This window comes from Genypterus blacodes, unplaced genomic scaffold (genome assembly GCF_046128005.1).
Source record: "Genypterus blacodes isolate CSIRO-AG114 ecotype Tasmania unplaced genomic scaffold, CSIRO-AGI_Gbla_v1 ptg000027l_1, whole genome shotgun sequence".
Classification (NCBI taxonomy): Eukaryota; Metazoa; Chordata; class Actinopteri; order Ophidiiformes; family Ophidiidae; genus Genypterus; species Genypterus blacodes.
The window spans coordinates 61,661-122,500 of NW_027466840.1; the positions used below are offsets into that span (position 1 = coordinate 61,661).

General features: G+C 43.1%; 3 protein-coding genes across 8 annotated transcripts; 2 read left to right on the forward strand and 1 right to left on the reverse strand.

Moving 5' to 3' along the window:
• Positions 1–845: 845 nt before the first annotated feature.
• LOC142993153 (zeta-sarcoglycan-like) lies at positions 846–20,524 on the reverse strand. 3 transcript variants are annotated; one of them, XM_076143825.1, is made up of 8 exons: positions 20,486–20,524; positions 15,151–15,345; positions 13,193–13,294; positions 8,490–8,577; positions 7,221–7,343; positions 7,066–7,138; positions 2,424–2,547; positions 846–2,085 (listed from the first exon to the last, which is right to left on the reverse strand). In XM_076143825.1, exons 1-8 carry the CDS (start codon positions 20,522–20,524, stop codon positions 1,894–1,896), a joined length of 936 nt encoding a protein of 311 aa, XP_075999940.1. In that variant the 3' UTR covers positions 846–1,893. The 3 variants fall into 3 exon arrangements, with proteins under 3 accessions (XP_075999940.1, XP_075999941.1, XP_075999942.1); XM_076143826.1 differs by lacking the exon at positions 13,193–13,294; XM_076143827.1 differs by lacking the exon at positions 7,221–7,343.
• Positions 20,525–21,089: 565 nt separating this feature from the next.
• On the forward strand, positions 21,090–24,008 carry LOC142993161 (dynactin subunit 6-like). Of its 2 annotated transcripts, none has more exons than XM_076143847.1 (7): positions 21,090–21,139; positions 22,511–22,575; positions 22,660–22,765; positions 22,837–22,925; positions 23,099–23,146; positions 23,253–23,395; positions 23,481–24,008. In XM_076143847.1, exons 4-7 carry the CDS (start codon positions 22,853–22,855, stop codon positions 23,577–23,579), a joined length of 363 nt encoding a protein of 120 aa, XP_075999962.1. In that variant the 5' UTR covers positions 21,090–21,139; positions 22,511–22,575; positions 22,660–22,765; positions 22,837–22,852; the 3' UTR covers positions 23,580–24,008. The 2 variants fall into 2 exon arrangements, with proteins under 2 accessions (XP_075999962.1, XP_075999961.1); XM_076143846.1 differs by lacking the exon at positions 21,090–21,139 and adding an exon at positions 22,148–22,263 and having other exon boundaries at positions 23,481–24,005.
• A 6,096-nt stretch (positions 24,009–30,104) lies between these two features.
• Positions 30,105–58,660, forward strand: LOC142993132 (RNA-binding protein with multiple splicing-like). Of its 3 annotated transcripts, none has more exons than XM_076143791.1 (9): positions 30,105–30,621; positions 42,086–42,163; positions 43,034–43,072; positions 45,414–45,476; positions 48,263–48,413; positions 49,320–49,447; positions 50,813–50,876; positions 55,795–55,911; positions 56,540–58,660. In XM_076143791.1, the coding sequence occupies exons 1-7, from the start codon at positions 30,550–30,552 to the stop codon at positions 50,873–50,875; spliced, it is 594 nt and encodes a 197-aa protein (XP_075999906.1). In that variant the 5' UTR covers positions 30,105–30,549; the 3' UTR covers position 50,876; positions 55,795–55,911; positions 56,540–58,660. The 3 variants fall into 3 exon arrangements, with proteins under 3 accessions (XP_075999906.1, XP_075999905.1, XP_075999904.1); XM_076143790.1 differs by having other exon boundaries at positions 30,106–30,621; positions 50,813–50,882; positions 55,795–55,915; positions 56,547–58,660; XM_076143789.1 differs by having other exon boundaries at positions 30,106–30,621; positions 50,813–50,882.
• Positions 58,661–60,840: the final 2,180 nt, after the last annotated feature.

The window sequence follows — 60,840 nt, forward strand, 5'->3', positions numbered from 1 at the left end:
AATTTGCATTTTGAGGTCTACCTCTTTAAAACGTAGACGAGGTGAGTCTTTCATTCTATTCATTTAACTTTAATAGAGAACTGGTGCCTATCCAGCAGCATCCATCACAAATGTCTTACAGTCCCTAACACGAATGAATGTGAGTTCCCACAGGTCGGTAGCACCTATTTTAGCCATCAAATGCGCCGTGTCATTACTGCAAAATGGGACATTTGAGGTAAGCTGGCACTACTTCCCTAACAAGCTAATAAATCATGCAGAACAGCCCCTTCCCTCAGTGATAACAAAGTGATTCTTAAAGCAAATAGGATGATGTGAGACTGGTAGCAGGGAGCCATTATAATGTACTCATTCTCACCAAGGGAAATGCCGAAACATTTTTGCTGTGGTGTTTCAATGATAGAAACCTAATTTCAGCTTGTTTTATGTTCTTTTTACTGTTTTCCTGAGGCTAGAATTATGCTCCAGGAATCAGTCTGAGGATTCTCTGCTCTGTTAGGTTTCTTAAGCCTTTGTCTCTTTGCTTGTCTTAACGCTGAATCTTTGGCAAACATCCCAACAGTCCAGTGCTCAGTCACATAAATTTTCCCAGCACACAATGGCAATCAAATTTAATTAAAAAAGGATGAAAACCCAGCTGAATGGACTTCGACTTTGGACTTTGATGTAAAAGAGTATTGATTCCCATGGGTTCACCTGTTCTGACACTTGAGACTTATAGAATCACTTTCAATTACTGTTTCCTTTTCAATAATGCAATACTTGACTTTAGCATTGCTGTACTTCAACAAAGGCTCAGTTTACACCTTTCTTCAACTTGTCGACATGCAGCTTTGTCAAATCTCTTCTGCTGGATTCACTTTGCTGTGATCATGATGCTTTCCACCCTAGCTTGGTGGTGATGAAGGATGTTAAGTGAAGTGAGCCTTTGTGACGGTGGTATGTGCTTGCCCATCTGGCTCTTCCACCGTGGCAGGTCAACCAGCCTCGTATGCAAAATTCCACAGTGGGTAGAGCCCCGGGGAGACGTGTAGCACATACTGTACATTTGTGTTTAAATAGATTTTGCTTATAATGTACACAAATTATTCGCAGGTAATGTGAGAAACTTCACTATGACAAATCTGTATATGTGACTTAAACATTTTTAATCAAAATTTTGTAGTATTAAATCTTCGGGTCAAAGTTACAATATGTTCCCCAAGAAAAGTTAGATGAACATGTGTCTAAACAATCAAATGATTCTGTCACTTGCCTTTATCAAAGTTAAGCTTCAATCAAAGTTAATGTCGGATAGAAAAATGTTTCATTTCACCTTAAACAGCTAGTAATATAACAGATTATCTATAAATATCTGACGTGAATCCAACTCAGACACCAAGCTCCTGTCATTTTCAACGAAAACCATGGTTTGTTGTAGAATTGTGCTTAGATCATGTCAACTTCAAAACTCTTTTGTAATTGCACAGAGAAGGCGAGATGTGTCAAATATTACTCATAAAACATTCCTCTTTTAAAGCTGAAGGCACCAGTGTTCTTCTGTATCTTGTCCCACTCTTGCCTATTCTTAATCCCAGTCTTCTACAATAATGAACAAAGAGTAGAAAAATAAAAGTTGTGTTTCAAATAAACAGGAATTGCTTCAGTTTGTAAATGATATTCCTGGATTCTATGGCCTGCTCCAGCTCCACAGACAATCACCTGTCAGTCATACATGGGTCCTGTCCTCCATTAATCCAATGATGGTCTTGGATTGGAGAGTTTACTTATCCAAATGTACAAAGTCAGAGCCCTCTATCAGGTCAGGAGAGCGCCACAGGACTTCCAACTGTCATTGGGAGAAAACAACTCCCAGTGGCGGATTTCGAGCGAATGCAGACATTGTCTCCCTGGTCAGCTCCACAGGCAGATGTTGCTCATGGCCTGGCAGGTGGAGCTGCTCTCGGCAGGGGAGAGGTATAGCTTTCCGCTGGGGCAGACGCATACCTCGTATATGTTCTGGTCCTGTGCAGCCTGGGTGGTGGAGGCGGTGTAGACTCCAACGGGGAGGCTTCCCAGCTGTATGGTGCTGGCATCTAGAAGTATCTGAGAGGAAATAACACACCGGCTCGCTGAAGCCACAAAGTACTGCACTGTGCACGAGGGGCGTACCTTGGTCCAAATTTGAAATACTACAAAAAGTACCATATTTCCATTGTTGAAACCAATGGCGACTTCAGAGACCCTACTTCATGTTAGACTTTAATGTATCACAAAGGGTTTATATTCGGGTTTAATCTCAAACAGATAAATGAATGCAGATACAATCAATTTAGTTTTGTAGGAAAAGTTGCACCAACCTTGTGAGGTGGAATTTAGAGTCAGTGGGTTATTGCATATGCACGAGGCACATTTTGTTTATAACTAGTGTGAACCCTCCTCACCTCTCCCTCTGTGGACTGCAGCTGGAGGTCCTTTCGCCCGCTGACTTTCAGCGTTCCCTTGGCAGCGCTCACTTCTACCCCTCTGGGAGCCTCCATGGTCAAGGTCCGTGTTGGAGACTCCAGCCTAGCAAAAAAAACGACCCAAACAAGTAGAATTTAGTCATTAATTTTTTCTGTTTTATAGATTCAGAAGGGTCACATTTAAAAAAACGAAGAAAACAAGACAAGTTCAAGGATATAATAGTTACCAAGCAATGAACGTTGAGATGCAGTTTATTATTATTATTAGTTTTTTTCTGACTTGTTGGACCAGTGACATCTGCACCTGTGGAGGATCATGTTCAACTTGGGCTCGTTATTCTAATCCAGTGTGACACCTTAACAGCCCATAATTGTTTTGGATGATTTGGACATTGGATTGATTTTCTACTGTGCTGAATGCTAATGCAATATGTATTTCCCCCCTGTGGACCATTTGTTTACATGGGGCTGATAGGGGCAGAGCCAATCAATGTGGAATTTCTTTTCATAACTCATAATCGTTACAAATTGATTCCCACCCCCATATTCCCTAAATCTGTTCTCAGTGAATTTCAAAAGGCAGACGCTGAGGAGCTGCTTTGAAATGATTTAAATCTCCATACCCAGTGAAAGTTGCGCACATGTTGGATTATACTTCATTTGAATGAGACAATTAACTACTGAAAAGCCTCTTTGACTTTAAATTGGCTTCACAAGAAACACACTCAAGAGGATCTGTGTGAAACATTTCTGTGTATCCCGGATACTGCAAGAGCAGGAGAGAGCAGGAAAGGTCACGTTTATTACCCCAAGAAAGTCTTAAATATCACACATGTATACATTATTATGTCCTCTATCTCGTAAGAACTGTGTTTGCTTATAGCGGATTATTTTAAATATCTTCAGAAAATGCTTATATTCTTCCTTAGTAATCATATATTAGACTGTATACTGCAGTCATCTCCCCTAGCAACGTACCACATGCTGTTTCTCCTCCAACATCCTTTCTCCACCAACAATTTATTAGTGAGCCAAAAGAGCCTGGGTGCTTCCTCCCCTTAGTGTGTTTCTGTGATTATTTCTCAAGCATTTGCTGATTATCCATGAACGGCATAGATGAGTCATTAAAAGATCCATTAAAACATTTAGCATTATGATTAATCTGTGCAGTAAGAGGTTAATTAGTGTTATTTTTACTCCCTTTAAAGTGGTCCTGTGGTCACCCTGTGCCTACACCGGGAGAGGAATTATGCCTAAAGAAAACAAAACACTACATTTTGGAGGAGTGCTTTTTCAGATAAACTCTAAACAAAACACCAACACAATTTAATTACTGTAATAAATACTAATTTAATACATTTAATTAATTTGATATTCATAACCAACTCAGATTAGTAGTGTATCTGTGGACGCACAGAATATTTGTGGCTTCAAGTGCCAAATAATGTCCCATTGCAGCAAATCTAGATCCATTCCAATACTGTGTTCCAGTTTCTGGATTGCTAAAATGATCCTGCATGAAAAGAAATATTCTGTGCAAATAGCACTTGGATAGATGACAGATCCCTGTGGCACTCCTGTGCTGATGGCTGTGTGTTTAAGCAAAACTATGTGTGCATTATCCTAAATGAATAATGCAACGTAGATTTGACTAATTTCCCATTATTATTTATTATCAGCTAATGTAAATATCACCTGTGTCCTATTCTGCCACCATTGGCACCAGCACTTGACAATCTCACTGATTGCTCACATTGCTATAAGTTACTTTTCACAAAGAGTTTTGGACTCCATAAGTCAAAGTTTCAGACGAGACCATTTTTAGATGGTTTACACACACCAACCCTGACTGACAACCCTGACAGACACGCCGGCAAGATGTCCGTTACTGCCACCGCTCTCGGTTCAGGTGCCCTTTCTGTTACCTCAGGCAACACAGAGCAGAAGAGGATTGAATACTTCACCGCCAAATCCAGTTTGACCTTTCACACTGAAAAGTCAGTCCTCAGACAACATTCACTGTCTCTTTCCGTAAATTATTTGCATTCAGGGTCCCTAATGTGTTCAGGTTTGGTTTTGATGGAAAATGTACCTCACATTCACCTATTCACACACTAATTGCAGGGCCATGCCATCAGGAGCAGTTAGGAATTCAGTGTCTTGCTCCACAACACATCAACATGTTCCCTTGGAGGAGCCCGGAAATGAACCAGGTTTTATGATGCAAAATCTCCAATGTATTACTATCAAGACAAAAAGCAAACTGAGGTGAAAAATAAGTTTAACTTGTACCTCCTGAAATTACATAACTCAATGTTTTCCAGAAATCTGTATTCACCGAATGTGCTATACTTTACCCCAGTACAAGAATATGATATCATCAGACATGTAAAGAGTTTTGACTGGGTTCTGACCTTGTGAAGCAATCTTTACTTTTTACTTTACTTATAGTTACAGATAGAGGAGTGATTGAGTAAACCAGCTGCTTCCCTCCAGATTTACTTGTAAGTAAAGCCAATTACCTCAACCTTTTCCCAATGAAATATTCTCAGCTGTAACAAAAACTTACACAACGATTACACTCCTACACCCACTCTCAATTCCGCCAGACTGGTGGCCGAAACGTGGGTCTAGAGCTAAGTGGGATCAGAAGGAGTTGTTCTTTTCTGTTCTGTTCCGTCCTGCCTTTATCTTGGTAATGAACCTGTCACTCCATGGACACGGCTGCTGCAGACACTGTCCTGAAATCTGCTCGGATCTCAGCAACTAGACAGGTGCATGCAACTCCCAGAATTGCAAATAGCCTTTATACCTGAAGACCGGTGAAAAGGACTCTTTCAGCAGAAGTTTTTGAGAGAAAGGAGTTATTTTTCCTGCTTTTTGTTCTTGTGCTGCTCCCAGAAATTCACTGTGTGACGTCTTTGCCATAACAAGGAAAAAAACTGTGAAATCCTGTCTGCTGTGGCCGAATTTTCAATGTCACCACAAAGACAAATCCCTACGTGCCTTTATGAAGCTAAATTTCAATTAAAGCATCGAAAAAGGGCAAGAAAAGGTCTGCTCCCCCCATGTCAACAGAGACATGGAGCCTTCCTCTTGCAATGATCTAAAAATCCTCTCGCCATCTGCGCGCCACAGATGTCAACCAAGCGCTGTTAGGTCTGCGTGAACATGAACCACATTGCAGAGACAACAGATGACAGTGAAATCTCCAGTGATTAAGAGACGGCGAATCAGCTTTTGCTCGTTATCATCTATCTGTCCTGCCTAAATTGTGGGCAGATGAGGCACAGCAGAAAAAGCCAGTAATGCGAACAAAGCCATGAAAGCCATGTTTCCTATACTGACCAATGTTGATTTTTGCCTGAAAAACATAGCGTTAGATGTCAATGGCATATCTATGCTGCACTGTACCTTACCTGGAGGCTCTTGAAATAAGAGCAGGATCTCAGTTGAGTCTCATCTCTGTTCTATTCCCAGATTACCGCTGGCCTCAGGAGAGAAAACCCATACCAAAAGAGACCTGTCTTTCTTCTTCCTTTCCTAATGATGAGTAGTGTAACTTAACAGGCGAGAGACGGAAAGATAAACGATGCTTATGCAGGTATAACACGCACTCATCTGGGCACTACTCCCGCACACAGACGGGTGTCATTTGGAAGTGTCTTGAGTGTGATTGTGCAAAATTTACATTTAAATGACATTATAATGAAAAAGTGCAATTCTGCTAGGGATTCAATGTATGCATTTATATTTACAGTATATAGAAAAATACCCATACAAAACCATAATGTCAAACAAAAATTATAAGAGCTGAATTAAGAGTCATTACTGGGCCCAAAAAACGAATCGATTGGAAAAATTTGAGCCAGTCAAAATGATGGCATTCAAGTCAACAGCCAGAAAAAACATTCAATATATTAAATTAGACTCCCGGGTGTAGGGGAGCTCAAACAAACATGAGTCGTGTTATTTGCGTTGGTAAAATGTTTCTGGTTGGGCTTTCTATTGGGATGCTTCACCACACTGCAGATGGTCGCCCTGAGCTGAGCCTGTGTGTGTGTGTGACTCCTGTGAGTGCCTTTGCTTTAAAGCAAAGCTCATCGGTATTCCGTTCACTCCAAAGGAATTAGCTGCCAGAACACTGCTTTTTTCTGCCTACTTTGATCCAGGCTCTCCCCTCAGGAGCAGCAAGGTGGACAACAAACCTCGCTCGTTACGGCTCGGGGCCCCGAAAGCGTGAGCACGGGACTCTATGAATCTTATCTTGACCTCGCCCAATTTCACAGTGCTTTCTTAATGCTTTAATCTATTCAATTCCCCACCGCCACAGAGAATAACTTACAAATTAGCTCACTCACAGCCTGTGAAATTAATATAATTATAAGATATCGTTGTAGATGGGTTGAATTTCTGTGATAACGACTCAAGATGCTCAAGTTTACAAGAGAGAATGTTAGAGATAGCAGTGAGTAATGGTTTGCCGCCATGTTTTTCTCAGTGCAGGCATCATCTTTGAGACTGCCGTGGGAGATTTATCACCGTGTTAATTGAACAGAGTGTGAACGTGTGACATTAAGCTTTAATGAATTCTAGCAGAGTCGATGAATTTTGAGCTTACTTGAGGTCGTCGGAAGCGCTCGCCTGGATCAGTGGAGTCTCGATCGAATGACCAAACATGGCACCCTCTGAGCCTGGAGACAGAATTCACTTTTACACAAAACTATCCATCAAACTATCCATCAAACCAGGTCTTTGACATCTGCATGTTTTTACCTGTGACGATGAACTTTTCTGTTGTCATGATGATCTCTTCCTCGTCCGCCGTGAACAGCAGTCGGTCTCCGTCTCTGCTGCGCACCTCCAGCCTCTGACTCTGGGCCTCCACTGCCTCAGGTCCTGCACACAAAGGTACAAATCCAAAGCATGTGCACTTAAAATGTGATTTCAACCCTCTGCTTTATTTTAGATGTTGGAGCACTAACCATCCAAAATTGTCATTGTTTTCAAGATAAAAGTTTTGTTAACACTAGGGTGAAAACTTGTGTATCAGGTATATCATCTTTTAGTGTAGGATAGTGTTGTGTTGCTACTTATGCCCTAAAGAATTATTGTTCCTCTTCCACCACCGAATGTTCCACATATCACCATCCATAGGATAAAGAGAGCAATGAGTTTTTTAGTTAAATAAAAAATAATTAAAAAGCACCAGTAGTGAACACAGATGTCACAGACGTTTTTGTGGACACTGTTTAAGTCATTTCAGACTATTATTAATCTGTACTTTCTTGAGTGCTTGCTCTGCAAATGAAAAGCACTCAGCAAAGCTGGATCAGCCGTGCTTCCACAATAGATGGAGACAAATCAGTAATCTGTTCCACTGGTGAGGAATATTAATTGCTGTTCTGTAGACTTTGGTGTTTTTCCAGATGTGCATTCTCCCTCTTCACGCTTACTAAATTTCACATAAGAATACACTTTGTGCAAATTCAGGAAGTAATTTCAGAGGAAGGTCAGGCGTGACCACACGTGTCATAGCACCAGTCTTGTCAAATCAGCATCAACTCCCAACTTGTGTTGCCGAAGATCAATAGCTATTAATGTTAATAAGCAGGTCATTTGCTTTTCAGTGGTCATTAATCATGTAAATGACTTTGGTAATTTGGAATGACTGATGGTTGAACTTGGTGATAAAAAAGAATCCATTGCCCTTTCAATAAGTGCAATAAGGCTTATATATGGAAGAAACAACACAGTGTATCTGCAGGAACAGATGATCTGAGATGACTCAAAGATAAATCGTTGCTCTTATCTTTATTAAGTCATCAATAAAATGAGATTGATTGTGCAATTACAGTCCTAGGCAGGAAAATCGTAACTTTAAGCTCGACATAAAAACAGAAGTACAGGCTCAACATGAGAGTTAACCAAAAAAGTGAGCGGACAGCAGTCGACTGTCGCAGACAAAGAAGTAACTGACCCTTTAATGTGAGACGGCCCACTGATCGGACACAAACGATAATCACAGAGTAAATGGAAACTCACCCACTGTGAGCTGGCCGGTTAGCTGGCCTTGGCTGTTCCGGGCATTCATTGTGACATTCTTTTCTGAGCGCAGGACCAACACGCTGTCCTATGTGGAGAAAGAAGAGAGAAAGGATGGAAGGACGGGGAGGACCGTTACATTTGGATCTTAGGATGTGTTCTTATGAGGGCAACTCTAAAATCTGTCACAATATCTGTGTCTTATAGCTCAATTTGCTAAGCATAAATGTTAAATAGTGAGAGCATGTAGATGAATTGGAGAAGGCACACTGTTGGTTTCCACGATCAATACCTTTTGACCCTGAAAGGAGGTGAGCCAACAGTTCAATATGACAAGTAAAGACATTCTTAACACGTAGTACACATCATTTTAATACACAACGACACCACCATAATCAGACCCAATGTCAGAGTGTGTGCAGTATACTGTCTGCTTTACTGATGCCTGAAAGCAGGTGGTGTGTTAAATAATATTAATATACCAAATGTTCTTTAAACCCTATCTTAATAATGTAGGTAAGTAAATAAAGCTGACATTGACTTTCTCTGTTCCCGCTTCTTTTAAAATTGAAAACTCAATTGAAAGTGGTAAGTTCTCATAAAATGCTGGCAATTTTCAGCATTGGATTTGAGTTTTATTGACAAAGCTGTCTTAAATACTTTAAATTCAGTGTATGCTTTCCCAAAAGATGCTTCACACTGTAGTTGATTAAGCAGAGTTGGCGTGCTGTGAAACTTTGCAGAGGTCACATGGTTTATTCTTATTCCATTCTTGCTCCTTCCCGATATAAATGCGCATCATGAACACAAGTTCTCCAGGAAGCAATGCAGTGTGAGGAAATTCAACTCCTCGATTTGAAGTATCCCTTTAAAGAGTTTACAGGTCTTAAATTTTTCCTGAGGGGCCCCGCAGCTGAGACGCAGCTTGCGCTCCCGAACACTTCTTTGGGATCTCATGAAAGGGCGTTTCAGTCGTTGCGCCCGTCGCGGAAGGTCAAGTGTAGATCAGAGGCGGTGCGCATAATTGGAGGGTGTTGTTGTAGGTGCGGTGGGCCCCGTCAGACTGAAAAATTACCATGGCTGCTGTAAGGCAAAGGATGCTCCCCTGCATACTGTGAATAACATCACAGCCTAAAGCGCAAAAAAGAGCACAGACGCCTCGGAAACAAAGCTGCTTTATGTGATTGTCTCATCTTCCCGAGACTGGAACGCATTGAGTTTAAATTAAATTCTTCTTTACGTATCTGCATATATCTTAGCTGATGAACTGTAATGAACACAACGTGTCATAAAGCGAAAATGAGTCTTCCTGTATCACAATTCCCCCTCTAGAAATATAATTAGACCTCTCAAAATAGCACATTAGCAGACATGCTTTACATTAGTGCAAATGAAAGACTTCTGTATCTTGGTGCATTCCAGTTGGCCCGATTCCCATTTCTTCTGCTCAGCTGTGAAATATTTTGCTGAAGCTCCAATCTGCAAGCCTAGGTTACAAAAAGGATGCAAATGGATGAAGTTCACTCACATAAAACACACCTGCACTGGTGGCTTTTTATGAATCAATCAAGATCCCCCAGAGACAATAATGAGCGCCAACAGGAGTCTGACTAAAGAGGTTTGATTAGCTCTGTCTGAACTGTTTTGCCTATTGAAATTCAGTTAAAAGCCAAGACAAAATTTCAGATTTTAGACTAGATTTTAAAAAATTGCACAGTGTAATACTTGGGTTTGTATATGATTTATGCGTTTATATCTGGTTCTGCACTAATAAAGCCGTGGATCATTGCTGCCCACAGACAGTGAGCTGTCAGTTTTGACCTCTGCAGTGCTGTCACTAATGGAGCGAAAGATAAATGATTCTTAAAGGAACGTGGCCCCGGAGCCATTTTTCTTTTCAGGGCGCCCAGAATTCCACACTGCACCTCTGGCCTTCTGCCTCCCTCCGCATTGGCCGACTGCTTGCATCGGTAAGTTTGCCACATGCGCCATGGAGGCCCGAAGGCTCAGGTCCTCCACTCCAGCTCTGCACCACAGCAGCCCATTGTAGCTCCAAGCACGTTCAGCCAGACAGGAGGGACTAATCAGTGAAATCAGATGCTGTATTTCTTAACATAAATAAAATCCTGCACACTCCAAAAGCACATGATTGAAAACCACTGGACTACATCAATTGAAAAAAAAAATCCGAACAAATCTGGAGTGGACAGCGTGCCTGATCAAATTTGACCTCTGTTGTCCTTAAGCAGCATCAGACATTATGATAATGTATGTGACACAAATCACTAAACCCAAGGCTTGTTTTTTCCCATTTGCAAAGGATTTACCAGAAAACTAAAAGATGCATCAGATCAATGACATGAAATATTCTTATTGTGCACTGAATCATTCACCGAAAACAGCAGCCTGCACGGTTACGTAACAGTCTTTCCCATCTTGTCCAGTCAAATGAGTGATATTATAGTATGGAATTATGATGTGAAATTATAACAACAATGTTGCTCTGGCAGGTGAAATGTTGAATTCAAAAAGTCCCAAAGTTCCTGCTGCTTTATTATCTTTCAAACAGGAGGAATTTGATGGCTGAAATCAATGTAGCATTGTAGCTGTCAGTGGTGTAATTGGGTTTGAGATTTTTTGTAATGACAATAATGTAATATTTCACAAATTCCAACAGTGTTTTTCCTAATTTTATTTCTATTTTGATACCCTTTCCAAAGCCACGTTGATCAACTTTTCCATCTCCCTTTCAGTAGCACTGCTATGCACAGTAAGTGGGAAAATATGCTATCTCCAGAATGCCTGCCCTGTTCTTGACTGGCCAGTTGTGTTAAGCCTGAGTAACCTCATGCGTCATGTTTAATTAGAGGTGCTGCACGTTAATGTAAATGTAGCGATTCCTGGATTTGAAACATTTGATTAAAGGACGGAAACTCTTCTTGGTGGCCTCCATGTTGGCCCCAACAATTCAACTGTGTGTGTGCTCTGTGCCACTCTGTAAGTGCTGATGGATAGATGGATGGATACACAGACAGAGGCAGAATGGGGGCCCCGGGGTAGGAAAAATAATATACAGAATATTCCATCCATCCATCTGCCTGTCAGCTTCGACAGGTGGCTCAGCACAGAGACGCTATCACCGAATATTGCTGCGAAGAGACCAACATTGGAACCACAAATAAAATTCCACACAACAATCATAATATCAAGCATCCCGAATCCAGTTTACGCTTGAACTTTCCCGCATGAGCGCCACACTATACCCTTAATTTCACAATACAATATCTAAACGCAACTTAAACCTCGAAACTTGACCGACCAGAGGCTCTGTGTGTGTGTGTGTGTGTGTGTTATATATTTTCAAACCCTGGGGTTCATTATTGTAGTACGCGGGAAGCACGAGATGTCCTGCTATTTGCTTCGCTTCACTCAGGATCTAAAAAAAAAAGGTCTTAATTAGTGTCTCCTTTTCTTTAAAATTTTCTGTCCCTCTGGCTGTAAAAAACTATGGACGTTGACGTTAAAGAAACAAAATCATCGTAGATTAAACTTTCTTAAGAGATCTGTGGCGCACTAACGTTCACTGCTGTTTGCCGTAATGGCTTATTGATCACTGGTGGTTATCTGACTGCAGAAAGGCGCTGCAGTGTAAACACTCCACCGCTCATTGGATAACCATAATCCTTGCCCTCTCGCTGCTTGACATATTTCTTAAGGTGCAAAATATTGAGTGACCGGCAGAGATTTTTCGCTCCGCAAAATATCTCTGGCGGTGGCAGATAAGGGGGCCATTGCGCTGCCTGTCTGTAAAACAAGACAGTAAAAATGTCTGCAGGTGGTATTGCTCGGGGGGGATGAAATATTGGTGTTGTCTAACAATAAGCGTGGTTACGCAGCGACCTAGAGGTGTTTGCTACGGCTACCGAGTGCACGACTGGGAGATTTAAATTAATATCGAGCTTAAGTAAAACATCAAAGAGCGAGAGCAGGCAATTCCAAGTTGTTTCTGAATCTGCTGTGGCAAATTCTACCCACTATCAAGTCGCTTCATGCGTCGACGCGGTCCCTGAAATTGCTTCTGCGCCATGCCTAATCACCGCAAAGGGGATGATCCTGCTGCGTGTCTAAGATTCGTGTGGGAGAGGTAAATTTGGATCAACTTTGCACCGGGGCTGTGTTGGTTAATCTACTAAACATCAAAGAGGAGAGAGGAAGCAGATTGAGGGGTGGGAGGGGGATTTATCGCGTGGGCTTGATTGGAAATCCAGCGGGGGACTGTGGTCCCTCTGTAATCGTCTGTAATCTCCTGTAGGGGTGTATGTGGCCTGTGAGGCAGCCTATTACCCATCTCCTGCCGATGGGAGCCTCTGATTGTGCACCGTTGGAGGACGACAGGAAATGAGGAGGAGGATGAGAGAAAAAAAAGAATGCAGGCACCGTATATAAATACAAAGTTACATCAAAGCGCCGTCAAGTCAAAGCGCAGAGGGAAGTTGGCCCATGTTGTGCACCGCATCGATCAAACTTCCCTGACACAAAGTGATCGATTGCAGCTTATCTATGACTTCGGCGAGATCTTTGACTGCGTGAGCGGCCCAGATACGTTTCTGTTGATTGTAGTTATTCTGCGTTTGTCAGTGCCACAGAGTTATCGATCCATGAACAAGTTGAAGTTGGTGGAGGAGAGCGAGAGAGCGACTTACCCTCCTGGACTGGATCTCGCTCACGTAGAGGGGAGACAGGAACTCTGAGATTCCCTCCAGGCGAATTCCATCTTCTTTCAACTGCAGATTCCCCATTCCATCCTGCAACAGAATTATAAGTGTATCAGTGCTGCTGCGAGGGGTAAATAAGTAGGTGCCACGAATGAAAAAGTCCCATCTGTGGCCGACATTAGTCTGAGCCGTGGCGCCTGTGTGTGAGATGGGCAGGGCTGAGTGACACGGCAGAATGTGGGAATGACATTTGGGTGTGAAAGGGAGAGAGAGAGACATTCAGCGGTGGGAAAAAAACGCTGGCTTGTGTGGCAGCCACCGCCGCGAATGCCAATCCATGGGAATTTTGTGGAAAGAAGGAGAAATTTCGGAAATGTATAGCTGATTTGTGATTATGTAGATTTTACAAGTTTTATTCATGATTCTTTTAATATGCATTGCATGTCTGCCTCACAGAAGGCAGCCTCAGTTGTGTGAGCTCAAAAAACATCCACTGAGAATCCATGAAGTAAGATCTGTGTAAAACTGGTGAAAAGAAGAATTCATTCATTCGTGATTCAGCATACATGTAGAACTGAAATTATTAATGTGCAAAATGATTGTAACTGAAGTAAAGGACGCATGTGGCCCTTGTGGCTCATAGTTCAGCTCCTGTGGGTTGGTCCTGCTTCTGTAGGTTTTAACCCCAAGTTTCATTTTAAGTCCGACAATGTTAACCTCCTGTGACCCTGCGTCCTCATATGTGGACATTTCATTTTTCCTTCCCGACAGCTTATACATCATTGGGCTTAATTTAAACCTGTTGTCCTCTTGTCTGGATATTTTTCACTGCCACCTCGGGGTACACATATGTGTAGTTTTAGATCGTGTAGTTTTATACTTATTAGGTCCCATAATCCCAAATAGCAAAGAGAAATTAAAAATGCTTACAAAATAGAAGGTGTCAGGAGGTTCAAGTTGGAGGACAGATGGACAATGAACCAATACATTGATTTAGCAGGTAATCTGGAGCAGATATTACCATCACTAAGAAATTATCAATTCTTAGCATGGAAGTGGTGGAGATGCAGGAGAAGGAGGAGGATGTTTAACTTTCAAATGTTCAGTACAGGAATGACACCATTGATGAAGAGACTAGAGAGATTCACAGCCTTCAAGCGTCTTCCGGGTTCAATAACTTGTCGCTGGGGCTGCACTTCAAAACCGGAGTAAACAGAATCCCTCATTCGGGGGCAAAGCTTCTCAAAAACGCATTATAATTCCAATAAAAGGCGGCGTGGTTCTTATTGAGCTGCCTAAGTCCCGGAGAGATGGGAAGCAAGTACATTTTCTGGAGCGACACCAACAGCACTGATAAGGTCTTTTAGTCATGACACAGATTGATGGGAGGCGAAGGAGTGGAGGGAGAAGTGATGGCAACAGCCAGGGGGCACATCCCTCACAGAGGGGGGGATGCTGCCATCAGGAGTTTGTTGACAAAATGGTAGATTGTGTGCATTGTCCCTGAAAATGTCACGGACTCTCGCAGCTTCTGCCTGTTTGGTTTTCCGTCAAGATGAACACGTTGTGTGTCTGCCAGTCCTGCTGCCAACGCCTCTCTAATTCTTTATCAAGTCCACAAGAGACAGAAAAAGACGAGTTGAGAGACAGAGCCTCTGGGAATTTAAAACAAATTCTCAGAGGCTGAGACAGTTCTTCCCATTCCTACTGTACATAAGGAAGGACAGAAGAAAGAAACTAATAAATAAATCGGTTAAGAAATGAATGAAACAATAAAGGCTGAAAGGACCAAAAGACCAGACAAAGGTAGGAAGGAACAGATGAATACACAAAAGAGGAAAGTAAGAAAAGATGAAAGGACAGAAGGAAGGATGAAAGGAACAAACAAAGGAGGGAAGAAAAGAAGGATGGAAGAGTTGTGAGTAGAGTGCATTTAGTACACTCACCATAGAGAAGTTCATGACCTTGATGATCCAGACGGTGAGGGCCAGATTCACAATCATGGTGACCATGAGCAGCAGGAGGAAGAAGTACAGGCATCTCTTCCTCCAGCCGTACAGGCCCACGGGGTAGACGGCCTCGCAGGCAGGCCGCTGGAGGTGCAGCGACTGGGACGCGAGTATAAACTGCTCCTGGGTAATCTGGAAGGAAAGCAGTGTAGAAAGCACAAATTCACCTTGCAAGTACAATTCTAAATGCCTCTAAGTGTTATTTTGCAATCGTAAAGGTGGTGCTAAATAATCAGGAGTATGGATTTTTTTAGGTAGTGTGCCTTTTGTTGTGTCCACCGGGCTTATGCACTTTTTGAAATTGAACCAACAGCAGAGTGATCCATCACGCTCTGTCCCGAACGGACAAGGTCATTTGGCCGACTTTGTTTTATTAAGAAAGATACTGCATCAGAGTTCCTTTTTTATAGGAAAGGTGCGTTTCGTTTTGATTTTTGAAGGATCATCAAGATTCATTGATGACATGTTTGCGATGTGTCACGGGAATAAAAAAGGCTTGACAGTTCTGCTGTGAGCCGATGTGGCAAAGCTCTTCTGTCTCTTTGTCAAGTCGGTGAATGAACACTTACATACTAATGATCTGAATTGTGTTTTCTAGAACTACGAAGGAAAACCTGTGACACATGAGCTTGTATGTATGTGCAAACACTCATTTGTAAGGATTAAATAACTTGTCACAGCTTTGTTTTCAATGCTAATTACTTCTTGACATTTTGTCAAAACTGAATTGCTGTGTTCCAAATAACGTCACCCTGAGTGACGGCTTCCTGTTTTCTGGCTGCCTCAGGCTCGGCTCTGTGGATCATTAACGCCCATCAACCTCTAAAGGGTCTCAAACACTTGTTTTTCCCGATCTAAAGTGAAGTCCACGGAAAATTTGGAGTTGTGATGAAAATATGAAGTCGGTTGTTCGACAGAGGGTCAGCGAGATGCAAGCTGCTGCATGTGAGCTTTCATATTAGATTAGAGACCATGATGATGGTGTGAGCATCCCATGCTCAACTCTTAGATTTGATACTTACGTAGATACGGTCTCTCTCTCTCCCTGCACCCCCTCTCTCTCCCTCCAATGCGGATAATAAAGCGAAGCGTCTCCTCATGTTTAGACATAAAATCATTTTAATGTCCAGCTGCAGAGAATTATTTTAGTGTTTGTCGTTCATCTACGGGGCGCCACAGGTAATTCATCCTACTAGTATGAAACGCTTTAATTGCACGAGACGAACATTCATAATTGACACACCTGTGCACAGCGTTTCCCAGAGGAATGCCCGGGAAGTGTTCTGCATGCATAACTCAGGCTAGAATCCATGGCCGACCTGCATGCTTTATTCATACTCAGCGTGTCATTAGCATAGAACACTGATGGAGGTTATCAGCAGATTGTATGTTTTCCTGACAGGCTCTCATTTACGGTGGCACAGCAGGAAAATGCCTCGACTTTCTCAGTGAGGGGAAGTTGGAGGAGGTAGCTTATTGAGGGAGGAATGCGACTCCTGACTGCAACAACACTTAACGGTCGCTCTCGTGAATCATTTATGCCGTCGGTTTCGTCATCTCTGTTAAAGAAAGGTGCCGTCTTCATCCCACATAGACCCTTCGCCCGTCTGAGTGATAGGCTGTTAGTGGGAAGTGACGCAAACTGGCAAACCGATTTCAGCCAAATTTTAGGTGTGTCAAAAACTTCGGCATAGATGAGCCTGTGTGTGTGCCTCTCACCCAATGCATGCTGGGATAAGCTCCACTCCAGTCACCCTGCACAAATGGGTTCTGAGAGTCTTCGCTGTGTGTTGAAGCATAGGGTGCAACATTTTCCACCCTTTAAGCGAGTGTTTCCTTGGAGTAACCACCTTTCACATCTGCCAGCAGCGGCAGAGACGTCTCACGAATTGATGTTGCGACTTTGCAGTGAAAAGCAGACGGCCGACGACGCCGGCCTGCAAATGTCAGCGATTCCAATTTAGCTGGCGATACAGCTGAGCGAGGGCGAGCATTAACGGCTACACAAAGGCCAGCGAGTGAGTCGGTAAACAGTCGGTGTTGGGTCACGGAAGTAAATACTTTCCACCACATAAACATAGTAATACACTCTGCTCAAGTATCTTTGACTGTTTAAGTACTGAGATGTTCTGATCCACTCCAGAAAGTCCAAATAACAGTTTCAGACTTAAGTTTGGGCTACATTTTCAGTCTGCTGTTGCCAGGGTAACATTCAGCACTTGTAATTTCTATAGCAACCCACTGTTCCCAATGCATGAATGCTTGTGGATCCTTAGCAGAGTTTTAATGCATATATTAGCCCTGGCCTAAAGCTCGCTTATTCACAGAGTGCACAAAATGTTTAGTCAGTGTGTCATTTCAGCATGCAGGTCACATAGCCCGGGCTCGTTGTGCTGATAAAGATGTCAAACTTACACTGCGTGAGCAAGTGACAAAATAAGTGACAGAGTAATAACACAAAGAGTGTGAGTGGAGGTGGCGTATACACAAGTTCAAAATCATTATTTATACTCCTATCAAACTCTGTGCACTCTTTAGATGTGCCCTGTATTTTGTTGTCATGGTATTTGTGCTGTGCGCAGTGACAAAGTGGAATCAAAATCGACAATAATCTGATGTAAATAGTGAGAAAGACCAGATAATTAATGTTCAGATTTCAGATTCAACAGGCAGAAAATGACACAAAGATATGGATGGTTATTGCTAAATGTGGACAAAAACATGATATTTTCGATGCCTGCTGCCAACTGTTTAACCTTGCAACTCCTCCAAATGTCCGCATAACAACAACAGGGCACCAGACAGCATTCGATCAGTGCTTTTCCTCCTGGACTCCCGGAACAGTAAAGTAGTGTTTTCTCTCCACACAAAACGTGAAGCCAACAATTATTCGGGCTTCCTTAAGCCTAATGAAATCATCAGATTACATTCTGTAAGGCTCTGGATTAATCTCACTAGATTCACATGAGCAGATGGACCTGGAATTACTTACTTAATTACTTAAAAATGAAAGGTTTACCACCTACAACCCACAGCCTGATTACGCGCTATTTCTATTAATAGCTGAACACCTACACAGTAACTTGCATCTCTGAGGCACAAGAAACTACACAAACTGTTATCTTTAGATGCTGGGAAGGTCCTTGTGGATTTGTTGCAAGGCTGTATTTATCTTTTAATGTGCTACTTCATCAATCCCTTTAAAGCGTGTGCTGAGATCTGACTGTCGCTTTCTCTTTTTGCCGAGGGGGGATCCTCAGAGCTTTGACTACAGACGTTACAGCTGAAACCAGCCAAGGCGAGCAATTACCCAGCAGTCCCCTCTCTGTGCCAGCATGCTTCATTTTCACCAATTAGCATTGAGGGTGATATTCTACATGCTGTTTTGATCAAACAGTGACATGGTGCAGAACAGCAAAATGCAGCTGAGAATCCCCCGATGAAAGAAAATGAGACGTTATTAATGCCTGATAATGATAATCAGCATATCAGCTGGTGTTTTCTCACTCAGTGGTGCCACGGGAGCCCCACAGGGCGCTTCAGCTGGAGGTAAGAAAACATTTGAGATGCACTAATGACTCTGAGCTTGTACACATCCATCTTACATTGCGTCTGCATATGCACACTGCACAATGGCCTTCAGAGTAACGCTGAGGCAGCAGGAGGGAGAGTGGATGGACACGGTCATGGGGCAAGTCTGACAAATTAAAGCTGCCATTTATTTAGTTTCTGTGTGCGTTCGAGTTCGACAGAATGAGCAAATCAAACACACCTCAGCCCGAATCCAAGACTGTAACCGGCCAATTACATGTAAGCCTCTTCTCAGATGTGCACCTTACTGCATTGATGGAACCATTTCACAGTTTGTTGATGTGACAATCAAGCATCTGGGAGAGGGCGCTGCTGTCAATAGCCGGACCACTTAGATGTGAAATCCAATTTTTGTGGCTCCCTCATTTCTGTGGAGATACAAAAGGTCTGAAGCTCATCAATGGCGGCAACTTCTGCAGCAGTCAGCGCCCCGTCTTTGCAGCTCACTTTGCTCTGCTCAGAATGACACAATAACCTATAGCGAGGACAGGAGCGGCGGGGATCAAAGATCTTCAGTAAGTCCGGAACAAAGAAAGGTCGCAGCTGTTCAATGAGAGCACAGAGGCTTGAGCGTCTCAGATGGGATGTGTTTGAGGAGCTTTTTCCGTTCGCTGACACACACTGCTATGCACTGTTCTCCTGATGACATTTTCAAGGAAAGCTCAGAAAATATTTGTGGTTTGCAACTGAAACGCGCATCTGGCTTAAGGAGAAAATCTCAAGACCTTGCATTGTAAACATTCACCTTGAGACTCAGATTTTGAGGTTTTGTTGAGCTCGAAATGTTGGCAGCTCCTTCAATTCTTTGCTTGGTGGTGAAAAGAGCAAAAACTGTTGATGTAAACAGAGAGACACTTCTCCACACTACACCAGCTTTCCTTGACAATCCTTAGCAAATCCTTGGAGGGACAATTTTGGACAGCACCCCATGGCGTCGGTTGCATTCATCAGTCGAACGCTCAGGGGAAACATATCTTAAAGCATCTGATAAGTGTAGTAAACACAAATCCTACCATACAAACAAACCATTTCTGTATTTTAGGACGGTTTGGGTAACCTTTTTACATTTGAACAATGAGTGGGACCCTACAGATCTGTTCCTACGCGCTTGACGGCCAAACAGAGCTTCTGCTGTGTGGCTCTCTGACACTGCAGCGTTGTGAGGAGGTGCACATACAGCACCCAGAGGTTACATACTGCAATTATAATGAGAATCATGCAGGCAGAATATTCATAAGCTGTCACATTCTCTGATTGTGGAGAATATATGGAGGATGAAGCATAGGTGAAGCATAGAGGGGAGATATGGAAATGGGCTCCCCGGTGCCTTAATCGTACATATAGAAAATAGTCTGTGTTGAACGTTTTCATGTTAGAAATAATAATTGAAGCAGCAGGTTCACCTGTTGCAGTGGAATACATTAAAAGAACGGACACGTGAGGCTTGGTCTTTAGATTACAGAAAAACAGAGTCACTTCAGAGTCATAAAAAAAATAACAAAACTGATATTTCACATGTTCAACACTATTCAAAAGTGCGTATTAATATTGTCATACTACATATTTTACTAATGACTCCAAACTAACTTTCCTGTTGTAGCTATCTTCTCCCCCTTTCCACTGACGAAACACATTTCTAAGACAAAATTCCACTAAAATAAGTTTTTTATTATTTGCTCACCTTCAGCGTCTCTATATCAAGAGTGGTCGACTGCTCCATGTTTTATGTCACAGTTACATATTTCCACAAAGTTGAAATTCAGTCCCAGCTTCACGTCTTCGCTCCCATTTAAGAGAAACAGCCGATTTTGGAGTAATCCTTCAAAAACATGCGCTCTAACGGTACATTAAATGTCTCATAATTCGTATTAAAATGATTACAGCAGCTGTCGGGCTCTGGTGCGTCCATCTGCCGCTCACTTTTGGATGTAGAACTGATGGCACGGTGCGGCTCACGCAAAAGTCAACGTCTGTCAAGTTAAACCGAGCAAGGCAAGACATTTCCGGTGTTCTTTTAAAAAAAATAAAAGCTTTTAAGCGGCGCGTGAACGTGTACGAGTAAACCAGCGGCATATATTGAATAGCACATTTTATTGTGTAATTGCACACATTTCGTGATGTTTGCATTTTATTTGCTTCTCTTATTTTTGTAATGCTGCTTCACTGTATTTCAAAACGACCTGCATGTTCTTAAATGAGTGAATGTAAAGTACATTTCTTGTTAAATTAAGGGGGAAGTCATGTGTGTGATTTTACTCACACTGATCAGATTTCCACCGATAGTCTGTCCGTGTAAACAAGAGGTTCTGGATTTCTAATGGCGACAACTAAACAGGTAGAGGAGACCTGATTGTTACTGTATATTTGTTGTGGATGGGTCTGTGTCAGGTGCGTGTCCGTCTGCAAATTTATGTAAATAGAATAAACGATATGTAAACGGGAAATCTGAATAAAAGGTGAATTAATATTTGTTTGGGCAGTTACAATTACAGAAATATTGCGCACCCGTTTTACAGAATATATTTAGTTTTATTTTTTTAAAGGAAGCACTCTGGTGTATCATCCAAGTGAAATCGAGATACTCGACGTAGATCAATCCAAAACTGGCCACGTGGTAACAGGAATCACATCGTCGTCATCGTCTTCTGTCTGAATTTAGCCTTTTGCCATTCAGGTGTTTTGTGTGTGTATGTAACTACTCTGAGGTGACCACAAATGTTTAATCTGATACAAAAGAAAGTACAAATCGTCAAATAAGTATTTGCTGTTCACCCTTTGCTTTATTAATCCCCCAGTCTGGAGTTTTAAATAGTCTTAGTCCAGGATATGAGCGCACCCTACTGGAGCTATTGTGGCATTTAGCAAGTAATCGATGATAGATGAGTTTTGGATGAGAAATTTTATTTATTTATTAGTGCAATAAATGTAGTACATAATGCTCTATATCTTTGGAGTGAGCTGCAGATTTTAAAAAAGTACTTGCGAGGTCTTTTTTCTAACGTTATCAGATTATATTTCTTATTTTATTATTATTTTATCTAATTGCTACTACAAGTCTGCTTGGCAGCAACAGATTTGTTTCATGAATTAAAATAAAGAAAAAGTGACTTTTTTTTAAGTGGCTCAAAAAATAACTTTAAAATAATGGAGGCATAATAAAAAAAAAACATTTTTAATTTAATTTTAATTCAATTTAACTTTATTTCATTTCATTTCATTTTAATTTATTTTATTTTATTTTATTTTTTTATTTTTTTATTTTTTTATTTTTTTTATTTTTTTATTTTATTTTATGCACTATCTGAAATTTACAGTAGAGGGCAGAAAAGTCGTCTCCTGACGTTGTCAGACCGTAGCAATCAACTCCGAGCTCCACTTGAACTGGGAATAACAATCAATAACCGAGATATCAATCGTTGCAAGGATGTCAGACGTCAACAAGCAAATGGCACTAAAAAGGTAAATACGGTAACATTTGATCAATGTTAGGGTTTCAAATAATCAGTTTGGAATCATTTTCACCACGACGGATGCAAACAATCGCTTCTATCTTCTGAATTATGCGATGGAAAAATCAGTGATGGCGACACCCTTATTATCATGTCGGCTTGACAGTCATTTTCACTGTGTACGCTTGAGGATTCTTTAATTATTAACCTTGTGATGTTGATGATCGAGATCAAGCTATCTCTGCCTTTTCCCGCAGTGCTAAAATAGCAGCTGGAGCCGTTGTGTGTGTTGAAAGTGAGATCAGGGGAGATGTGACGATTGGTGAGGATAAATTGCATGTTTCCAATTCTCGTGAGCTGTAATAAAACACTCAAAGCACTAATATATATTTTTTCTATTTCACAGGAGCTCGGACAGTGGTACACCCCAAAGCTCGGATCATTGCAGAGGCCGGTCCCATTGTCATTGGAGAGGGGAATCTGATAGAGGAGCAGGCACTTATAATTAACAGGTACAGTCTGTATCACAACAACTCTGCCCTATAATGGATCATTAGTTTAATATTATCTCCACCCTCTGTAGCCATCCAGAGAACATCATGCCAGACACAGAGGGAGATGAACCTAAAACCATGACGATCGGGACCAACAACGTCTTTGAAGTTGGTTGTGGTATCCTTGGAATTCTGTACTGATTATCAATGAAAAGAATGTTATCCATCCTTTCTTTGTAGCTGTTTATCCTGTATCCAAGGATTGCTGGGTTCTATCCCAGAATTCCCTGGGTGAGAGAAAGGTCACAGGTCAAAATTCACAGGTTTAAATCCTTAATGATGCTTCTCAAGTCTGTCAAGCTTTGAAAATTGGAGACAACAATGTGATCGAGTCCAAAGGTAGACGCTGCTTCTTTACTTTTTTTCTGCACCCAGTGTATTGTTGTTAAAGCATTTCTCGCCTTTCTGTGTGAAAATAACACCGCTGTGCTCGCTGAAATCACAGCTGATCTTGGGAGAAATGTGATCCTGACCAGCGGCTGCATTGTCGGCGCATGTTGCCAGATCAACACATGTGAGGTCATACCTGAGAACACGGTCGTGTACGGCTCAAACTGCACCCGGCGTGTGCAGTCTGAGAAGCCGCAGGTTTGTCTCCTCAGGATCAGATGCTTGTTTTTTTTCATCCTTTTACCCCTCAGTCATTTAACCAGTGACCACTTCTATCTTGCAGCCTCAGACCCTGCAGCTGGACTTCCTGATGAAAATCCTGCCTAACTACCACCACTTGAAGAAGACGGTCAAAGGAAGCGGCACGCCTGTAAGAAACTAACGTGGCTGTGGCTCTAGAGAGTTTGTATCTGCACATCAACATACCAGAAGTTCTGATTTTAGTCCCATAGATACGCCTCAAAATGCACTTTGATCTCTGTATCCACTCTCGTCGCCCTCTTGTCTCACTTCTAATTTATGTCCAAACTTAAACCACACCTGTTTTCAAGTGTGTTTGATTAAGCTCACACACCAAACCTTTTTATTTTGTTAATTTATTCTTCATGTAATGATTACTTAAATGTTATTTTAATGTGCTGTATTTAATTTGTTCATACACTTTCCTTCATCTGAGGATGTCATTTAGCTTTCAATAATATGACTTTTTTTCACATACTGTGGATGTTGATTTTTATGCCAATTGGTCACATTCATCTATATTTATAATAGAAAACAATAAAGATAAAAGGACACAAACTTCTAGTCTTACGTTGATTTAGAAACCTATATTTTCTGACCGCACGGGGGAGCTATTGAGCAGTTATGGTACAATAGCCCTGCTAATCAGAAGGCTTCAGATTGAGATAAGATGCCCAATTCAACATATTCATGAAGTATATATTTATAATGACACTTAAGTCAACTCCATTATATGTTTCTTATGATAAATGATGACGATTGATGTGCAGTTTTTGTCATATTCTGAAAAATATGCCGATTTCACATCCGAAATTCCAAATAAGTGAACAAAGGTGGCGTCCAGAATGAAAGCTTGGGGTGTGGTTTCCTCCATCTTGTGATGTTATGGTTTGCCAGTTCTGTGCCCTCCCACCAGGGGTTACCAAATTGGTGCCGTGGGTACAGTGGGGATTACCACACAACACATGGTTTACAGTAATGGACATGGGTGTGGTTCCATGTTGCATTTTACTGCAGGATTAGTCTGAATAATGGTTGGTGGCCCATATTTATCCCCCCTGAGACCTGTGTGTGGTGCTCCAGCTGTGTCACAGGCTCATGTACGTGTGTGTGTGGAGGTGGGGATGGACTTGTGTCAGTGTGTGTGAGTATCATAACATAATCGGATGTCTTATTTTACAACTGCCTCCATTAAACTCATTGCATAGTGTAAACAACCTTGTAACTCCAATTTTGGAGTTTGGAATAAAATTATGAAAAATTTACTATTAGCAGTAAAATGAAGAAATACTTTTGGGGATCTCGGTACAGTACGGTGGCTCCTTGTGTTTTACTCGCAGCTGGTGCCACACAGTGCCAACACTCATTTGAACATGTCACGGTGGAGTCCCACGAGGCCCCCCCCCCCTTCATCAACCGGGGGCTAATTATCTTCTGTAGCAGGGGTGCAGCAGTGGCCACGTCTAGGCTCCCCTCTGTTCTCACTTTATTTCCGCGATCATCATTTTTTATTTTGGGCTGTTGCCAAAGCGCAGTTCACTTTAATATGACAGGAAGAAGACAGACACTGGGCGCAGACGCACGGATGTGAAGACTGACAAGGAGCACATAGGGGGTCAAAAGTACAGAGGCAAAAGGCCGTTGATGATAGCCAGTCATGGCAGGAATTTCAGAGGAAGTTCAACTGCTGTTCTATATTTGGAAGCAGTTATTTATTCCACTCCTTTATTGTACTCGTCTGGTATGTAAGAAAATACGTTTGCACATCACGGCCATGTTTGTTTTCCCTTTTACACGAAATCTCAAGTCAATATTACACCTTAACTGAAAAATCCAACATTCTCTGAATTGTCAATAATACCTTATCTTTGACAAAGAGAAATGTTTGAGATATTATTTTGAAATATGACCGTGTGTGACGTTGCCGTGAAAATACGAGCGACGTGACGCAAACTCACATTTCTCCTTTTAGAAGCAGAAACCCAAACAAACGAACGACAAGAGAGCTCTATGATTTACTGAGCTGTGACATTTATACTGAGATTATTCAATGATATTCTACATTCAGTCTTTAGTTCAGTCAGTCATGTTGCAGAGGGGGCCACCAGTTGGTTTGGCGAAGATTAAGGCTTCGTGACAGCTGACCTTTGCATCCAGGTCTGCTCCACCCCTGAAAAGTGAAATGTGAGCTACGGGGCCACAGTTCTGTTGCATTTCCACAACAATAATTAATTTCATCTCAACAGGGTCGCAAACACATTGGACCCTTTCATGTTCTTTACTTGTATTTTCTAAAAGCGTATTAAGTTGAGCTTACGAAAGAGAATTAACCCTCTCTCTCTTTTTTCCAAGGGTTTTTTAAGTCTGATTTTGTAGATTCTTTGTCGTCATTGTATTTTTTTTAACATTCATTTAACTGCACATGTCGTATCTTTACCATCTATTGTAACATTGAGACTCTTTCCCTGCAAGGAAAAGCAAATATACACATCTCTACTGCAGGAAGGAAATTTTCTCTGCCGAGTTAAGATTAAAGGCAAAGCGAGAGACAAAGACATCACGCTGGGTTTCGCTGCTGTAACATTTCATTTGGTTCCGTCGCACAACAAACAGCAACATATAACTTAACTTACTTCCTTCACACCTGTTTTGCCTCCGAGCCACACTTAACATCGTCCGTGCTCTATACACTTCATATGTCCTCTGAGCCATGAAATCTCCTGGCGTACTGTAAACTGACACAGAGCTGCCTGAGCCTTAGAGAGGCGTTTGTGACGAGCCCGCTCGCTTTGCGGCGAAGCTCGAGCTTTCATGCAGGTTTCTCTCTTGCGCCTTGTCAGATTTAACGCAAAGCGGCACTCTGTGACCCCGGCTGTGCCCTTGAGGATGAACGCTGGTTCTACCTCACTACTCAGTAATGCAGCCTACTTCATCATGAGAGCTCTTGCAGTCTCGCTCTAACACGACTAGACAGAAAAAATACAGTACATCGTCGACCAAGGGCAACACTTGATTTCCATAACCAAAAATATTCAATTTTCTTCTTTTCTATGCTTCATCGGTGTCACTCACAGCTGCAGCAAAATGCCTGTTCTCCCTTTGTAAAGCATGCTGGATATGAGAAGATCTTTTAATGATTTACCCTGTCCCAGCCAACAAAGAGGCCACAAACAAAGAGATGATGAAGAATAAGGTGACGTGTTCTTGAGGGATTATTTCCAGTCTTGCATGTGTTCCTGTGGGTATTCTATTGACAACAAGCAGAGCATGGCGTCATGTGCATGCTGATAGGCCAAAACACAGTGATAAAGCAGAAAAACTGGCTCCGATCCGGTATTCCTCAAGTCTGACCACGATGTTTTGCTAATGAAAGAAGGATTAATGGCAGGTCTGTAGGCAGGCAGAAGTCCGCTCGCCTCGTGATGGGAAAGAAAGGCCGCTTATGTCACACAAAGGTTGAATAAATAGCTTGGAAGCGTCTAAAGTTTGATGAGAGTCGCTGATGTAACTGAAAACAAAGAAGCAAGCCCCTCATGGCCAGTTAGAGTGGGTCAATCTGACCACAAATTGCTCATTAGTGATCTTAGAGGAAGATCAAAGGGCACTAACCGTAAGGGAGGAACGTTGCGTACCGCTGAGTCAAAGGAATGGAATGATCTGGCTCTCAGCCCAACGAGAGCCACTTACCCCACATCACTCACAAGGGTGAGTGTACGACTCCAATGCCAAAATCACAGCTGCTATCACGTCCGACTACAAGCTCGCATGTGTTTACGGACTTGGTTGGAAGTTGATTCGCGATGCAGAACAAGAATATGAGGGACGAGTGGATTGCAAGAGCCACGTGAGGGGGTTGCTCCCTATGGGATACACCTCAGGTCAATACATCGGGATTGTGTCATGATGGATTTTTGTTGTGCTGCTCATATCACGCTGGCCTTTTAGCTATGACTCACAGCACAAGAAGGCGATGTTGGTTAATCTGATTTGTCTCCCAGGCTTTTGCTCTCTGCAGATATGCTCACGTCCAGTTGAACTTTCTTAGTCTGCGTATTTCATGCCTTAGCCAGGCAGTCGGCATCTCATGTAATACATACTTTAATTAACTTTAATAGGGTTAATCACCTCAAATTCCTTGATGCAAAATGTCGATGTTTTGTGCTTTCTTGTCACTTTTTGTGCACATCCAACCTTTATTTGGTTTCTCTCAACTATTCAATCGCTAGGTAAGGACAGTAACTCGTCTCCTTCCAATTCCTTTCCATTTGTCTCGAGTTACAGTGGCACTCCACAGGCTTTACTTCTGGAAACCTGGAATTCCGCCTTTTTCATCCATCATTTCTATTTTAGACCCATCCAAAACCACTCTGTCTCCAGGAATTACTGTATCTGTTTTTGAGGATGCGTATCATTATAACACCCAGATAGGAACCAGTTTACACAACCAGAACTTGACATTTGATACTTGAGTACATTCTCTGGAATGCAGGAATTTCACTCAATTATTTTTCCTGCTACATTTCTGCGACCCGTCTCGCCGATAGCACTGCTTTTTCCTTAAGAAACATGGCAGACGTCTTCATGTACGGCTGGGCCATGTCAAAGCTTGCTGACACGATCCACAGGACGCCGTGACCAGACGGTCTCCTTTGCTTTGCTTTGAGAGGAAGGGAGGGGTTGGGGGTGAGGGTCCCTCCCCCCCTCTCCAAGCATCAGACCACACAGCTCAGCACTGAGACCTGTCAAACACAGCTGGGACATCTCGCTCCTACCCTCCCCTCCTCCTTCCTACCTCTCCTCCCCCCATCCACGTTCCCCAGACTCCGGCGAGAGGCTTTGATACAGGAGCGCTGAGGAGCGAGGGAAACATTTCCATTTTTATCTGCTTCGAAAGACTCAAAGAACCTCCTCTCTCTCCCTCTCTTCCCCTCTCTCCCTGTCCCAAACTGCTTCTCATCAGCATAAAAGAATCTGCCATGTCCCGTATTTTTTTATTGTGTATGCTTCAGATGCAGCATAATTGATATGGACATAATCAGGTGAAGGAAACAGCAGCATTCTCTAAAACTCATCCAAGACGACTGTTTCCCTTCTTCTGTTGCATTTGAGGTGCGGGTTCAGCAAAAACCAAGCACTCTGTTTCCTGCACGGGCTGTCATAAAATACAAGCTTCTGTCCCGTTTGATAAATATCACGCAACGTATACAGCCAAAGTCTCCGGGACGCTGTCAGGCCTTGAACATCTCACTGCAAAACACAAAGTGAAACAGTTGCTCAAAATAAACGTTTGGAAACTGTGTTGCATTCAAGGCCGTCTCATTACCTGATAGCCTTCTTTAAAGCCGCGTTCACCCCGTCGCTGTAGACAATAATAGGTGTGCCAGGAAACATTTTAGTGTTTGCACTTCTCCAATCCCACCCGTACAGCACTTCCACGGCCTGAGGGCTCGGCTCTCTCCTCACTCAGAGGTCATAAATCTGTTTTAAGGTGAGCTCAGTGGATTTGAACCGTGTGACATCTTATCTCCAGGCCAATCTTGACTGATTGACAGACGACGTCGTGCTGTTGCCAGGCTTAATCTGGATGAATATGCCGCACCTGGGATGTCTGAGGCCAACTATTTGGCCCGAAAGATCTGGGGAAGAGTCACGTGAAATTTTCGAAACGGTCGAGTTGATAATTGCCCGTGTCCGCTGGTCTGTGGATCCTTACGCATGACCGCATATGCCAAGTGTAATATTTCAAGGTGTTGAGCAGGGAGGGAGGGAGGAGGAGGAGGAGGGATGGACGCCTCGTCAGGTAGGAAGACATCACGTGAGGCCCCCGATTTATGACAAGAAATGGTAGTTAAAGATTAGGATGTCAACAAGTGAAGACAGCAGAAGAGACAGATAACATATACAATGCTGTATATGTTCCCTTTGTATCCTATATTTGTTGAATCAAATGATCTCTGATGATTTCTATAGGTTTTGATCTGCTGTCTCATATCAGGATCAGATGAGCGCAAAATCAATCTCATGTACATCGACTGTAATTTGAGGATATGCGTTCAATAATCCCAATTTGCTTTTGTTCCATATCACAATAAGATTAGGAGAAACTGCATAAATCTAAGAGCCCCCATCGTCATCACAAAACTCACCCACTGCCTGTTTAATGTCCCATCCAACCTGCACTTCACACCAAAATGTCCCTTCTTTCTCTGTTTTGCATGAATATTGCGGTGTAAACAAGCTGCTTGACCCTGAACACAACCTTCACCTTGACCCTGAAAAATGTGCTCATGTTTTGGGAATGCAGGCCTGGAGGGAAAGTGTCTCCTGATGACATCATAAAGGCTACTTCCTCTCAGGACTACACGTATTTGAACTTTTTTATAACTTTATTTATTCCACCAGTTTGAACGAGCACAAAGTAACTCCTGTGATGTCATAAGGGTCTAATCTTACCTAAATTGTGACCTTTTTAAAACCGTCACACAGTAGTTTTAACATGATACAAAATACATATCACACCGGGAACATGATCATATAGAAAGATGTTGTAAAGTGCAATGCTGCTGTGTGTCTTAGTAAAATATATAGACGCTGATTAAAAAACAAAGAGGAGGAGGAGGAGGAAGAGGAGGAGGCGGCTCATCCCAGCCCTCACCCCACCCATGCCCCCTCCATCATGAGGAGCTGAGGAGAGAAGTTTGCCTGCGGCGCGTTGCTCTCCGGCGTACACTCACCGCGTCTCATCCGGGGAAACAGGAACCCGAAAAGAAGCTCCGGAGAACCTTTTCTTTCCCAGGGAATGCTGAGGTCTGATGAGGAATACCGGCCGCGTTTCTAGTCACCACGAAGACCATCTCTCTCTCTCTCTCTCCCACTCCAAACTCTCCGCGCTCGCTTCTACCGATTCACTTTCACTTTGGGTCCCCCGTTGATGTCGCCAAACTAGCCGGGATCTGCGGTCAGTAGCGGGGCAGCAGCCGGACGCCGGACCGTCTGTTCAGGAGGCTTTCAGAGTCCAGGAAGAGCGCAAAGCAGCAAGAACAAGGCAGAAGAAGAAGAAGGAGAAGAAAGAGAAGAAAGAGAAGAAGAAGAAGAAGAAGACAACAAGCAGGATGAACAACAACAACAACACCAAGCCCGAGAAGGAGAACGAACCGAGTGAATTCACCAACCACGAGGAGGAGGTATGACTATCTGCACTTTCACAACATCGATCCGATCACCTAGCATCACTATAATATTCAGTTTTACTCCGTGATGCCACAGTTGCGAGGTTTGCGGCCAGATTAGTTCAAGATCAGCATTTTGGTCTCTAATACAGAATATTCTTAAATGCGTTAAAACCTGCTTTCATTACCAATATTTAGCGCATTTACTTAATTTTAAGTGAATTAAATGAAAGAGCTCAACTTGTATAAGTTGCTTAGCAAGACAAAAGCAACGCAACCTATAGCAGAGTAGGAGATGAAAACTGGCAGGACAGTAAAAACAGCATAAAATGTAATTAAAAGCTATAAAACAACATGCCCAAGTGTTGCAGAGTAGCTGCACTAAATCAACATAATAAAACACAAATAGCCATATCTTTTGGTCCCTTCATTGTTTGGAGTAAATATTTTCTGTCCCTCCATGTTTTAATCTGTCACTGTTGCCATATAAAAGGCTTCTTCCTAATTCTATATTACTGTATCATAAAGCCGGAATCCACATAGCGCCACTAAAAGTGAATCCTCGGCCATAGTGCATTAGTTTTCACGGAAGCTGAGGGAGCAATAGAAGTTCAAACAGCTGCTGCTGCAACATGTAGGCAATAACTGTTTGCAACCCATATGTACTGCGGTAGAGTCAGCAGGAGTCGTCTCTCTATCAGGATGACCGAGCTGAGTCTTAACATCCCAGGATGTTATTGTTGGTCCCAAAAAATGTGGGATAATCCAGTTAGAAAATGTAATTTCTCCCTAACAGGCCCGATAATAGCCCCGTTTCTGTAAACATTAGTCCAGTTTCACAATCTGGATCCAATCCCTTAATATCTCTGTCTTGGTTAAAATAAGTTTATCCTACTTTTCTTTGCATGGGGGCTTTGGCAAGGAAATATCTCCAAGTGATGTAAGGAAGGTATATCAGATTATATCGGTTATTTCTCTTGGAGCAATTTGATTAAGACTCGCTGCACTATTAGTCACTTTGTAACTGAATAGTCAAACATACCAGCCTCATGTAACTCCATATTTGGTCCAGTGTTGAGGTTACTATGGAGGCAGAGTGCTTACTGTAGCCCCACATGCGATGATGTAAAGAGAAAAGTAGTGACTAATGGAGAGTTTGGCTTGAATGCGCCACTGAACTTGTGAAAACACAACCTTATATGGACACGGCAGTAAATGGACACCGCTCAGGTTCATACTCAAACATCAAACGTCTGATAAGTAAAACGGGCAACGTTTGAAAATTTGCAATGTACACAAAGACTAGAAGAGACCTGTCTATTGTACAGCAGAGAGAGAGAGAGGGAGGGGGAGAGAGAGAGAGGGACATAATGAATGGCAGTAATGGACAGAGGAGTGTAATGGTTGTTGAAATCTTTGGAAGCTGTCCAGACTGGCAGGAGCTTCAATTTACTTGGGTGTGTTAACGTAAAACTTAAGACAGCACTGCTTTATCATTTGTTTAATGGTGTGTGTGTGTTGCAATGTACAAGGCGGACGGCACACACATGGCGCCACACAAACGGACATGCACGTCTTAGAAGTGTTCAGGAACAGATACAAGCACACACAAGCAGGCCGGTGTTCATATTTGTACCAAAACACACACACACACACACAGGCACACACATACACACCCACACACACATAATGGACTGTACGAAGGACTCTCAGTAATTTCCACTCCTTCCATTATTATTATTATTATTATTAGTTTATTTTTTCGGGGACAATGCAGCGCACATTATTACACACATAGCCATCACAAATCAATGCATAACAGAGTATGTAGATGTGTTACATGAAAGGTTTCTAGCCAGATGGCTAATTTGCAACCCCAGTCCCTGGTCAGGCCTTTCTAAACAAAAAACATAACATGTAGTGGTCTAAAAAGTTATTTAAATTAAAAAAAGTTGTTGTGTACGTGTGCATACACCTCTCTATACACATAATGACCAATATCAAACATCAAAGGTATAGTCTGAGTCAGACGACACCAAACCATACACATCAGAACAAACACAGCATAAGAACAACACAAACAGTAAATCACATGACAACACAAACCCCAGACACCCTGCCGCTCTCACCGAAGCGAACAGCAAGGCATCTAGCACAGACAGTACAATAATACCTGGACAGTAGAGTGTGTGTACTGTGTGTGTGTGAGCGTGTGTGTGTCTCAGTGGTGAAATCCCTGATTTACTTTCAGCCAGTGTTTTAACTTCCATGAATCATCAACAGACAAAAATGTGTCTCTCTTATGTACTTTCACATCTATTGTCTTGCTGTATGTCAGATCTGGGTTCCATATACCAAAACACCCACCAGCCCTCATCCCCCTGTCAAAAATAACCATAAAAACTGAACATGATAAACTTTAACCCTAAAGAGAGGCAAAGTTTAACAGCCTTGCCAGTATGACGCTCACATGCTGATCAACAGCATTCCCCTTGCCTGCCTGCCTCTGTGTGTGTGTGACTCAATGGATCACTGATTCGCACCAGTAAAGAAGAAGCTTCGTGCGTCCCCCCCCCCCCCCACCCCCACCCCCCACCCCCCCATTACGGCGTCATCAGCGCACACCAGCACTCAAAGATACTTTGTGTTTATCTGCTGCGGCTCGGCGCTCGCCAAACATGGTCCTGTTGCAGTTTGGGTATGCAGGTCTCGGCTCCGGCTGCGTCTAATCAGGCGAACCGGTCGGATAAGCTTTATTATCAGGTGTTCTGGATGCTCTCACACACTGTGGCACTCAGCAGCCTCGGTTAGCCGCAGCCCACTCGTGTTGTCTAGGTGATAGCCCATCTCCCTAAATGTCAGAGATAAGATTGAACCGGCTTAGATTTCCAGACCTTGTAGGGACAAAAGAAGTTGTGTGATATTCTCACTGTATTTCTTTGTAAAAATTGGTTTGGACTGAAGAATCGCACATTACAATCCAGTCACAAGTCATTTCATTCACTGGTAGCTGTGGAGTGAGTGATGTGATGTGATGCTTATGTAAAGAGACTTAGGTGACAAATTCCAGACATGTTTTTGTTTGTTGCCGTCGTGCACTCATAAATGTCATCACCAAAGGTTATTTGTCTCACTAGTTTATTTACACGTCTTATTACTTTTGATTACTTTACTTCTAGTTATAAGCTGAGATGACAGATGGGTGTACAGATTGTGATCTTAATTTCAGCATCTGGACACCAAAGTCCGGAACTACATTAGTGCGGAATGCGTTCTAGGAGATCTAGGAGTTGCAGTTAGAGTGGAGCCGTGCTGTAAAAGGGTCTGTCGCCTACTAAGTCACCCCCTCGGTTTGACCTTTAACCTCCCGGCCGTCAATTTCCCTCCGCTTATGTCATGTTTACTTAACAGGAGACATGCCCAGAGAGAGAGATCACCAGCTTTGGATGTCCACTGCCGTACAGCATCTGATATGTGACAAACGAGCGGATACGGGGTGGCTCCTGATTTACTGTTTCCCCTGCAGGATGACAGTATGTCTTCACGTTGTTTGGTTGATGATTTCTCGCGGAAACGCTCGTAGTAAAAGCGTCTTTCCTGGATGTGCCAGACAAACCCAGCAGGAGTTCGAACCTTGTAAGACATCTGTTGATTTTTGTTCCTAGCTGCCTGTACACGAGTAAGTGGATCTTTACGAACGCCCGAAGAGAAACAAAATATCACTCAAGCAGAGATCAGCAAATGCGCCGTATCTCCCTGGGGTGTAATTGGATTGTGCTTGGCCTGGTTTGGGTATCTCGCAGCTCCCGCCTCAAATAGCAGGTCATGTGGCCAGAGTGACCTTTTCCGTGAAGCGGTCTAGGTGGGGAGCCGCGCTGCTGGAGAGGCACGACCAAGCGGAGGGGGAGGCCGACGCCGTTGTGCAGCACAGTGGCGTGGACGTGTGTGGTCCTCCTGCGTGCGTGTATCTATGAAAAGGGCACGCAGATATATTAACTCTCTGTGACATGAGCCGTTATCAGCGGGGAGCTGAAGAAGTGGAGCTCGGAGGGTAAAGTGGCCATGATGGGGGCGGATGAAAACACATACACAGAATGTCACGGATCGTACACAGAGATTTACTGTAGATTGAGACGCTGAAACATTCTTACACACACATTCAGGCAGGATAGGAGGTCACGACATCACAGATTTACACACACACACACATACACACACAATGATAACCACCTATCTTTTAATACTTGCAAGTTCAAACACGCACAAACACTGCAACCCTGTTCTGTCTACGCGTCCGATAGGTTAGAGTTTATTTATAAAAGCAGCGGGGGAATTGTCATCTTATCTTGGCCATTTGTCAGCTGCACGACAAGAGGTATTTGAAAAGACAACAACAAGGCTTAGCGTCAGGAACGGCTGGCAAGGGAGGCCACCAACACGAATGCGTGAAGAGACGGAAGCGGCGAGGGAGGGATGAGGAACTGCTGCATGGAAACGTGGAAAAGCGCTAAAGCCGAAAGGCCGCCTGGGAGGGAGAGGAGGGTGATGAAGGCGTTCGATTGTTGGGTTTGAGGTCGGCTCTTGTGTTGTTTTGTGTCAGTCGAGGGAAGGAAGTGCAAGTTCTGCCCCAGACGGTGTCAGCCATGTTGCTTTGTCACGCTGCGGTTACATGTTGACACCTCAGCTCACGTTCTATAATTATCTATTTTACAGTAGACGCTCTCTCCTTTCTCTCTCTCTCTCTCTCTCTCTCTCTCTCTCTCTCTCTCTCTCTCTTTCTCTCTCTCTCTCTCTCTCTCTCTTTTATATCCACCTCTCTTCACTCAGTCAGACATTGTAATGATTCTCTAATTTCTCCTTCCCTTGTTCCCTCCCCCCACCTTTATCTCCCTTCCCCTCCGTTTCCTCTCCCCCCTCATTCCTCCTCCCCCCCTCTCCCTTTATTTCCCTCTCTCGCCGTTTCCTCTCCCTCCCTCCCGACCCTGTATCGCTTCTTAATTTGCCTCTCGTCTTTCCTCTCTTTCCAACCCCTCCCCTCTTTCATCCCGCTCTCTCGCCCATTTTAGTCCCCGTAGACAAACTCCTCAGCCCTTATCGGCCCACAAGTTGAAAGCGTGACCCTGAGATCTTGGAAAAGAAGGACCGTTTATGGTCATGGGAAGAGCCCTGAAGAAAGGGGTGAGCCAGGCAGAACGGTAACACTGAGAAGCTTGTCCGCCTGCCTGTTCAGCCGCGTGCCAGCAGCCTTTCTTCGCCGGACGGCCGCGGTCAGCAATCCAAGGTCGAACCCCCCCCCCCCCCCCCCCCCCCCCCACCAGATTAGCTCAGAGAAGTGGGACTAATTGAAACTTCAACGTTTGCGAATGTGGATCGTCTTCAGTAGTGTGTGGCCCTCGATTTCTGGCCCTGGTGCTCACTGACTGATATTTTGTCCAGTGTATGACGTAATGTGACACCATACAAAGGAAATTAGGCCTTCTCCTTTTAAAAAGACATTTGAAAGGGTTGTGTTATAGAATTTCCTCTAAATTCTCTTTACTTGAGTGGCTTTTGAGTGGATTAGAAAATTCCGCCCTTGTCGTATCGGTTGCAGACCCTGTCCGCCCAAAACGAGGGATTTTGTGGGAAGCCTTTCACATAAGATATGAGATTCGAATGGGTTTTGAAATACTTTTCACAAAATCCTTCTTTTACAGTGAATCTACCTTCATCAAGCTTATTGTCTGACGTACAAACTGGCAACAACACAGGCCTGATGGAAATGGCAACATTGGCAACATTTCTGCTCACACCTTTTTTGAAATGGTAATCGTCTATCAAACTATTTTGATTTTGAGTCAATAAGTTATAGCCGCACTTGGATTCTCTCGCTGAACAATAACCAAAATCAATCCCAATGAGGTGTTTAAATCAGAGATGCTGGTATTTAGGCTCACATACTAAATCCCCTTTAAATTAAGAACACAAACAAGTTTCTCGCCCTGTGAGACCCTAAAGGTCCTGTAATGGAAACAGCATGCTTAGATTTCTCTCCAGCGACATATAGGATGACTGAGTGTTTAATGTTGTTTTTTTTCCACTTCTCCACGGCCACTTTAACCTCTGCCCACCCAACCTCAAAACCAAACAGTTTAAGATGTCCACTCAGGCAAGCGGCAACAAAAGGCAAAGCAGGAAAGGCTGACGTGGATGGACTTGGCCGATTAGTTTGGTTAATGAGTGCCTTGGAATGTTAAGTCCGTTCGTAGAGACGGATCAGATCAAACCACGACAAAGGAGCACATGAGTATAAAAGAATTTGATGGACCTTAAGCTGACAAGTGTAGGAGTTTAACTGATGTGCATTTGACAATCTGAGAATGGGTCGCTCTTCCTCACATGTCAGCCCAGTGACACCTTAAGGCCTTTTCACTCAGGTCAGAAATAGTTACATGTAGACTGATGAGAAAGAAAGATCACGTATGTGTCCGAGAGACCTGAGGAGTTTTTTCCAGGTTACTTTGGAAATAAAGGAAAACTGCTACGGAAGAAAATAGTATTGGAATAAGGGAGGAAAAACAGTGAAGTGGACACTTCCGTGGTTTTCCGAGGTCATTTACTTTTAAATGCCTTTAAAGGTTAACCTGTTGGAACATTTACAGACCCTTACTGAGGAGTAATTGTTGGTCCAGGGCACTTGTGCACTTTCAGCTCTCTGGTTGTGAGCTCAACCCCGCAGTTTACCCCCTGACCTAAACAATAACCTAGCCCTAACCTACGACCTCTGACCCTGAATGTGAAACTTGACCCGTGTAAACCCCCCCCCCCCCCCCTGTCGAATTAACAAGGCACTTGAAGCGGAGTCATCCATTTATAGTCGCTTGACACCTATCAGGCCTGCAGTCGCTCACTCTTCACATTCTCAGGCACAGAGGATTTGGGGTGGGGGGGTAGCGGGGGATGAAAAACAACCTTGTGAGGATGATGAAGGAGAGTGATGCACAGAGCAGTGACAACTCCAGAGAGTGAGGCAGAGGGAGTCTGTCTGTCTGTCTGTCTGTCTGTTTTTAAATAGCCAAGCGATCAAGTGATGAGTGAGTGAGCAAGAAAACTCAACTAACCCTGAGCTCACGCGGGCTCACAGCTACACTTTGACTTGAAGTTTTCACGTGAGCTCTGAAGGATTTCTGTGCTGTACATTTTGATTTCAGACACACTAATCGCAGCGTTGTGTAGCAACAAACACACACACACCCACACACCACAATGGGCCGCTCCCTTTGAAAGGCCTCAAGGTCAGAGTCGCGTCCTGCCACATCTGGCTAGACCTTTTCTATTATCGTGGCTATACCACACACATACACACACACGTAGTGGGAGAAACACACAGTAATCATCTCACATCACTACCAAGGTCGCATTCTTCATTCCGGCCGCCGGTCAAGAAAAAATCACTCAATTAAAGTCAGAGCAAATATCAAAGATGGGATAAAGCCACCGAGTCGTTTCAGCTAATATTTGTGTTCAGATTCATGAATCAGCCGCAGTGTAAACCTGAATAGAAATGACACATAAATTAATTAGACAAATCAAGCACCGTTTATAATAGCTGATGAATTGCTTTTTTCCACAGGAGAATATTTAAAACTAATAAAAGTTTAATATAGTTGAGTTTGTGGTTATTGTTACAGCTCTGGAGCAGTTGTGGTGTCGGTTATGGCTTTGTTCATTAAAGCTGTTGTATTGTTTTTAAGAAGTTTGTTAAAAGCTTTTTCCCCCTCTGACATTTCATTAGTGAACCACATTAAAAACAACATCATTCTGTCCCTGATATTCCCCAATAGGTTTAGTTTGGCCTCAAAACTGAGTGTATGAGACTTTGGCGTGATAAAGTGGACACGTTTTTTATTTTGTCAGAGGCGTTTTCACCTCATCGCTCCTTTGTGTGTCTCATTTAAGGTAGCACTTCCACCGGCGTTCCTTTTGAGCCCAAACCCCCACCCACACCAACCCCCAAGCAGCCATGGGCTTATCCACAGATAAACTCAGGGTGGCACACAAAGGCTTGCGAGGTGCCATGATAGAGTATCAATAGGGTGATGACCTCATCCCGGGCTTGCGGAATCAAGGATGTCTGATTAGAGGTGCATTGATCCCGTGGGACTTGCCGCAGAAGTGGCCTTAATAGGATCTGATGTTTTTGGCCCGGGGCGCCACTCTCTGCCGTGCTTCACTAAATTGTTGCCAGGGAACTGCGCTGGTACACCGTGTGCGAAGTACTCAGCTGGCTGGCGGTAGGTAGGGACTGCTGTTTTTGATCGAAGCCTTGCCTGCATGTTTGTGTGTGTGTGAGCAAGCCATAAATGGTCAATGATTCCAAGGCCCATTCCAGACCGCTCAGCACTATGGAAATGCAGGTATGTGGAAAGCTCAAAGCGACTCACGAGGAACCAATAAAACAATGCCACTAAAACCCAATAAACTGTGACAGAAGGTTTATCTTTCTTTTTATGAAACAGCAGAATCTGCCCACTCCTGGGTCGACCTTCCATTTAGTTTACTACATCATCAAAGCCCGATGTCTCACTTGACCTGGTGGCAGCGTGTTTACAGCGGGGCCTTCTCCAACCAGGTCTGAAAGCAACATAAAGAAAGACAGATTCTGTAATCAGCAGCAGATGTGCGCAGAGGAGAAGCGTAGACGCATTTGCCTGTGAATCATCCCGAACCCGGCACACACACTGACTGATCATATATCACAACAGCTGACATCAGGACATCTCAGGAATGAGAGAGCGTCGTCTTGTTGTTCTGCCAGCACAGAGAGCGCATTGTTGTGTGGGTTTGTCGTAACCTGTCGCTTCCTCAGCCGTTCCTGACTTAAAGGTAGAAGCTAAATCGAATCTGAAATCGTAGATAATGTTTGAAAGGGAGAGGCAGATGACTAAGAGTTTCTTAATACGCGTGTGCCAAACTCCTCTTCACGATACCAGTGGAGGAAGAAGGAGTCAAGACGGAGTAAAAATACCCAAGCGTGGTACAGAGTCAGTAGAAATGGACTCTTCTTGGACTCGGAGAAAGGTGGATACATGTTAGATCTCTGTTAGCCTCTGACACTTTTTGGCATCTGTTGTCGTCGTCTTGCCAGGCTGTGGGCAGATCAGACTTGTGGAAGAGTTACATGCTTGTTCCCTAATGCAGTGATGGAAAAAAAATGTCTCTCACTGCTGCATTGTCCTTAATAGAGATTTCAAACCTTCAGCCTTGGTGCCAGACCTCGCAAGTTGGCTGCCTCCCCCACAAACACCTGAGTAGATTTTGGCTTTTGGCACTTACAGGCATTTTTTACAGCATTTTTTTTCTCCCACCGCGCTATTAGTTTTTATCAGCTTCAGCAGCTGTCAGCAACTGCGCTCGCCCCTACCTGATTCATACCCTCCTTTTCTGACTCTTTGTTCCCACGTAAGCAGGGCCGCTTAAAGAGTTTAGTTCAACCAGCCTGCCTGTGACAGAGCCCAGTGACAGCTCTGCAGGCCTCCGCTCGGCCCAGATAAGATAAGATAAGTGCCAAGGTGAGAGAGTCGCCGAGGTGATTTCTGACTGGATGGCTGCTTTGGCACTCGTGGACGAATGCTCCCCTCCAGTTGCTAAGCTCCTTTGTTTGTATATCGGTCTCCCTTTGGCATCGGTGCGGCGTATCAGATTACTTATGGGAATGAGGTGTACTGTTAGTTCAGCAGTTCCTTTGTCCCTTGAGTTGTGAATCTGCTATTAAAGCTCATCTAATCAATCCAGGAGCTTTGAGAGTAAATTGTGTAACTGCCTGTTTGTAGTTGTATTCTAAATTAATAAAGTAGGCTTTATCCTTACATGCACTGATCATTTTTAGGCAGTTAGGATTGTGACTTCCTCCCTCATTTTACATGAACATTATCAAAGTAGCAAATGTTGAGTTTCACAACTACAAAACTGCAATTCATTTTTGATCACTTCCTACTTAATTAGTCCTTTACGTTGTGTCCCATGTAAGCTACCCACATGCTCAGTTAGACACACCCACAATGTATGAGGCTGAGGTGAGAATTTAAAAATGGTTTTCACTCAGTAAGAACAGCAGTGTGCCTCAGCAAGATAGACGTGAACTTTGCACATTAAAGTGTTGCCTGCTTGGTTTAAGTAGGCAACACTGGCAGCGCCCACAGCTGTGAATCATGGACGCCCTGTGCTGGAGTGTGTCTAACTAGGTGTGTGAATTGTGTTACATGTTCACATAAAACATGTTACAGAAGGAATTGGCGAAAAATGAAAAATTAAGCTTTTCAAGGTTTTTCTCTCAACCTAGGGGCACATTCCTTTAGGACAATATATTACACTATAAGAATGAGGGAAAGTAATTAAAAGTGTGTGTTGGCCCCTCAATGTGTTTGGCATCAGATTGTAATATGAGCATCATTTGAGTTTGCTTTGCTTTTGAAGGATCATTGTGTGTGTGACGCCTGTGGGTATACAAAATTAAACCGTGAGATCGGAAGCGAACAGGGTGTCAAGTCGAGTCATAACATCTGTCTTACCTCAGCACTATGTTGTAACACTGTAATATAAATATATATTTTGGCGTTTGAGAAAAACATTTTCTTGTTTGCTTTTGACATCATTTCAGCCGCAGCTCTTAATAAATCAGTCATTCAACGACGCTCTTTACATTTTTACACTCTGTAAATGTTTAACATGCTCCTTACTACACACTCCCCATTGTTTTTAAAGCAATTTTTCACAATGATCTACCATTTTCCCTGCGGATGAGTTCAGGAACACGTGCTGAAATCACCGTGTCCTCATTTCGTCCATGTATTTTGCATGTTGAAAGGAACGACTTTAGGATCAAAACCTAATTGTAAATTCAAAACTTGGGCTGCATTCTCCCAAAAGGCATTCCAAACTCCACACACACTGCATTCATTTTCTCCCGCATCGCCGCACACGATAACAACAACTTCCTCACCAGGAAGCACTTTTAGATTTGTTCTCATGTTATTCCCTTCTTGCTTTTCCACCTTCTCCGACTCGACCAGGGCCGCAAACAATTACATTCCCCCTGTCTCATTCTGCTAAGATATAAATTGTAATCCCCCTCCCCATCCCACCAATACGAGTTCACTCAAGTCCTGCCAAGTTGAAAAGTTCAAATGTAAAACAGAGGGTAGAGCTGCGGGGGTGGACGGCTATAAACACAGGAGGCCGTAGATTACGCAGGAGAGCACAATACGCTTTAGTGTAGAAAGGAGTGTGTTTGATTGGGTGTGTGAGTGTGTTTGTAGAGCTGAAAGGAATCTCTATCACGTTTGGAAAGCCTATCTTTCTGTACCCTGAAAATTCTGTGTCCCCTTTGTACAGTGTCCTCCCTCCCAACCTCATCTGTTTCTGTCAGGTATGCAAGGTAGCTATTTATAACCTGTGGAGGTTAATGAAAATTACATGATGTCTTCCTTGTCTTCCTCAGGTCCGAACACTATTCGTCAGCGGGCTACCATTGGATATTAAGCCGCGGGAGCTCTATCTCCTCTTCAGACCATTTAAGGTATGTTTATATGTATTAAATGGATGGGGGTGCAGCTATTCTTAGCAGCTTTCGGCGGAGCAGTCAATGGGAGCTCCATTAATGGTGATGAAATAAATGGCAATGGAAAAAAACCTCCGAGAGGTTGGAGTGTCTGTGTTCTCGAGGCTGATGTTCAATCACATCTTGATCCACGGGAAGCTTTGTGTGTGTCTGATGGAAAATGGCTCCATGCCCTGTGATACAAAAAACAAAAGTTCACCTCAGAGACGAATGCAGACTGTGTCACAAAAGCCCCTTTTTGAATGCAATCTCTGTATCAGAATCTCATATTCAGATTCTGGATTGTTTGCATTTCAGGTACAGCAGCTACCAACTTTGGATTCAGATAATGTATTCCAATGTGTGGTGTAAACAGAGACTGAAAAGGTGGCGCTTCGCAGATAACAGTAGAATTTTTGAGCTTTCCGATCTCTTCCTGTAGAAAAATACACTTCAGTGGCCCAGGAGCAGCGGGGTTAAAGTGAATAATGAGACAATTGATATGCATCTAATCCCTCACTCAGATAATGCTCCTGGTATGTACTCTGAGTAAACGGTTTATATCGTGTGTTGAAAGCAGTAAATCTGGATTAATCAGGTAAGACACCACAGTCTGGACCATATGGTTTTCATAAGAACGCCACGATGCAACCAGGCTTCGTCAGTTTGGAACCTGCACTGCAGAAGGATTTGGAATTTTCTACTGTGAATCACCAAATGTTACTGTGCAATGTTTTGCTCTGATCTGTTCTATTGTGCAACAATTAACTCATTGAAACATATCTGACGCTATAAATCAATGTAAGGCCTCTAACAGAACTCTTCTTCTTCTTGGTTCCTTCGTTTCAGGGCTATGAGGGCTCCCTGATAAAGCTCACTTCCAAACAGGTATGCTGGAAAACATGTTGTGTTTCTGCAGAGCGAAAGTAAAGCCATCACTCACTCTCTCACCGCACCGATGCTGCTTGGATTACGCAACTGCTTGCTCGTCAACACCTCTAATTTTTTTCACCCCCTCTCCGTCTCCCCCTCCCCCTCCTCCATCTAGCGGTGTTACCAAGTTGCTTAGTATGAAGGATGACAGTTGGAATTAGCACCCTTTGTCAGGAAGTAACTGGAACAGTGGAAAAAAACAAAAAAAAGTTTTTGGACAGGGGGATGTGATAGGGGGGGGAAAGTGTTGCACCAACTTGCCTTCGGCTGTGGGATCGCAGGCTCGTAGTCAGGCAGCCGTCTCCAGTGGGATGTTTAGATGGGAGGAGAGACGGCAAAGAATTTTCGAGGTGTCGGGGGGGAACGTTTTTGACAAGAGCCGTAATGACGGTTGGGTTTTGCCTTCAGGACTGAAAATGAGCGCAGCTGGCAAGTGTCCACATCCAGATTTAAGCAATTTAGCTTGATGTCACTCTGCTTATTATTACCACATTACACTGCATCTTACAAAGCCGTGACATGCTCATTAAAAGGGATTTTAGGGCAATTTGGATTCAATGCACCTTTAAAACTGGTAACAAAGGGTAATGCCTTACCCGGCGACATTTCTTTAGAAACTGCATTCAATGTAATGTATTCAGAATATAATTAGCAGCTGGACATACCTACTTTAATTAATGAAAGTAGGTGATGTAATATAACTTATGACTGAGCATTTTCCAGCTGTCTTCCAAGGAATTTGTTGAAATGAGACCCACCTTCTCATGAACATCTTATAATAGGACATGTTGTGGTTTTTGTCCCTTTCCCTGATTTTTATAAATGTTGAAACTTATATTAGGGAGTCACAATGGCTGTTTTTACTCGGTGTGCACATTGATGCTGCAGAGATGGTAAAGAGAGGTGGATCTGTATGTTTGTTTTCTCTTGTTTTAATGAAACGAGACTCTTCAGGCTTTGACACGAGATGAGTTGATCAATGTTTTTGTATTGAACTCTACCTCACTGCATTTTAGAGTCGGTGCAGCTTTATTGTTCATCATCCTGAGGCTAAATAAGCTCACTAGAGACTCCTCGTTCCTTAAATTCCTTACCTTGAAAATGTGCTCTCCACAGGCTTTCCAGCGCCTTTTGTTTTGCGTGCTTACATGTTAATGAATAAGTGAGTCGGTCAGCAGTCTCTTTGCACTTTGCTCCCTTAGAGTGGCCCCTCCTCTCCTCATACTTTCCTTTATTGCCATCTTCTACTCCACAAAAGTCAGCTGAGACTCACGTTCAGGTACCTGCCGACACTCCTCGGGGTGGGTTGGTTTTGAGTGACTCTCCTCTGCCCCCGCTCTCCTCCTGACTAATGGCAGTGACAATGGCACATAAATCAATCGATCTGGCTCTTCATTCCGCCGCGAGAACACACAGCCATCTCCATATATAGCAAGAGCCAGATCTCAGGCCCTTTCTATTTATATTCCTGTTACGCTTCTTCCTTCTGACGTCTTCACTTCGTCTTTTTTTTTTTTTTTTCAATTTTTTTCTCTCCCCCCTCTCCTTCTGCTTCGGCTTGTTCAAAATTCCCATAACCCTACGCTGCTTCTCCAGATCACACACAGCAGCAAGGGCCCTTGGGAGTTTAGAGAATTGTTTTTGTCCTCAACCCCGCCCCCTTCTGTTTTTGAGTTTGGAATCTATGAAGACGTGTTTTCTTTGTTCGTCACGTCACAACAGTTAGAGAGCAGACGATTCCAAACCCCCCCCTATTCTTTGTCTTTGTCTTCCCGTGTTCGCTCACCTTTGCTATTGCGGTCACAGGCCCTGAAGTGATGTCACCAGAATATAAAGAGATGTAGAACAAGAGAGTGTGGTCTGCTACTGACAGGCCTGCTCAAAGTGGTCTTCAAAGCAATTTCTGCCTCGCTCCATTCCCCCCATCTCTCTTTCTCACTTTTTTTTTTCTCACCTTCAACCTTGCAACTCTGTGTCTCCTTATTCTGTTTTTTTTTCTCCTCTCCCTCACACACAGACACACACACACTCTTGCATGCATTCTCTCCCTCTCATATTGCCCGTATTTGGGCATAGGGGAGCCTTTGCATGATGAACTCGCCTTCCACAATGTAAGCTTCCAGCCTCTCTCTCTCTCTCTCTCTCTCTCTCTCTCTCTCTCTCCGTTCTATAAACGGGGAGAGAGAAACAGGCGAGTAGAAAACATCATGTCTATGTCATTCAGACAGAAATGCAGAGTCAGTTTTCTGCCTTAAACCATGTTTCTCTCTTTTGTTCTGTCTTCTTGTCTCCTCAGCCGGTGGGGTTTGTCAGCTTTGACAGTCGATCAGAGGCGGAGGCTGCGAAGAATGCCTTGAACGTAAGTGTCATGCCCTCTTTGTGCTGCTCGCAACAATCAGCTCAGCACTGTCGACTCGGAGCTGCATCTCCGTGCCTTCTGCAGAGCATCGCAAGTCAGGGAAATCAAAATAATAGGGAATTTTAAGGCAAAACAGGTAGGGAAAACACCCCTTACAGAATAAATAAAGCCTTTTCTTTAAGCTTTGCTATGAATCCTCCAAGGTTAATGACCTGCAGTGAAGGTAAATTAGCATGCCGTCCATACAAAATGCAAGATATTGATCCAGGATTTAAATTTTAATCTCACTTATTTCAGAATGTGGCTTTTGAGGTAGAAAGCCTTGATGAGGAGAACTTAAATAAAAGTAGCTCACACTCTCAGGGTTTTATTTAGCCTCTTTAAACAAAGTAATAAACACTAACTCTCAAACACCTTCACATTCCTGTTTGTTTTTTCCAGTGCGTACGTGAGCACCACCCGCTTCATCCTTATCTGTTTTATCTCTTTGTCACAGAAATAGATCAGACTTCTCCTCCTCCAAAATGAGACCGTGACAGACTCAAACAGCATCTGTCATCTCTCAGATGTGGAGATATTATTGTGCAGAGTTGAGGAAAGAATAAAACAAATTATCATCTTATTATGAGCCCACAATAGTTTGAATGTTTCCTGAGAATCACTCGGCGGGGCTGGGAAGGGAGCAGCGCTGTTGTTTTCAGGGAAAGTGTTGTCCCAGGGGTCACATGGAGATAAGCCAGATTTTGCAAACATCTATCTGCATATTGAAATATGGGAAAAGACTGTGGCTGAGCAGAGAGAGGAGACAGCTCATAGCATTTCTCTTATGTTTTCCTTAAGTTATGATCAGATGTAGTCTCTAAAACAACTAAAATCCAGTTGCAACACGAATCATCTTTACCAAAATGTTGTTTTGACGCACAAATCAATTCCAAATACATACATGAGAGCTACATCTTGGCAATTGCTGCGTGTTAAAGTGGAGATTGGATTCCTGTGAAACCCCGACAGTTCAAACTGCGATGTGCTCAGGCCTCATTATATCCTTGTACCATATTATACCTCTGCCTCCACTGGCAGAGGCTGTGAGTGCACTGAGCCAAATCAATCCCAGTTAATTCCCTCCCCTTCATGAGAAGAGTCATCCCTCACTTGTTTCAGCTCCGCTCTGCCCGAGCCTGCAGGGACGAGCCTGGAAGCGATCCTCAATGTTTCTGCAGAGAAGTTTTCTGTACGTCTGACCTTCATGTTTCTCTACGTGTGTTGTAAAGACCCTCAAATGAGGTTAATGAGAGGCTGCTGGTAAATGTTTTTCCTGGCTTTTATGCAGATAAATGGAAGCTTTGTCTCCAGATGAAGAAGACCTTTGTTTATGTCACATTCCACATAATGTTTCCTCAGGCGAAAGTAATCAGTAAGAATAATGGTTTGGACTCCCACATATGAGGAGGCTTTGGATCTAGATCATATGTTCCTAAAACACCCTTTACTTATTTTATCACGATCACCAGTGTGTCAGAAGGCGTTTCACGGTAGAATCTCGAAAGTTTTGTCTCACTGTCTCAAGTATCGATGTTTACTGTATGTGATGGAGAATGAGGGATTCTAATGCCATGATATTAAATTACAGTTCCAGGGTTCAATAGTGAGCATGAGGAGTGGCTTGTCTTCCTGTGGTGAGAATGACATCATTCCCCTAGGTTTGTGTTACCGTGTTCGGATTTTCAGTTGCGGGTGTCATCCGTCTTCACGTGTGCCGACCCAGAACAACACTGTAATCCACACGCCAGCATTTAGAGCGGTTAGTGCCTGAGATGTCTGAGAAACTGCAAATGTCCCCACAAAGCCAGATTTTGTGATGAGAACATGATGACAAATACGCAAAATAGCTGTCAGGTCCCATCATGTCTCAACAACACACAAGATACGGCAGGCATGCAAGATAACCAAATCTTCAAACTGCTACAAATTACTGCTTTATCCCCAAGACAACAAGTATATCAGTTTCTTTGTGATTTATAATATCCTCATACGGTTGGTGAAAAAGTCTTTTGTCGTGTCGGGCATTGAAATACATCTGCTGGAAAGTATTTCTGGTCTAATCTTTGCTGTCATTAGAGTCATCATGTGGCGAAACCTTCTGGGAACCAAACCTCCTGAAGTCTCAAATCCTGCCAAACATCCAAGAAAACAAGAGAAACAGAACAGATCTAATCACTCTATCAGCAATAATCACATATTGCCAAAATATGACCTCTGCCAGGACATTACTCATTTTGATTAGCAAAACAATAGAAAAGTAGACAAACCCGCTCCAGCGACAACCGGAGATCACTTCCTGGTAGCAGTATCACTTTCTCAGTCTTGGCCTTTCATCTGACCAAAACAATTAGTCACGTCCATGGGTGGGGATTGTTGTCGCATTAGTGTTGGTCAGGGGTTAGGATCTAGGGGAGATCGTATCAGCGTACCATGTACTGCGCCCTCCCAGATACAAACCAACTCCTTTTTGTTGAAAAGTATCATGGAGGTTGCATGTAGTCCCCAGTTGACAGTGGGGGTGGAAGCAGGGATAAATGCTGCAAGAGCAAGGAAATGATTGGAAACTTCAAATCTGGCAAACAAAGCAGGGAAATTGGATTACTTACATTTTTGTTAAAGAATGTATACAGTTGTGTCATCCGCAAAGCATTAGTTTTGGAGGGAGGTGTTGTGATCTTTGAGCCTTTGTGATAAGATAACGATTGTTTTGCTGACCTGCTCTGAATCTTTCCATCTGACCACAGGGGGTCCGGTTTGATCCAGAGATCCCCCAGACCCTGCGGCTTGAGTTCGCCAAGGCCAACACCAAGATGGCCAAGAACAAGCTGGTTGGCACTCCAAACCCCCTTCCCTCCCAGCAGAGCCCCGGGCCACAGTTCATTAGCAGAGACCCATGTAAGTCTCCCTGTAATTCTGTTCACTCTGTCCCTGAACTTGTCTTCCTTTGTTTGTCTGTGTTGCTGCTTCAGAGTCCTTTTTGCCATGAGTTGTTGTCGTTCGAGGGGACTAGTCATGAATAAAGGAGTGTTTGTGTTTCAGCAATGGCTGCTCAAGAAAATGCTGATTTGTCTTCTGAACCTTTTGCTTTAATGAGTTCCTGTCTCTCAATGAATAGATCAGTGCTTCATAAATGCTGTGTCTCTAATTATTGGGAGCGAACACTCTCGAACTGTAGATGTAGCGCTGTCCTTTTTTTTACCCTCTCACTTAGATCAATATTTTGCCAAGGAGTTCAGTGTTCCGCAAGAATCAGCCTGTGATAGTTGAACATAGGCCAGCTGTGGTTATACATTCTTCCTGAGTGACCAAGCCTCCTCTTATCTGGGATCTCGTTGCCAGTGAAAGGGTGTGCGCTCGCCGGCCCAGTGGAAACTGGAAGGAAACAATTTATGAAACCATGACGTAATAAACTAGGAGTTGTTTCCTGATAAGATTGGTATACATCAGTAACTAGGAGACTTGATTTTGTGCATCTATCTGATAAGCTGCTGTTTTTCTCTGATGCTGGATTTGCTGTATATCAGTGTTCACTCCGTCTGTACCACTCACACAGTCACCACCTCTTTCTCCTCACTTGTGCAAATTCACTCCAGAATTGGTTTCACAATCACTCTTGGGCTGAGAGGGTAAATCATATATCTGAGATGGTTTCCTCTCATTTTCATTCTCACTGGAGGAAGCGACATTCACCTTTAGTGCACCTTGACCACCACCACCGCCACTTCCTCTCCGTTTCTCTAGCCACCCACCCATCCACTGGCCACTCTCCTCACCCCACTCCTCCTCTTCTTCTTTCCACAGATGAGCTCACAGTGCCTGCTCTATATCCCAGCAGCCCAGACGTGTGGGCGTCATACCCACTGTACCCGGCAGAGCTGTCGCAGGCCCTCCCACCCGCTTTCACCTATCCTTCCTCGCTCCACGCTCAGGTAACCTGCAGCACCCCCTTCTCCGACCACCATCACCGCCAATGCACCCCTCCCCCCACACCTTCTCCTGAGCCCGACGCACATACAGCTGAAATCACTCTCTGCTCCACCCCACAGAGCTACTGATTGGTTGCAAATGAACACACTGTATTCAATAGCAATCCTTCATCTCTCATCATCTATAATGTGAAATTTAACAGGAGAGATCCGTTTTGGGATTTTCCTTTATAACATAATGTAGAACGGTGATCTTAGCATGTCTACAAACAAAGGTAAAAATATCATCATAGGGTTTAGTTTAAACACGCAGTTAATGATTTAATTGGGACTGAAACTAATATTATGGTCCACATGATTTCAGTATTGAATCCTCACATGTTATAAGAACTTAATACATATACCACCTAATTATTAAAAAGTTATATGTGTCCATCCAATCCAGTATCAGCATACATCAGATTTAACCCTTATACAAAATAAGTCAACGTCAAGAAAATGTTACATTTGTGGCATTGTGCGCATTGATAGGCAGTCAGTTGAAACCTTCATCTTTTTGAACGTTAACTACTTCATTAATCAAATCCCCTTTTCCCTTCCTTGACCCAATTATCTCGGTCTTCTAATCTTCGCTGCTCCACAGTGAGATCATGTACGATTTCATTATTGATCCGCTGAAGTTCTTCTCATGAAGCTTGTTTGGCGGTTTAGAGATCTCAGTATCAGATGTCTGCTTGTTTGTTGATTTAGTTTGCTAACTGAAATTGATATTCGCTCACAGAATACGCAGGACTTTGCTGTGTTTTAAGCTCAAATGCAGTATCAGAGCTCATTGTGTCAGCCATTCAGGGTCATAATGAGATTTATCTTTAATATAAGTGGGTATTTAGTAGCTTTTTAGCTTCCATATATAGCTCCATATCAAGTGCTGATACTCACAAGGCCCCAATCGAAAGCACTAAAGCTGAATCTCAGATATTGACAATACGAAATAAATTCTGGTTAAATTTGCTCAGCTGGCATTTTTACAATGAAAGTACACGGATGAACACTAACACAAAGAGGAACTGTTTTAAAAGGGTATGTAGGCACTGTTACTATCACACAATCTGGTCTGAATGGCAGTCTACCAGATGACCTCAGAGGAGACCACAAAACTTTAATTTAACATTTTAATCTGATCGTAGCTCTTTGGTTCTGTAGTTGATCTGCTGCTTTTACTGACAGTGGAGTAATGTCATTAAATACTTATATATGCGTATATATATATGTTGTATATACTTAATCTAATTGTGTGTGTGTTTGTGTGTGTGTGTGTGTGTGTGTGTGTGTGTGTGTGTGTGTGTGTCATGATATATATGTGTTTAGATTCGTTGGCTCCCACCTGCAGATGGAACTCCTCAGGGATGGAAGTCCAGGCAGTTCTGCTGAAGTATGTGTGAGTAACAAGCACACACGCACACACACACACCAGTGCTACTATTGAATATATATTGTGCCGTGGCGAGAAAATACTTAAGTAAATGTTATGACACTTGGCCTAAACAGGCACAGAGATGTTCCTAAACAGTTATGGAGTACATCACACTGTGTTACATTTTGCACGTGGCTTGTGTATGAAGCACATTTTTGCCCTCCAAGCTCGCACGAAAAACCACACACAGGAAAATTCTAAATTCATCTGATTGTAAACAAATTATGACTTTTCTTAAGTCATTTATCTGTTTATTTTTTATGTCAACTTCATTCGCTTCTACTTCGCCTGATGTCTGAAGAGATTTCTGCCTGAAAACGAGAAAAGGGTTAAAAACAAAGCCTGACATATACAATGAAAACTCCCCCCAGAAAATACTGAGGATGTGACCTTTGGCAGCTGAAGCCCTGAGGATGCGTGGAATTTATTGTACTTATAGTAAATGCGATGAGAAACTTTACTGTTGTGCGCAGTCTAACACTGCCATAATAAAGCCTATAATATTCCTGTACAGTTCAGAGGACATTATAGCGTGTTTGTCATGTTGTCACAATCTGGCAGGATGAAATATATTTTTTAATTTGACAAACATTTTAGTATTTCTTCATTATGACAAAGTATACACTGGAGAGTTACAGGGACGAAGAGACAGAAAGAGAAGCTGGACCAAAAGGTGATAGATGTGGATTTTCAATGGATTTCCGAGATATCCGGATCCTTCCAGACGGGATATTTTTATTAATCTTTCTCTAAAGTAAATTCCATATGATTTATTGTTATAGGAGCCACAGACAGCACACAGAGCAGCTGCCTTCTAATAAGTCCTTTGATATGGACATAAGACAACCAGAGGAGCTGCGCCGCACATGTGCTTCAGACAAACTAAACACTGTTGTGCTTGCAAAAACAAAAAACCACAAAGCGCGACAAATCCCCAGCTAGTGTGTGTGCGGCCGACTGTACGTGCACGTGTGTGTGTGTATGCGTCTGTGCCTTTGTGCATTACTCGGCGCCAGTCACACAGTCACCAGTACCCTCCCTCGAACGTCTCGGGACAGGAAGAAACATGTTCCCCTACCCCTTAGGGAGTCAGTGGGTGTTGGCGGCTGCTCGGAGGCTAAGATTCACCGAGCTGTTGATTGGTGCTAGTCCTGCAGCAATGGCCCCTATAACTTACGCCTGTTGATTTATCTATTTTTAGAGTACTACAAGTATAAAACAAACTACATGAGAAATGACATGGCGGTCTATTTTGATGTTTTAAAAAGGTAAAGGAGGAAGGGAGGGGCTTAGCGGAAATGATTACTCCCCTATCAGGCGGGGAGGAAGTCATTTGGCCGGTCAGGCTGCCCCAGTGGATATTAGCTCCCATGATGAGACAACAACATCCCCACATCCGGCTACAGTGGAGGGTGAAGTGGTGTAACAGACTGAGACATATAGACAGCAGTGACTATTATAGGTGACTGCGCTGATATTTTTATTTAAAGGATGCACTATGCAGTTTTATAACCTCTCAAAAACTCTTTATTCAACTGGGAACATGTCAAACTCAGATTGTACTGTTCAGTCATTGTATCCTGCACTTGAACGCAATTCAACCCACGCAATCAAGGTATTAACGGCTACAAACAGATCCTTTCAGTTTGAAATTTACAGATCAGAAAAATCGCAGGATAACTTGTAACAGTTTATAGCAGTAGATATAAAACTTACAGGCTTCTACCTCCCGATGGTTAAACAATAGAGGGTCTCAAAGTACAAATGCCTGTGAGCTCAAACTAAACAAAAAGTGTCTTTCATTTAAATAATTTATAGAGGTCTGGAAGAGGTTCAAAAAATCCAGTATTTTACAAGAAACAGAAAGAAACACTTCTTCCTTCTCCTGTTAAACATCCTGCAACCCCTCGGATAATCACGCAATCCTTCAGCCTCCCCATCTCCCAAGTTGTGAACCACTACTTTAAACTATCACAATCCAGCATACTGGATAAATAAAGGGACTAAAATACACTTTTTCCATATGAAATGCTGTGATGCAAAATTTGAAATACTTGCGTGAAATAGTAGCACCTCAAAATTGCACTGAATTTGTGTACTTACTGTAGTTATGTACTTCTGCAAACAAATGCAAACAACAGGGAGATTGCTTCGCTGTAGGAGGTCTCACTCCCTAGTAAAAAGAAAAAAGAAAAAAAAGTAATTACACCGGGATTCGGAGTTTCAGTGAGTTAATCACACTGTAAAAACAGTCTCCCCAGTGAGAATATTGACATAGTAAAATCTAATCATATTCACGCTACTTTTTGTGCTTTGAAACATTCAAAATGAAACACTGGTCATTTCCTACAGTAGGCTGCTGGTAATCTCTGGAACATTCTGTCTGTCCCTGACATTTTACAGCTTTTTACGAACACACCTTACAGTCGTGCCAGGCTTTGTCCTTTCAGCTCGTCCTGTCTGTGTTCAGTGGATAATGTTACAGCAGTTACTTAATGTGCCCAGGCAAGGCTGATTTGAGGGTGTTGCATATTTGTGCAGCACAAAGCTGCTGAGCAAAGTTCTTATGAAACTGAATCGACGTGATATTGCTTAAGCCATTGAACTGTGATGCCTGTGTTGGGCCACTATTGTACAATCTATCTTCTCACAAAAGGCAGCAGCTGTAATGGTTTTTCATGCTGAAGGTGTTGAGTCGTACTCAAGCAACGCACCATCAACAACCACTCAAAAATCTTATGAATCCGTAGTCCTGAGGGGCTTTCGGCTGATCGGTGGTCGTCCAAGCATCCGCTCACCATCAGAGTGTGCCGCTTGCCTTGGGAAGTGTAACCGTGGGAGACTTTAATGTGTGTGTGTGTGTGTGTGTGTGGGTGTGAGTGTGAGTGAGCAAGCAGCTGAAAGTGAGGTAGTGTCTCCCCTGTGTCCCATAATGAGCTGTCTTAATCACCTGGCATCCTGCCTGTCAAATGGAGCACTACAGTATTTCGACCACCTTCGCAACGCCAACGTCAGTGCCTGCAAGTTCAAACAGGTTGCAGGTAGCTTACTCAGGGGTGGTTTATTTTTATTGTAAGATTTGCGGTTGTCAGACCCCCTGGAGGTTTGCTTGGACTCGTCTCTGAAGTTGAATTCCCCTTGACATTCACGCTCTGGTACAGCCTCAGCTCTGGACCTAATAGTGGACGTGAATGTTTAGTGAAGCGGAGGGGAAAGGTAATCTGGATTTTATGATTTCACCTGACAAGAGTGGTGGGAGAGCGCATGAGTGTAGCCCTATCATGCATGCACGTGAGCGAGTCTGGGAGAGAAAGCAACGTGAAAGTGTGTGTGTGTGTATGTGTGTGTGTGTGTAGTCTGGCTGCCTGCCCTGAGGAGCTTTTTGGCCAATATCCTGACAAAACCAGCGGTTCCTGTGCAAGAGGACCAGCTGGGGCCCCTTTTAATAAGGAAGTGGGACTTTATTCTCTCGCCCCCTACGAACACATAACAGACACACACACACACAAAGGGATATAGCTACACTGTGTCCCTGTGCCGGATTTCAGGAGCTAGATACATGTCAACAGCTGCGTTCATCACCACCCAGCTCCACTGGTTATTGCTGGTATGTGAGAAACACAGCCTGGGCCTAAAGGCTTTGCTCTGGGTTAAAGGGCCTTCGGTCGGGCCCCCCCTTTGTTCATGGCCTTGTTGCACAGGTAGGGGCTCTAAATGGTGAAGAGCTGCGTCTGTTCTCTTCTCTTAAAGCGAAACAATACACACATTCATTCGGGAGAAGCCGAGTTGCTCCCTGGCACCGTCTGTTTGTCTATCTCACATCATGCGCCCGAGTTATTGGATGTAACACATTAAGCCTGTAAATCACTAAACCTTCTCCTAATCCACACAGACGCGTTCAATGATCAACCCAATCTTTAACCTCAGCGTCTCAGCCAGAACAAATAGGGCGGGCTGGCGCTATGCGTCACATCAGCTTAGCCGAGCGGCCGTTTAATGCATCGATTCCTTCGCCCTTGATTGAACACGCAGCGAGGCATTAGCTTGACCAGCCGTGCCCTGGAATGTTACCTTGAAAACACACGCTGTTCCCCGATCGGTGAACCCAACAGGCCGTCCCCCCCGTCCCCCCTGTCCCCATCACTCCCACCCCCTCCGCCCGATCCCGTCTCTCTCTTCCTTAAGGTCATGTTTGGTTTGCTAATTGTTTATTGTTTCAGAGAGTTTCCTGCCCCCCTTGAACCCCCAGTTACCACAATCTTCAAGAGAGATCTATTTTTGGTGGTACATCTGGGGGGGCGGGGGCTTGTAGGGGCAGCGTGGGTCGGAGGGGTGACCTTTCTCGTTGACCTGCTGAGTGTGTGTGTGTGATGTTGGGGCGTCGCAGAGTCGTGCCCGGAGGGAGGAAGCGTGGGATATATGGATGCAAAGCAGAGAAGTCACATTTTTTACGCTGGATTTGTGTCACGCTGGTAGTGTGAGGAAACTTTGTACGTATTATTGGAGTGTCAAAAGAAAGTCAGCCACAAAAACGGAGAAATGTGTTATTTTAATCTTTTGTAGCTCAGAAACTGAAAAGTGGGGTATTTGTCATGATTACTGCTGAATCACAAAATTCTATCTGTGAATATTTGAGATTTGACTAATACTGCAAGTTAATCAGACACCTGATGTCAAATAGCTCACAACTACAGGAACAGAACAGTCCTGGAATATCACAGATAAATACATTCAGGAATGTTTTTCATAACATTTGGAGAAAAGAAAAACTTTCCATGAGATTTCATGTGTTTGTGTTAGGTTGTCAAATATTATGTTAATGGAACATCCGGTTTGGAAAGAACTCTCAGTGACCTGGTCTCTCTGTGCTCCTCAGGTTCCTGATGTGTGATGGTGGCCGCGGGCGGCTGTGACGTTGCCGATTGCCTCTCGTGTCCACTTAGAAAACCAGGAGTACTGACTGGGCTACGGCTCTGCGAGCAGCGGACCGTCGGTGAGTTCAGTTTTGAAAACGATTCATAACCCTTCATCGATCCCAGCAAAGTGTGGATCACACATAGTCATAGTGTAGATTTGCCGAGTGTGTACTATTATTCCAGAGCCGGTTGCCAGAGACGTCTGCTGGGATGAACTTAAAAGCACAAAGCCATGTTGACGCCGTGTGTGTGTCAGCTTTCACGTGTGTATGGTTTCATCTTATCTCAGCTAGGAACTATTTTAACAACAAAGCAGGATCCCAGAATTAGACATTTGAGAGATAAAAGTGGAATGTGTGTGTGTGGTCTTGGCATCACGCAGGCTTAAAGGATAAAACGGCAAGAAACAGAGGAGAAAACAAGAAACATGTTGGTTTTGTGTGTGTTTGTGTGTCTATAATACATACGTGTGTGTGTGTGTGTGTGTGTGTGTGTGTGTGCGCCCGCATGTTAATGGGTGTGTGAATGTGTTTATGAGTTGTGCAACAGTTCCGCAAAATCCCCTGTGTTTTCATTAGCGTTCATTTGTGTACATGGTTCGGGCACAGTGACCATGGCAACTCTCCCCCCCCCCCCCCCCACCTCTCTCTCTCTCTCCTTCTCTGTCTCTCTCTCTCTCTCTCTCTCTCTCTCTCTCTCTCTCAGGCAGCAGCAGCCTCGTGGGCCTTAGGACATCCTCAGACCCCAGCCTCCATCACACATCGAGCCCCACCCCTTCCCTTCAACTCCAACTCGACCCTTTTTTTTTATACTGTTACATACTCGAGATTTACCGGCGGCGATTTGGCTACACTTTCCTCCCTAACACCTGGATGAAAGGTACTGGGCAGGCATGGCAAAGGGGCAGAAATCCTTTGTTTACCAGCTGACTCTGTTTCCTGTAAAACACAAGCAGGTCTCTTGTTTTGCTTTCTGCACAAGATGTTTGGAAGTGTAGCCAAAGCTCTGCCAGATAAGGTTATTATATGACTATAATTATTACTATTCTGTATATCATTCATATTAATGTTATTATGATTACTGAATATGTCAAAGCATGACTTTGCAACAAAAAAAAGAAGAAAAAAAACAATGCTGTACATTTTTAGATATTTTAAAGAAATACAAAAATGTATTTTTGTAATCAAGACAATGTTTGAAATGGTTCTTGCTTGATCGGTCCATGTTGTGCTAAAGTGTGTGAGGAACTTGTTTGAAAACCTCAACGTTTCATACCCCCCACCCTCCCTTTTCCTGTTTTGTATCCGTGCCATTGTACGATTGTAAGTCGCCCTGCTAAAATCAGAGCAGTCCGCTTGGTTTGCTCTTGTCTTTTCTACATACTGTGTAGCTCTGGTTTGGTCGTGTGGATCGCAGCGGCGTCTTTACGATGCAGCATCGTGAGTCTAAGCGTCAATATTCCATCATCTCACGCTTCCGACGCACCTGTTTCAGCCAATAGTTTTGCTTTGGATTGCGGTGGGCCGGATGTAAAGACGAGCTCACACAGACGTTGACAGGAATAAGCCATCGCTGGTGGAAGTAGCGTGACCCCAGAGACTGCAATACATGGCAAACTGAGCCCTGCTATAATTAGGAATTTGCTCCATTGTGTAGCAGGACAGCACAGTAAAGAGAAACAAAAGACCAAAGGCATTTTTTTACACTGGAGAGCTATCTAGGCTAGTGGAAATATTCCATTTTTGACTGCTTTGTAGTCCTCAGTCTGATTTCTTATGAAGTATGACATTATTTTTTTGCTGCATGTCTCTTTTGGTGTCACTCCAAAGACTAAGTCTGTATCTGAAACAATATCACTTTTGGCATTTTGTCTCTTTTGTCTATTTTTAGGGAGACCTGGTGATTCAACCTGGTTTTTATAAATTCTGAATTTATGTAGTAATGATTTGAGTGACGAAAACAAATAATCTTTTGGTAATCTTGAGTGTTCTGGGCTTGAATTAACCTCTTTGCTGTATGACATATCATTGAAAAATCACATTTCTGTGACGTTTTGAGGCCAGAATTGCCTTTCACATGAAAAAGGATACGACGGATCAAAAATTGAACTAAGAATCTAAATATTCCCTGTAATGTTAAGCCCTGTGTGTACAATCATATCGGAATAATTGAGTCGTATAGTGTATGTAATGAATATGATAATATGCACATCCTAACTGAGTTTCTGAAGCAGTTTTTGTTTTTACACAGACATTTTTAGCCAAGTGAGGCACCAAATTTATTAGAACAAGTATTTATAGGGTGTGTATGTGTGTGTGTGCTTATATGGGTGTTATGTTTTAAAAGTCCATAGAGGATGCCCATCATATAATTCAATGTAAGTATTATTGTAAGTTTAATTGTATATTCATTTTGGTAATTTTGTAGAGGTTTTTGTGTTGGAGACATATGTGATATATGAATACTAGATGATTCACTGTGAAATCCTGAGAAAAACTCTTTGAAAGAATGAATACATTTGTGTTTGCCAGCAGTAAGGTACAGAAGAAATGAATATCTAAACCCCTCCTTTTGTTTCGGTAAACAGTGTGTGTACCTGTGTTTTCTGTGCATGTTCACGGCATGTGTGTGTCTTTTATTTTCTCTTTTCTTACTGCATACAGTGCTGTTGATATTTATGTATTTTAGCCACTGTAAGGAGAAACTGTATTTCAGTGAATTGCAGAGGTGTGTTTGGTAAAACAAAAAAGTGATCAAAACAAGTTTTTACGGAAAAAATGTAAAATGAAGACATTTCAGGCCTTCAGCCATTAAAGATTGACGTCATCTCTGCTGTCATTATTACATTTCTTTCTCTTCCTTTTCGTCGATATAATGAAGGAATCAAACCCAAACACCTATGAAAGAAGACTGAAATTCACATAAATATCGACATTAATCTCCATCTCCTCCTGCGTTCTCGCCCTTGTCACTGGCTAACACCTCCCCCACAACCACAGGAGGACATCAGAGACCAATAAAGTGGTTTGAGTACCAGGGGAGCTTGATGCGTCTCCCTGCCCTCTAAAAGAATAGCCCACCTAACCTGTGTACTCAGGAGACACAAGCCAATTTACTTTCTCCCTCCACTATTTCCTCTTTCTTTTGTCTGTCCAGTCACACCAGGGGGGGGGCACACACCGGCCTCTCATGTGATACACGCTCGTCCACGCCTGGGGGTGGAGGGGAGAGGAGGTGTCACTCAATCTTTCAGGGTTTAGTGTAAGTAGAGGATGAAGGTTTCTGCCTGTTCATGTGTGCAGATATGTTCATCTGGCCCAGTTTTGTGATGGTGTTACTCCTTCTGACAAGTCCATTTAAGAGGTGTTTACACATCCTCTCAGCCATCTTACAGTTCCAGAATGCAGGGAAAATGTCTGCACAGTTGTGTGTGTCCTCTTGCAACTGAAAGGCATTGGATGTTTATCCATGCTGAGGGTTAGAACGGATTTAGCCCCAATAGGTTTTTGTTTTGTTTTTGTTTTGCCATACATTTAGATAACATTGCTTTGCTTTGCTCAAGTGTGTAAACGTTCTGATTCTGATCTGATCTGAGAAATTCACCTCCAAGCACATTTCATCCCCTGTTAATTCTGTCACTGTATCTCTTCATCGCATTTTCATCTTAAACGCATGTAACCATAGGGACTGGCAATGGTACAAAATGCCAGTCACTCTTAGATGGTGCTATAGTAATGGGGAGGTGGAGTGGCTCAGGATGGTGGAGCGTTTGTCTTGAAACCTATTTAATTCAATTCAAATTTATTTGTCTGGCACCAAAAGTTATTTTAAGGCACTTTTCACACGAGTGTAGGGGAGCTACAAACCCTAACTGCTCCTTATGTGCAAGATGGCTCCTTGCATGCTTTGCCCCCGGCCATCAGTGCGTGAATGGGCGAGGCCATTTGTATGAAAGGCGCAATGTAAGAGTACAGAGTTATTATAATAATAGTACAGTATGATATGATATATACTGAAATATACTGTAATGATTACAATATCAATTCTGACCATGTGGAATCTTGCTAATAAGCCTGCAAGATGCTTTGGGAAAATGCTAAGTGGTATTAGGTATGGTCATTATTTTAAAACACACTTCAATCAATATAATGTGAATGTCTCATCAGTACTTTTCTCTCTGAAATAATGATTTTATGTTCAAGAAAAATATCTATCCAAAGATTGAAATAGACAATTTAAGATATATAGTTTTAATCAAATCCTCCCCGTGTAGGTAGGATTACTCAGCTGTGAATAATTGTATTATTATAGATCTACATGCAGCAGGCTAAGGCCATTACCAGCATTGATTTTCATTGCCACGACGTCCTGCACACAGCTGTGGAAACCAAGCATTGTACTACAGAACAATGGAAATATACTGTAGGAGGATTTGACAACAAAATCTGCATAAAATCTACTACTGTGTATTAAATGTGCAGGTGATAATTTGTAAAAGCGTCTCACCTACAAAGGATAGGATTGGACAGGTGCTTCTGAAAAGGGGTCCTTTTCTGGTAACTATGTAAACAAGAGTTGTGTTTGGTTTAATCTCTTTCCAGGCTACACTAATAGGTGTACGGCTTATTGGAAGGATGAAGTTCAAGTGTTGAGGTACTGTGTTGCAAGAGGTGAGAAAGGTATTGTGGGTGTTGCTATATTCAGACTCTGAAAGGCTTCACTGTTAACTTTAATTAACATTATATGTCTTTGTAGAGACACTGGGTTCACTGGGTTGGTGTAGCGTCTTGCTTATAAAGAGACCCATTAATCCTAAACTGTAAAACAGGTTCTAAAAATGGGCATTGTGTGTGATATTGAGTAAATTTATAACTTATACTTGCTGCCTCCTATAAATTCAATCCTCGTCATCGTCATGTAATCTCCACATTCTGAACTCTCAGGACAATTGTAAAGCTTGGCTGTGAGGTCCTCAGCTGTGACTGACTGCTGACTCGTGACTCAGC

Bases quoted from the DNA above. Each gene is read 5' to 3' on its own strand.
- LOC142993153 (XM_076143825.1), bottom strand. From the start codon at position 20,524: ATGGAGCAGTCGACCACTCTTGATATAGAGACGCTGAAG. The intron at 8,578-13,192 runs GTAAGTCGCTCT...TTCTCCACATAG, and splicing joins GCGAGATCCAGTCCAGGAGG to GACAGCGTGTTGGTCCTGCG. The intron at 7,344-8,489 runs GTGAGTTTCCAT...CTTTGTGTGCAG, and splicing joins AACCGGCCAGCTCACAGTGG to GACCTGAGGCAGTGGAGGCC.
- LOC142993161 (XM_076143846.1), top strand. From the start codon at position 22,229: ATGTCAGACGTCAACAAGCAAATGGCACTAAAAAG. The intron at 22,766-22,836 runs GTACAGTCTGTA...CACCCTCTGTAG, and splicing joins CAGGCACTTATAATTAACAG to CCATCCAGAGAACATCATGC. The intron at 23,396-23,480 runs GTTTGTCTCCTC...TCTATCTTGCAG, and splicing joins TGCAGTCTGAGAAGCCGCAG to CCTCAGACCCTGCAGCTGGA.
- LOC142993132 (XM_076143791.1), top strand. From the start codon at position 30,550: ATGAACAACAACAACAACACCAAGCCCGAGAAGGAGAACGAACCGAGT. The intron at 43,073-45,413 runs GTATGCTGGAAA...TTGTCTCCTCAG, and splicing joins TAAAGCTCACTTCCAAACAG to CCGGTGGGGTTTGTCAGCTT. The intron at 48,414-49,319 runs GTAAGTCTCCCT...TTCTTTCCACAG, and splicing joins GTTCATTAGCAGAGACCCAT to ATGAGCTCACAGTGCCTGCT.